Source organism: Cherax quadricarinatus, chromosome 8 (genome assembly GCF_038502225.1).
Source record: "Cherax quadricarinatus isolate ZL_2023a chromosome 8, ASM3850222v1, whole genome shotgun sequence".
Classification (NCBI taxonomy): Eukaryota; Metazoa; Arthropoda; class Malacostraca; order Decapoda; family Parastacidae; genus Cherax; species Cherax quadricarinatus.
This window is the reverse complement of record NC_091299.1, coordinates 46211487-46278840: the sequence shown is the minus strand read 5'-3', so window position 1 is coordinate 46278840 and position 67354 is coordinate 46211487. Positions and strand designations below refer to the sequence as shown.

Sequence of the window (67354 nt, the reverse complement as noted above, 5' to 3'; positions counted from 1 at the left end):
TATCTTAAATGTTTTTCACAATTATATTACATAAATGTTAAACCTAAGACCCAATCCAACTTTATTTTTTAAATACACTACCTAACAGAATACTCCATTCTACTGAATGTACAACAATGCATGCAACCATATGACCTATCTTTGTAATACTCATTTGTGCTTTATTTTTATCTGTTTACAATAATGTTTTATCACTGATTACATCATTGCTTAGTTAATCTTAAGTTAATTTTAAGCCTGCCCGTAATGCTATGCATACAAGTGGCTTTGGCATGCTGCTCTTACCTGTATTTTTTTGTACCTCTGTTTGTATGTTCAAATTATTAAATAAATAAATAAATAAAACGCACTTGCTGGCGAGATTATGTCTCCACCATCACCTCTGCTTCCTCTATGAGTGCAGTCTGGAAAAAAGTACGAAAACTGAGTGGTAAATATTCTCCTGACCCGGCTCCTGTTCTGCGGGTTGCCAGTGTTGATAAAGCAAACCCACTAGATGTTGCCAATGAAATTGACAATCATCTGGTCCATATTTCTCAGGGGTTCCATCTATGCACCTCGTTTCTTTCCTCAAAGTCTGCCAGAGAGTTAGCACCCTTGGACTTTTCTGCTCTCAGAGAAGAACAGTATAATGTGCCTTTTACACTTCAAGAACTGGAGGCAACACTCTCAGCTTGCCGATCATCAGCAGCTGGGCCCGACGACATTCATATTCGTATGCTACAACATTTACATCAGTCAGCCCTTGCAGTCCTATTACATCTTTTCAATCTTATTTGGTCACAAGGAGTTCTTCCACAGCTGTGGGAATCTGCCATTGTTCTCCCTTTCCGCAAACCGGGTACTACGGGACATGAAGCCTCCCACTATCGTCCCATTGCTCTTACCAGTGCAATTTGCAAAGTGATGGAACACCTGGTAAATAGACGTTTAGTGTGGTATTTAGAGACACGCAATAGTCTCTCCACTCGTCAATATGGCTTTTGTAAGGGCCGTTCTACCATAGACCCCTTACTACGCTTGGATACGCATGTTCGTAATGCTTTTGCGAATAACCACTCAGTTATTGCCATATTTTTTTTATCTTGAGAAGGCATATGACACAACTTGGAGGTATAATATTTTGGCCCAAGCCCACTCCTTAGGCCTCCGAGGCAATCTACCATCCTTCCTTAAGAACTTTTTAACTGGCAGACATTTCGTGTTCGGGTTAATAATGTGCTCTCCCCAGACTTTATCCAAGCTGAAGGTGTCCCCCAGGGATGTGTTCTGAGCACAACACTTTTTCTCCTTGCTATAAATGATTTGGCCTCTAGTCTTCCATCCAATATTTGGTCATCACTCTATGTTGATGACTTTGCTGACTGTCACCTCATTACAGTTTCTCTCCAGCATGCGGTCGACCATGTTTCCAATTGGGCCACCATACATGGGTTTAAATTTTCCAGTACCAAAACTCACCAAATTACTTTCACTAGACGCTCTGTCATCTCCGATCATCCTTTGTACCTCTATGGCTCCCGTATCCCTGAACGTGATACAGTCAGGTTTCTAGGCCTCCTCTTTGACCATAGGTTATCCTGGAAGCCTCACATTACCTCTCTGAGGGCAACTTGTCACAGCTGGCTGAACCTTCTTAAAACCCTTGCTCATCTTTCATGGGGAGCTGATCGTTGAACTCTCCTTCGCCTACATTCCACCCTCATTTTAGCGAAACTTGATTATGGTGACCAGATCTATTCAGCGGCCTCTCCTGCTACCCTCTCTAGCCTTAACCTCATTCATCACCAAGGATTACGTTTATGCCTTGGTGCTTTTCGCTCTTCCCCTGTTGAGAGCCTCTATGCAGAAGCGAACGTTCCACCCTTATCCGATCGCCGTGATGCCCATTGCCTTCGCTACTATGTACGCTCTCATGATCTTCGCAATCCTTCCATTTATAGAATGGTCACCGATATTAGTAGACTTTCTTTATTTGTTCGCCGCCCCTGTTTGCTCCGTCCCTTCTCTCTTCGCCTACATTCGCTCTTGTCTTCTCTTCAATTACCACCTTTCTATGTTCATGTAGCATCTCACTTTTCCCTACCCCCCTGGGAAGTTCCAGCTGTTTGAGTCTGTTCTTTCTCACTCCCTTGCTTGAAAGCCCAATTGTCTACGGTAGCTTCCCGCTCTCTTTTTCTTGACCACTTCCACTCTCATTCTTATGCCATTGCAGTGTACACAGAGGGCTCTAATCTTCTGACGGCTTAGGATTCGCAGCAGTGTTTCCGGACAGCGTCATACGAGGGCATTTACTATCTTCGGCTAGTATTTTTACTGCTGAATTGTATGCCATTCCTGCAGCACTTATCCATATTGCATCTATGCCTGTGCCATCATTTGTGGTTGTCTCAGACTCCCTTAGTGCTTTACAGGCTATACAGAAATTTGATACACCTCACCCCTTAGTCCTCCATATCCAACTTTGGCTACGCCGCATCTCTACCAACCATAAAGATATTGTTTTTTGTTGGGCCCCTGGTCATGTTGACGTACAGGACAATGAACAGGCAGACACTGCTGCGCGGTCAGCAGTACATGACCTACCGGTTTCATATAGAGGTGTTCCATATTCAGACTATTTTGCTGCAATAGCTACCCACCTTCACACCCGTTGGCAAAAACGTTGGTTTACTGTGCTCGGTAACAAACTTCAATCTATTAAACCGAGTATAGGTTACTGGCCGTCTTCTTGTCACCAGTGTCAAGGTTGGGAGACTACTCTCTCCCGTCTTCGCATTGGCCATACTCGTCTTACTCATGGATATCTCATGGAGAGGCGCCCTGCTCCTCTCTATGAAAATTGTCAGGTTCCATTATCGGTCAGCCACATTCTATTAGACTGCCCACTTCATCAACAAGCACGCAGAATATACCTCCAACATCGTCTTCGCTCCGCTGCTCTCTCTTTACCTTCCCTTCTCGCTGATGGACCCACCTTTCATCCGGACTCTCTCATTGGCTTTTTGACAACTGCCTTCACAAACTCTGATGATACCTTCAGCCCTTTCTACCTCAATCTCTTGCTGCCCTCTATCCCCACACTATCCCCTGCCCCATTGTTTTCTGTAACCTACTGATCATCCCTCTCCCCTTCTGCCGCCCAATACCCTCGCTTCCTTCCCTACCCTGCAACGCTGTATAGCCCTTGTGGCTTAGTGCTTCTTTTTGATTATAATAATAATTTACAGACGACATCTCAAACCGATTATCTTTCTGATCATGGAATTGGTAAAACACTCTTATGGCATGTTGGCCAAAATATATCCTACCATGCTCGTCGAGGTAGTGCACAAGTCGTAACAGTACAGAATTCAGAGCAAGCTCATGCTCTTTCCCACATCACTTCCAAAGATAACACACCAGTAGTACTCTGGTCTTACCGCATACCGTTGTACAGAGTGATTTTCTGTCTTGTGGCGAGGATGTTTTAGAATAATTAGCACTTCAGAACCTTCCTATTCTTCAGGTAGATACATACATCCTGCCCAATCGTGGGCAGAGGCGCTTTCCTAGTAACATCGCTCATTTAACCTTCGACTGCCGTGAACTTCCGTCCCCTGTCTATATTGCAGGCCATAGCTTAGATGTCCGTCAAGTAGTTCTCACTCCCCAACAGTGTCGTAATTCCTGGTGTTTTGGGCACCTCGCTAAACACTGCAGATCTGTTGTGGAATGCCCGGTCTGTGGTGTAGCGGATCATTCCAATAAGTCTTGTAGTCTTCTCCCCTCTTGTCTCAATTGTAAGGAACCACATCCTTCCTTTTCACGCCATTACCAGGTGTATCGTAATGAACGAGAGATCCGTTATCTTAAGGAGCATGAGGGCTTTACACTATGGCTGTGTCTCAGCTCCACCTTCAAGGAAAGCTTCCTCAAGTGTCGTTATCATGTCTCCCCTGACCCTTCTGTTCTCCAGTGTCGTCAGTCCGATTTCTCTCACCCTTTCCTCGCACGACATTCCCCTGAGCTCTGGGACTAGCCTTGTTGCAAACCTTTATACTTTCTCTAACTTCTTGACGTGCTTGACCAGGTGTGGGTTCCAGACTGGTGCTGCATACTCCAGTATGGGCCTAACATACACAGTGTACAGTGTCTTGAACGATTCCTTATTAAGGTATCGGAGCGCTATTCTCAGGTTTGCCAGGCGTGTGTGTGTGTGTGTGTGTGTGTGTGTGTGCATTCACCTAGTTGAGATTGCAGGGGTCGAGTCCAAGCTCCTGTGTGTTTACCTGGAGAGAGTTCCGGGGGTCAACGCCCCCGCAGCCCGGTCTGTGACCAGGCCTCCTGGTGGATCAGAGCCTGATCAACCAGGCTGTTGCTGCTGGCTGCACGCAAACCAACGTACGAGCCACAGCCCGGCTGATCGGGAACTGACTTTAGGTGCTTGTCCAGTGCTTGTGTGTGTGTGTGTGTGTGTGTGTGTGTGTGTGTGTGTGTGTGTGTGTGTGTGTGTGTGTGTGTGTGTGTGTGTGTGTGTGTTTGTGTGTGTGTTTGTGTGTGCGTGTGTATGTGTATGAGTGTGTGTGTGTGTATGAGTGGGTGTGTGTGTGTACTCACCTATTTGTGGTTGCAGCGGTCGAGTCTTAGCTCCTGGCCCCGCCTCTTCACCGGTTGCTCTTCACCGGTATGAGTGTGTGTGCGTGTGTGTGTATGAGTTTGTGTATGTGTGTGTGTGTGTGTGTGTGTGTGTGTGTGTGTGTGTGTGTGTGTGTGTGTGTGTGTGTGTGTTTATGTGTGTGTTTATGTGTGTGTGTGTGTGTGTGTGTGTGTGTGTGTGTGTGTGTGTGTGTGTGTGTGTGTGTGTGTGTGTGTGTGTGTGTGTGTGTGTGTGTGTGGGTGTGTGTGTGTGTGTGTGTGACTCAACAATCAATATTTGCACCAATAACTCATTACAGTTGTGACCGGGTGTGGAAGTGTGAATTGCTCATTACACTATAATTTGTTCATGATTGTTGCCATGTATAAACGTAAGTAACCATTCTTACAGTATTCATTACATTTGTAACTTGTGAGTTCATTACCTTTGTAACTTGTGAGTTCATTACCTTGTACCTAGTTCAGCCATCCAAACTTTGGGGCCCAGTCCCTGGATCCATTACGTACCTCTGTAATCTGTAAATACCTTTGTAACTTGTCATGATTGTGACTAGACCTACCCGGAGTTCATTACCTTTGTAATTTGTGAGTTCATTACCTTTGTAAATTGTGAATTCATTACCTCTGTAACTTGCTCAGCTATCAAAACTTTGGAGTCCAGTCCCTGGACCAATTATGTACCTCTGTAATCTTTTGACTACCGCCCACAGGATGGGTATGGGGTGCATAATAAACATATTAAACTACTAACTACCAGGCGCCTGTATGCTGCAGCAGTTATTTGGTTGATGTGTGCCTCCGATGACGTGCTCGGTGTTATGGTCACCCCAAGGTCTTTCTCCCTGAGTGAGGTCTGTAGTCTTTGTCCACCTAGCCTATACTCTGTCTATGGTCTTCTTTGCCCCTCCCCAGTCTTCATGACTTTGCATTTGGCAGGGTTGAACTCGAGAAGCCAGTTTCTGGACCACATGTCCAGCCTGTCCAGGTCTCTTTGCAGTCCTGCCTCATCCTCATCTGATTTAATTCTTCTCATCAACTTCACATCATCTGCGAATAGGAACACTTCAGAGTCTATTCCTTCCATCATGTCATTCACATATATCAAAAATAGCACTGGTCTTAGAACTGACCCCTGTGGGACCCCGCTCGTCACAGGCGCCCACTGATACCTCTTCACGTACCATGACTCGTTGTTGCCTCCCTGTCAGGTATTCCCTGATCCATTACAGTGCCCTCCCTGTTATATGCGCCTGATCCTCCAGCTTCTGCACTAATCTCTTATGGGGAACTGTGTCAAGAGGCCTTCCTGCAGTCTAGGAAAACGCAATCAACCCACCCATCTCTCTCGTGTCTTACTTCTGTTACCTTGTCATAAAACTCCAGAAGGTTTGTGACACAGGATTTTCCTTCCATGAACCCATGCTGGTTTTCATTTATAATCTTGTTCCATTCCAGGTGTTCCACCACTCTCCTCATGATAATCTTCTCCATGACTTTGCACACAATACATGTCAGAGACACAGGTCTGTAGTTTAGTGCCTCATTTCTGTTTCCTTTCTTAAATATGGGGACTACATTTGCTGTCTTCCATTTCTCAGGTAGTTGCCCAGTTTCAAGGGATGTGTTGAAGATTGTGGTTAGGGGCATGCACAGCATCTCTGCTCCTTCTCTAAGGACCCATGGGGAGATGTTGTCCAGTCCCATCGCCTTTGAGGTATCAAGGTCACTTAGCAGCTTCATGTGTGTGTGTGTGTGTGTGCGTGTGACCCAACAATTAATATCTGCACCAATAACTCATAGTTGTGACCGGGTGTAGACGTGTAAATTGCTCATTACTCTATAATTTGTTCATAATTGTAGCCAGGCCCGGTGGCCTGGTGGCTAAAGCTCCCGCTTCACACACGGAGGGCCCGGGTTCGATTCCCGGTGGGTGGAAACATTTCGACACGTTTCCTTACACCTATTGTCCTGTTCACCTAGCAGCGAATAGGTACCTGGGTATTAGTCGACTGGTGTGGGTCGCATCCTGGGGGACAAGATTAAGGACCCCAATGGAAATAAGTTAGACAGTCCTCGATGACGCACTGACTTTCTTGGGTTATCCTGGGTGGCTAACCCTCCGGGGTTAAAAATCCGAACGAAATCTTATCTTATCTTATCTTATGTATAAACGTATGTAAGTAAATTTACTTACATGATTCATTACCTTTGTAACTTGTGAGTTCATTACCTTTGCACTTTGTTCAGCTATCAGAACTTTGGAGTCCAGTCCCTGGACCCATTATGTACCTCTGTAATCTTTTGACTACCACCCACAAAATGGGTATGGGGTGCATAATAAACATATTAAACTAACTAACTAACACACATCCCATTTTTATTCAGACCTTTGCAATTCTTGAATTTAAACATTTACAATCTTTTACTCTCCACAAATGTTTATGTATTTTACATCACAGCCACATTTTTATCTCTTACTCAGGTATACACAACTTAATTCATTTATGCAATTCCTTTCCATTCTAGATTTTTTTTGTTTGATATTCTAGTAATGTCTAGTACAACTGCATGCTTAGGTGATGGGCTTCTGCAAGCTTTAGAATAAAAGTAATGCAAAGTACAGTCACAGAAAATGGTTTTCATTAAGAAAGTGTAGTGGATAAATTTGTATAAAAGAAACAAGGTAACAGTAAAACTATTTCTAATATTTTTGTAAAAATAACTGATTAGCAGCCACATGTAAAGTTCTGTTAGATATGACTTTCATTGACCTAACAAATGATACAAATGAAGACTGTTCATCATAAGCTTTGTCTGTGGAAGGGTACCAAACAGGAATGTGGAAAGGTTTGAAGAATTTGTAGGGAGAAGCAGGGACTCCTATAAGCCAAAGTGATCCTCCCCATGGCTGTGGTAGCTCTACACTGCCACTGTGCATTCCCTGAGTGGAGTACGGCCATGCACCTACACATTCTGCCAATAATGTCCATTCCAGTGAGTTTTCAGGATTATCCAAATAAAAATAAAATACTAAGTCCATTGGTTCATTAATTTCAGGAGGTTTAATGAAACCTGAAGCACATGGGTTCCTGGTGATAGGAGATGCTCGAGACAGACGAGACCAAATCTGAGACTCATATATTTCTCTAGTAAGGGAGGACATAGGAGGAAGCTTCACCAGTGATCCATCATGTAGCGGCCGCTCCAAGAAGTATAAGTGATGCACGTATGGCAGGGTATTCACACCCACACCATAGTGCCGTGAACGACTCACGACTGGATATATGCATTCTCGTCCCCGGCCTACTATTTTATAAAGGAAGGTATCATACAACAGAGATATTGAAGACTTATCTGGCCATATTGCAATCGCTGCTCTGGCCTCATCAATCAAAACCAAAAATCCCCAACCAGGCTGCCTGGATCCTCGCATTATTAAACGGGGGTCTGAATACATATTGACATGAGCTGCACTAATACCAGACACACACCAGAGGGAAGCATCTAGCTCCAGAGCTGGAGCATAATGTAACAGCATCTCCAGCCAGTCAGGGGACACCTCCACATCTTCATCAAGGAAGGCTAAATATTTTGCATTGGGAAAAGTTTCTACCCCAGCTTTCCAAGCAGCACGGTAAAACTGAAAGAGGCGATGGTTGGTAGAAAGTACATCTGGGAGACTATTTATAATTTTATATTGTAAACCAAATAGCTGCAATAAAGACTGTATGTTAGAATCAAGTGTACCATTATGATCAGTACCAAGAACCACTAAAACCTTAAATGGCGATACTTTCCTAACCTTCAACAAGTGAGAGAGAGTGTGTGTTAAATACTGAAGGCGTGTCCCTGCACACACTACCACTCCCACTTCTGATTCAGTGTGCCTTCTGCTGTTCTCATCTGCTACTGACAGTACAGGAGACATAACCTTTGGCCAAATGGGATCACACAGGGGACCCATTGCTGCATTACTGTCACAAAGGCGTAACTGCAAATTGTGCACTTTTGTGTTAAAAAATAAGGTTGTGTTTCGGGGAAGTGGCATTAAGACGTTAGAACATAAAGTCACCGTTGACTTATGAAGGGGATGTGGGTTTGCCACCACAGTTTCAATCAGTGTCCGTCCACCCACTACAAACACCCATACCCAGAGCGCATAAGCAGGGGCATGAGGGGCGAGGAGGGAGCCAAGACCAATGAGAGTTGGTAGAGCTGCCCCTAGCCCGTATGTCCCCGCTCGTCTCACTGCCATCACTACCACCCGTCCTGCCCTCACCTTCTGAACCCACCATGCCAGGTCATGTGCATATGTGTAGGCATTCCATGTGTTGAAAGTTTTTCTTAAGAGAATGGCTCCAGTAATGTCGTGAATTACTGTCATGACAACTCCATCATGTACATCCAGTGGCAAGTAAGTCTTAGCAGATGATGCACTGATACTGCTGTTCCACTCCTGGTGACACTCCTTCCTCAGACATGAATATTTCAAAGCTGCTCCCCTTGATGATGATTCAACATCCATTGAGAGCAACCTGCAAATGCACATTTAGTGTTAAGAATGAATAAAATAAGAATTTAGAGACAACTTGCTTTTATATTCAAAAAAGGTCCAAATATTTAAGTCACACTGAAAAATACCATAAATTTGCTTACTGTAAATAACTCATTAGCAGAGCAACTAACACAATCAATAGAGTAACAGAGCATTCTTGCTAGTTATTATTCACCAGTCTGTCGGTAACATTGGAGTATGATTCATTATAATGTACATGTGACTGAATTCACAGATGTTTAAACAACTTTGAATCAAATCTGTAATTGCCCCAATCATCCTGATGGCAGGGCCTTTACGTACTAGGGGAATTACTTCTTTTGTTACCATGCCCGTACTGGGTGAGCTTCGACTTCCTCAGGATGTCCATGGTATGTAGTAGCCTAATTAAATGTTGTCCTGTGTGTTTGCCGTACACTGCTACCAGTACTAAATTCCTTACTTCTCCTTGACTGAAAATTGAGCAGACCAGTAGTCCGCAGTCTCCAGGTAGGCCTCACACTTCGGTAGGAAGTTAGAGATCAAGCAGGAGGTTCAGCGCTGGCCCCATTGAATCAATCGGCTGGTTTAGCATCGCCTGGCTGGTAGAGTAATGTGTTCAGCTAGGGACAAGTGACCATCTGTGAGTGGGCACCACTTCGATCCTGTGGCTGCCATTTAGCTCACTGATGGTTGAATAGTATAACTAGAGTTTTGGTAAATTGGGGGAGAAAGAATGATAGGTAAGAATGGAATATGTAGGAGGGAGTGGTGGCTACGAAGAGAGGTGCTAACAAAGGTAAGTGGCCCAACCAGATTGACTTATATTAATAAAGGTGTGTGTGGGTTGTGTTATGCATAAAATCAAATGACTGAATCAGTTAGAGGAGTAAGGGGTAAATGGGGAAAACGGAAAGTGGCAAGAGCAAGTAAGAGAGAGATGAAAGCTTATAAACTAAGGGAGGAGGAAGTTATGGTGAGATATAAGGTGAACATAAATACGAGTAAGGTGATGAGGGTATCAAGCGATTTAGATAAAGAAAAATTGGATAACACATTGGAGGAAGTATGGAAGAAGTGAATGTGTTCAGATATTTGGAGCTGACTTGTCAGCAGATAGGTTTATGAAGGATGAGGTTTATCATAGAATTGATTCATTCATTCATTAGAGATTTGCCGGTACTTCCGGCCCGGGTCTTCTCCAGATGGTGACCCGGCGATAGAATTGATGAATGAAAAAAGGTGAGTGGTGCTTTGAGGTATCTGTGGAGACAAAAAACGTTGTCCATGGAGACAAAGAAGGGAATGTACGAGAGTATAGTGGTGCCAACACTCTTATATTCAAGTTCAAATTCAAAGTTTATTCTCTATAAGGATTACAATGCTGAGTTTACAGAATTTGGTTATTGTGTAGTTTACATGTAGTTAAATAATGATTACAGAGTGTACCACTAGAACACCTAGCATGGCTAGGCATTTCGGGCAGACTTAGTTTAATTCTTAATTTTAAAATATTACAAATTATGAGGTAAGTTGGTATTATGGCTAAGTGACTAAATACTAGTTTGTGAGTTTAGCAATGTGAATGCTTTTGTTTTGGCACAGTACATAGTTTCAGTATTGGAGTATCACAGGATTCATTATTTTAAGATTGAGATTAATATTTCTGTTTATGGTCAAATGGGTGAGTGAGTGTAAGTGTGAACCACCAGGTGGTATTCGTGTAGTTAGATGATGGGGTGTATCAGGGAGATAAGATGTTTTCTAATGGTAGTTTTGAAGGTGATGAATGTGTCTGCAGTTCTAGAGTTCTCAGGTAGGGTGTTCCAGATTTTAGGGCCTTTGACATACATTGAATTTTTGTAAAGGTTCAGTCGGACACGGGGAATGTCGTAGAGATGTTTGTGTCTGGTGTTATGCCTGTGGGTTCAGTCAAAACTATCAAGAAAGCGTTTTAGGTCAAGGTTGATATTGGAGTTTAAGGTCCTGTAGATGCAGATTGCACAGTAGTAAGTGTGGATGTACTGAACAGGGAGTAAGTTTAGATCTTTGAAGAGTGGGGGGGGGTGTTGCCAGGGATGGGATTTAGTGATTATTCTTACTGCAGCTTTTTGTTGGGTTATTATTGGTTTTAGGTGTGTTGCTGCAGTTGATCCCCAAGCACAAATAGCATAGGTGAGGTATGGATAAATAAGTGAGTAGTATAGTGTGAGAAGGGCATTTTGCGGCACGTAGTATCATATCTTGGAGAGGATCCCAACCGTTTTGGATACTTTTTTGGTTATGTGTTAGATATGGGTGCTGAAATTCAGGTTGTTGTCAAGGTACAGGCCTAGGAATTTGCCCTCATTATGTCTGGTAATTAGAGTGTTGTCGATCTTAATGTTAATTTGTGCATCTCCTGCTCTGTACCAAACATAATCTAGTAGGTTTTGTCAGTGTTAAGCGTAAGTTTATTGGCTGTCATCCAAGTCGATATTTTGATCAGCTCCTCGTTAACAATGGTGTTGAGGGTGGCAAGATTAGGGTGAGAGATGTCATAAGTCGTGTCGTCAGCAAAGAGAATGGGTTTCAGGTGTTGGGATACGTTTGGAAGATCATTGATGTATATGAGGAAGAACAGGGGACCAAGGACACTTCCCTGCGAGAACTCCAGTATCAAGTGGCCGTGTTGTTGATGCTGTGTCTTTAATGGTGACATACTGATACCTATTAGTAAGGTAAGATTTGAAATAAGCAAGCGCATGGCCTCTTATACCGTAATGGTCAAGTTTGTGGAGTAGGATGTCGTGGTCTACTGTGTCAAAAGCTTTTCTTAGGTCAATAAAAATTCCTAGTGGATATTCCTTATTTTCCAATGCTGTGTAAAGCAGATCTAGCATTTTTATGATTGCATCATTAGTGCTTTTATTTTTCCTGAATCCAAATTGGCAGGGGTTGAGTATGTTTTGTGCCATTGTAAATGAATATAGTCTCCTGTGCACAAGTTTCTCAAAGATTTTGGATAGCAATGGTAAGTTTGATATTGGCCTATAGTTGTTTAAGTCTGTAGGGTCACCACCTTTATGTATTGGTGTAACCCTTGCCATCTTGAGTAGTTTCGGGAAGGTGCTAGTTTCTAGTGACTTGTTAAAAAGTAATGAAATAGCATGCGAAAGGACATGGGCTGCTCGCTTGTACAGTAATGGTGGGACATGAGACAGATTCCCCGAGTTAGGCTCAGTTGGTGCAAGATAGAAGGAATTTGGGAAATTCCCATCTAGGTAGTCCCCGGCATGGGCATTGGTATGTGGGATTTTATTGGCGAGATTACATCCTATGGTTGAGAAGAAGTCGTTTATCTTGTTAGCTGTGTCAGTGGGATGTAGTGGTGTTTCATTAGGTTTAGTCAGGACAATATTCTTGTTTTTTTTTTAGTTTGTGGGTCCCTAGAATCTGAGAGAGTGTTTTCCAGGTTTTTTTTATATCTCCTCTAGTGTCTGTGAATCTACTGGAGTAGTATAGTTGTTTGGCTTTATTACTTTGGTGAGAACTGATGAATAGTGTTTAAGAATATCTTTGTGTATTAAGCCCTGTCTATATTGCTTTTCATATTGGTGTTTCTTGTCAATGGATTTCAGAATGGTGCTGGTTAGCCATGGGCAACCAAGCCGTTTGTTTGTGATCTGTTTTGTTTTTATAGGACAATGTTTGTTGTATAGTTTAAGTAATTTGTTAAGAAAAATGTCTATCCAGTCATCAATACCATTGGCCTTGGAGAATTCTGTAGGCCAGTCAACAGTCTCTAGGTCAGCTGTGAACTTCCTTATTGAGGCCTCGTCATGGAGTCTAAATGAGACTTTGTTGTATTCAAGTGGTGGTTTACTAATGTTTGTCAGGAGGAAGGTAGGGTAGTGGTCTGAAGTGCTATCTGTGATTACCCCTTATTTAAGGGGGGCTAGTATATTGGTCCATATGTGGTCTGTTATGGTTGCACTTGTCTCAGTGAGCCTGGTTGGTTTAGTTATTGTTGGTATGAGAAGTGTGTTGTTCACATTGTTGATGGAATCAGTTACAGGCTGATCATCTAGTAAGCCAAGGTTGATGTTGAAGTCTCCAGCTAAGAGAAGGTGGTGCTTATTCATTTGTCTGTTTGTTATTAGTGACTTTAATTTCTCACTGAAATTTGGGATGTTTGTGTGAGGTATCCGGTAAATGGCACCGATTGTTATAGGTGTCTTAAGGTTTTTTACAGTAAAATTAGCAAAAATGTATTCCCCATATTCATCACTAAAGCAAGTGGTGCTAATACAAGATAATTGGTTAGAGTAATAGATTGCAATACCACCCCAACTTGGTTTGGTTTGCAGTTGTGAATTGTTGTGTATCCTGGTAGAGGGTAGATATCTATTGTGTCCTGCTTAAGCCAGGTCTCAGTAAGAATAATGCAGGAGAAGGGTGTCTTTAGTGATTCAAGGAGTGCCAGGAGGTCATCATAGTGTTTGCTTAAGGACCTGATGTTGTAGTTAAGTACTGATAGACTTTTAGCATTGTTTAGGATAGTGCTGGCTTTTGATGCTGTGTAATAAAGGCAGTTACTTTCCAATAGGTTTTGATTGGGTGTCAGATTATGGAGGTTTAGATCAGGGTCAACGTGATCAATCATCTTCTAGGTTTAAATTATGGTTATTTATATCCTGAGTTGTGTGTTGAGTTCTAGTACTGATATCTGTAGTGGTGGGAAGTTTGGACAAGTATATAGCTAGAGTATTTTGGTCATATAGAGTATAGTCACTACTACACATAATGAAGTTGATGTTGTCTATGTGTTGTGCTGGAATGAACTAAAGGACAACTAGGTATAAACTAGTAATATAAAAATACAAATTAAAAATAGCACAAGACTCTCACTTGTAATTGCATTAAGGTCTAATTTAATGACTTTTGTGGAGTCTATGTTTTGAGCTAGAATGAGCTATAGTACAACTAGGTTTAATCTAATAATATAAAAATACAAATTAAAAATAGCACCAGTCTCTCACTAGTAATTGCACTATGGTCTAATATGATGAATTTGGTATTGACTATGTATTGAGCTAGAATGAGCTATAGTACAACTGAGTTTAATCTAATAATATAAAAAAGGCACAAGACTCTCAATTGTAATTGCACTAAGGTCTTATATAAGTTGTTTACAAGAATTAGAGTATAACTAGATTTAAATTGACAGGATAAAATACACAAGTTAAGGTAGCAAAAGAATAATAAAAAAAAAAGATAAAAATAAAAATGGCAATGACTTGGTTATAATATGCTAGTAAGATGGTAGACAGGATGATATAAAAGTTGTAGTTGAAAATACTAGTTTAAAAAAGTATAGAATAAAAATGGTCAATAAAAGAAGTTTACTATAAGTTTGATCAATATAGTTTAAAGCAAAATTGGGCAATAATAGGGATTTTAGAATAAAATTGGGCAATTGAGTCTTTCTTAAAGTGAGGTAGAATTATTGAGGACATGTTATGGCTAGTTTATAATAAAATAAGATGGAACAGTGATGTGGTAAGTTGTAAAAAAGGAGATAGATTCTGTAGATATTAAACACAATTAAGACTATGAGGTAGAATGGTCGTTGAATACAACAATGACAATCAAAAGTAGTTGGGGTATTAGAATTTTAGGGGGGCACAAATTTATGACGATATAACACTAACTGTGGACTGTGGGTATTATCTGCACTTTACTCTGATTCTGTTAGTCCAGCCTCACTTAGGAATGTTTTAAGGTCATGTTCTGTAGAGATGAAGTATCTCTTCCCAGTTGGCTGTTTCCTAACTGCGATTTTTCCATCCCTCACAAAGCACTGGTGGATTTTTGGGCATAGCGTAATTTTCTTAGCCGATAAAGAAGGTTTTGTCTTGTTTTGGTAAGGCACTCATTGACGTAAACATCAGTTTTCATAGAAATAGATGTTTTTAGTAGGTTGTTTCTTTGTAGGCTAGTTTGGAATTTTTACAGCACTGTTTTCTTACCCGCTTGGTAGCCCATCAGTTTGCAATCCTAAGGGTAATGTGAGGTGTAATTATTATGCAGGGGATTCATAGATTGGAAATTATGAGGATGTGTGGAGTTACTAAAAGTATCAGTCAGAGGGCTGAAGAGAGGTTGTTGAAGTGGTTTGGTCATTTAGAGAGGAAGCAACAAAGTGGACTGACTTGGAGAACATATAAATCTGTGGTGGAAGGAAGGCAGGGTAGGGGTCATCCTAGGAAAGGTTGGAGGGAAGGAGGGGGTACAGGAGGTTTTGTAGATGAGGGGCTTGGACTTCCAGCAAGTGTGCATGAAAGTGTTAAATAGGAGTAGAGACGAATGGTTTTTGGGACCTGACGAGCTCTTGGATTGTGAGCAGGGTAATATTTTGTGAAGAGATGCAGCCAGCAGCAACAGCCTGGTTGATCAGGCTCTGATCCACCAGGAGGCCTGGTCATAGACCGGGCCGCGGGGGCGTTGACCCCCGGAACTCTCTCCAGGTAAACTCCAGGGAAACCGGTTAGCCAGACTTGAGTCCTGGAGGTGGAAGTACAATGCCTACAGTTTAAAGGAGGGGTTTGGGATATTGGCTGTGTGAGGGAAAAGCCGTTAGTAATTGGGGTTAGGGTTGTTCAGGCATCTAGGAATCATAAGCGGGTTACAGCCCGCAATTCCATCTAGCGGGTTGAGGCGGAACTCAAGTTCCTGGTGTCTGATGTGCTTTAATTTCTGCTCCTGGTAGTATTAACCTCACCTGGTGTGGGGTGAAGTTTGGAGAGTCACTTCACCTCCACTCTTCTCCTGATCAGGTAAGGTGATCTACCAGGAGTATTTCTGGTTGTTGTTTTTTATGGCTACCAGTAATGACTGAATACCACCCTTTGTCTTTCTTGAATGTTATACTTGTATAACTTTTGGTAACCAGTTTATTGTCTTTATTATCAGCTCTGCTACTGGCCTGGTCATCCAGGGTAGACACCATGATTATTGGAGCAAGATACCTGTCCACTGGACTTAGTAGGACATTACGACTACTACTCACCTCTGTCATCATACTTGTGGTACTACAACCAAGTAGTAACAGGAAATCCCAGAACATCGGATGAATTCCACCGCCTTGGATAACCTACACCATTTCTTCAACATCAGAAAACCATCCTGGGCTTTACACACTCCTGCACCAACATCTTACTAGAATCACAACGGCCAGTTTTTAATCTTATTTAATTTTAATTAAAAGCCTTGAAAAACAATCTTCCTTATACCTCGAGTCGATTATTTATTTTTCCATTTTTTTTTTTTTTGATCAGGCGGAAGACGTTCCCCTGACAGACTGTTTGGAGTGACATCTAAACTGTCGTATCTGAGCACCTCTGCAAAGACAGTACTCGCCTAATTCACCTAATTGGGGTTGCAGCGGTCGAGACTCAGCTCCTGGCCCCGCCTCTTCGCTGATCGCTACTAGATCCTCTCGCTGCTCCATGAGCTTTATCATACCTCATCTTAAAGCTATGTATGGTTCCTTCCTCCACTACCTCACTTGTTAGACTATTCCACTTCCTGACTACTCTTTGACTGAAGAAATACTTCCTAACATCCCTTTGACTCATCTGAGTCTTCAACTTCCAATTGTGACCCCTTGTTTCTGTGTCCCATCTCTGGAACATCTTGTCTCTGTCCACCTTGTCTATTTCACGCAGTATTTTATATGTCGTTATCATGTCTCCCATAACCCTCCTGTCCTCCAGTGTAGTCAGGCCGATTTCCCTCAACCTTTCTTTGCAGGACATTTCCCTTAGCTCTGGAACTAGCCTTGTTGCAAACCTTTGCACCTTCTCTAATTTCTTGACGTGCTTGATCCGGTGTGAGTTCCAGACTGGTGCTGCATACTCCAGTATGGGCCTGACGTACACGGTGTACAGAGTCTTGAACAATTCCTTACTAAAGTACCGGAATGCTATTCCCAGGTTTGCCAGGCGCCCATATGCTGCAGCAGTTATCTGGTTGATGTGTGCTTCCGGAGACGTGCTCGGTGTTATACTCACCCCAAAATCTTTCTCCTTGAGCGAGGTTTGCAGTCTTTGGCAACCTAGCCTATACTCTGTCTGTGGTCTTCTTTGCCCTTTCCCGATCTTCATGACTTTGCAAGGGTTAAATTCGAGAAGCCAGTTGCTGGACCAGGTGTCCAGCCTGTCCAGGTCTCTTTGAAGTCCTGCCTGATCCTCATCTGATTTAATTCTCCTCATTAATTTCATATCATCTGCTAACAGGGACACCGCTGAGTCTATCCCTTCCATCATGTCATTCACATATACCAGAAATAGCACTGGTCCTAGGACCGACCCCTGTGGGACCAAGCTTGTCACAGGTGCCCACTGTGATACCTCATCACATACCATGACTCGTTGTTGTCTCCCTGTCAGGTATTCTCTGACCCATTGCAGTGCCTTTCCTGTTATACACACCTGATCCTCTAGCTTCTGAACTAATCTCTTGTGAGGAACTGTGTCGAAGGCCTTCTTGCAGTCCAAGAGAATGCAATCAACCTGCCCCTCTCTCTCATGTCTTAATTCTGTTACTTTGTCATAAAACTCCCAAAGGATGTGACACAGGATTTGTCTTCCATGAATCCATGCTGGTTGTCGTTTATAGTCTTGTTCTGTTCCAGGTGCTCCACCACTCTCCTCCTGATAATCTTCTCCATGACTTTGCATACTATACACGTCAGTGATACTGGTCTATAGTTTAATGCTGCTTTTCTGTCTCGTTTTTTAAAAATGGGAGCTACATTTGTCGTCTTCCATACCTCAAGTAGTTACCCAGTTTCAAGGGATGTGTTGAAGATTGTGGTTAGTGGCACACACAGCATCTCTGCTCCTTCTCTAAGGACCCACGGGGAGATGTCCTGTCCCATTGCCTTTGAGGTATCAAAGTCACTTAGCAGCTTCTTCTCCTCCTCTTCAGTTGTGTGTATGTCATCCAACACTTGTTGGTATATTCCTTGTTGGTGTCCCCCTCTGTTCTGCCTTCCTAGAGTCCTTCGTGTCTCCATGGTAAATACTTCCTTAAATCTCGTTTTGAGCTTCTCACATACCTCTTGATCGTTTCTTGTGAGTTCCCTACCTTCTTTCCTTAGCCTGATCACCTGGTCTTTGACTGTTGTCTTCCTCCTAATGTGGCTATAGAGCAGTTTCGGGTCAGACATGTCTTTCGATGCTATGTCGTTTTCGTACTGTCGCTGGGCCTCCCTCCTTATCTGTGCATACTCGTTTCTGGCTTTTTGACTAATCTTCTTATTTTCCTGGGTCCTTTGCCTTCTGTACTTTTTTCCATTCTCTAGTACATTTAGTTTTTGCCTCTACACCTTCGGTTAAACCAAGGACTCACTTTGATCTTCCCATTATTTCTGTTGCCCTTGGGAACAAACCTTTCCTCTGCCTCCTTGCATTTTGTTATGTATTCCATCATTTCGTTTACTGACTTTCCTACCAATTCTCTGTCCCACTGAACCTCCTGCAGGAAGTTCCTCATACCTATATAGTCCCCCCTTTTACAGTTTGGATTTTCCCATTTAACTCCTATTACTCTCTCCACTTGTAACTCTACTTTGTATTCCAAGCTCAGAACCACGTGATCGCTAGCTCCAAGGGGCCTCTCATATGTGATGCCCTCAATGTCTGAACTGCTCAGAGTGAACACAAGGTCCAGTCTTGCTGGTTCATCCTCCTCCCTCTCTCTGGTAGTGTCCTTGACATGCTGATACATGAGGTTTTCCAGTACCATATTCATCATCTTGGCTCTCCATGTTCCCAGACTCCCATGTGGCTCCAGGTTTTCCTAATCGATCTCCCTGTGGTTGAAATCGCCCATAACCAGTAACTTTGCTCTGCTCGAGTGAGCTCTTCTTGCCACCTCAGCCAGTGTGTAAAAGCATTGCTCTGTTGTTCTCTTTGTATTCCTCTCTTGGCCTCCTGCAGTTCTATGGTGAGTTATGCATCACTGCAATGACTACCTTCTGTTCCCCAAACTGAATTGTACATACTATGTAATCCCTTTCTCCTATCTCGTCCATGCCTTCCATTTCCTCAAATCCTCATCGTTTTTTTATGAGCAGTACAACCCCTCCTTCCACTCTGCTCCTATCTTTCCTCAGGATCTGATATCCCAGTGGAAAGATTGCATCAGTTTTTGTCTCAGTGAGTTTTGTTTCTGTGACTGCTATGATGTCTGGGGACTTCTCATTGATTCTTTCATGCCACTCCTCATATTTATTCGTTATTTCATTCGTGTTCGTGTGCCAAACTTTCAGCTTCTTTTCTATCACTGTGGTCCTGGGAGAATAATGGGGTTGGGGAGTGGGAACCCTGGTGGGGGCTTATGGGGGGTTGCAGTGTGGGTGGAGTTTGTGATGAAGGGAGCAGGGGCAGAGTGCCCATAGGGGGCTGCTGTAGGGGTGGGGTTTGTGATGTGGGGGATGGGGACAGAGGAAACAGTGTTTGGTTTTTGGGTTAGATTGTTCAGTTGCATTGGGGTTGTCATGGTTGGAGTCCTTCTGTGGGTGTTTCTGGAGGGTGTGTTTACCCTTCCACCTGGGTCTGGGTTTGCCTGCTCATCTTCATCATTGCCTTTCATTCCTCCTTTCGTCTTTGTACCCTCTCTTTCAGTATCGTCCTCTCTTCTTGTGTTCTGTCTCAATCGAGGTACACTCTCCGGTACTCCGGTTTATCCCTCAGTCATGCTTTCTCCTGGCAACAGATAAGTGAACTGTAGATATGTAGATATAAATCCATATGTACATTTGTCAACCCTCTCGGGGCCTAGTTCCTAGGCATTTTGTGTATCCATATGCTCTTGTGCTACCATCCACAGGATGGATATGGGGTGCACAATAAACTAGCCACTTCGGTGACAAAATCTAATCTAATCTAATCCTGCAGGATCCTTGTTCGAGCTGATTCTGCTTTGAAAATTACTTCGACAGGCCGTTTCCTTCCACTTGCAAACCACCCAGTTCTCCGAAAATTTGTCACCTGGGTCATGTCGCCGACAGGGTGGATAATGAGAACCTTCAAAACTAGGGAGGCCAAGCCCATGATGACACTCTTCAGGTCACTTGTTCTATCTAGGCTGGAATATTGCTGCACACTAACAGCACCTTTCAAGGCAGGTGAAATTGCCGACCTAGAAAATGTACAGAGAACTTTCACAGCGCGCATAACGGAAATAAAACACCTCAATTATTGGGAGCGCTTGAGGTTCCTAAACCTGTATTCCCTGGAACGCAGGAGGGAGAGATACATGATTATATACACCTGGAAAATCCTAGAGGGACTAATACCGAACTTGCACACGAAAATCACTACGAAAGCAAAAGACTTGGCAGACGATGCACCATCCCCCCAATGAAAAGCAGGGGTGTCACTAGCACGTTAAGAGACCATACAATAAGTGTCAGGGGCCCGAGACTGTTCAACTGCCTCCCAGCACACATAAGGGGGATTACCAACAGACCCCTGGCAGTCTTCAAGCTGGCACTGGACAAGCACCTAAAGCCAGTTCCTGATCAGCCGGGCTGTGGCTCGTACGTTGGTTTGCGTGCAGCCAGCAGCAACAACCTGGTTGATCAGGCTCTGATCCACCAGGAGGCCTGGTCACAGACCGGGCCGCGGGGGCGTTGACCCCCGGAACTCTCTCCAGGTATTGCTTTCATGATACCTTCATATCATTATTCTATCATGCAGGAGGAGCCACATGTCTACGGAGCATCCAATAAAATAAGCAGATTCTTGGATGTCACTACCGCCTGGCTCCAGCTGGATTACAAGTATCTTTGGCAGATTAAATCACCACTACCAGATGTAGACCAAACGAAATGGAACTTTGCCAGATGGACTATTGTCACACCCTGCGTCGTTATGTACTGGAGCTGCAGAAAACAATATGAAGTTCACCGATGAGAAATCTCAGTTACTCCGATATGGTAAACATGAGGAAATTCCGGCCACAAAATGGGAGTGATCATGTCGGAGGGTCTCACCTTCAAAGACCATAACATTGTATCAATCGCATCTGCTAGAAAAACGACAGGTTGGATAATGAGAACCTTCAAAACTAGGGGTGCCAAGCCCATGATGACGCTCTTCAGGTCGCTTATTCTATCTAGGCTGGAACATTGCTGCACACTAACAGCACCTTTCAAGGCAGGTGAAATTGCTGACCTAGAAAATGTACAGAGAACCTTCACGGTGCGCATAACGGAGATAAAACACCTCAATTATGGGGAGCGCTTGAAGTTCCTGAACCTGTACTCCCTGGAACGCAGGCGGGAGAGATACATGATTATGTACACCTGGAAAATCCTAGAGGGATTAGTACCAAACTTGCAAACGAAAATCACTCACAACGAAAGCAAATGACTCTGCAGGCGATGCAACATCCCCCCAATGAAAAGCAGGGATGTCACTAGCACGTTAAGAGACAATACAATAAGTGTCAGGAGCCTGAGACTGTTCAACTGCCTCCCAGCATACATAAGGGGGATTACCAACAGACCCCTGGTTGTCTTCAAGCAGGCACTGGACAAGCACCTAAAGTCGGTACCTGAGCACCCGGGCTGTGGCTCGTACGTTGGATTGCGTGCAGCCAGCAGTAACAGCCTGGTTGATCAGGCTCTGATCCACCATGAGACCTGGTCACAGACCGGGCCGCGGGGGCGTTGACCCCCGGAACTCTCTTCAGGTAAACTCCAGGAGTGCGAGAAAAATAATGAATTCAGAGACAACTCCCTCAGAAATGTTCAAGATATATCAAAGTATTTTATCCACAGTGGTATATTACAGACCATTCTGGAGAAATACCCTGACTTTGCTCCCTGTAAATAAAGCATTACCACATGTGTGCATGTGTGTGTGTGTGTGTGTGTGTGTACTTACCTATTTGTGGTTGTAGGGGTCGATTCATAGCTCCTGGCCCAGCCTCTTCATTGACTGCTACTAGCTCCATGAGCTTTCTCAAACCTCGTCTTAAAACTGTGTATGGTTCCTGCCTCCACTACGTCACTTTCTAGCCTATTCCACTGCCTGACAACTCTATAACTGAAGAAATACTTCTTAACACCCCTTTGATTCATCTGAGTCTTCAGCTTCCAATTGTGACCTCTTGTTTCTGTGTTCCATCTCTGGAACATCCCGTCTTTGTCCACCTTGTCTATTCCGTGCAGTATTTTATATGTTGTTAACATGTTTCCCCAGACCCTCCTGTCCTCCAGTGTCGTCAGGCCGATTTCCCTTAACCTTCCTTCGTAGGACAATCCCCGTAGCTCTGGGACTAGTCTTGTTGCAAACCTTTGCACTTTCTCTAATTTCTTGACGTGCTTCACCAGGTGTGGATTCCAAACAGGTGCTGCATACTCCAATAAGGCCTGACGTAAATGGTGTACAGAGTCTTGAGCGATTTCTTACTGAGGTATCGGAACGCTATCCTTAGGTTTGCTAGACGCCCATACACTGCAGCAGTTATCTGATTGATGTGCGCCTCAGAAGATGTGCTCGGTGTTATACTCACCTCAAGATCTTTTTCCTTGAGTTAGGTTTGCAGTCTTTGGCCACCTAGACTATATTGTGTCTGCGGTCTTCTTTGCCCTTCTCCAATCTTCATAACTTTGCATTTGGCGGGGTTAAATTCAAGGAGCCAGTTGCTGGACCAGGCTTGTAGCCTGTCCAGGTCTCTTTGTAGTCTTGCCTGATGGTCGACCGATTTGATTCTCCTCATTAACTTCACATCATTCGCAAACAAGGACACTTCTGAGTCTATCCCTTCCGTTATGCCATTCACATATGCTAAAAAAGCGTAGGTCCTAGGACTGACCCCTGTGGAACCCTGCTTGTCACAGGCGCCCACTGTGACACCTCGTCACGTATCATGACTCATTGCCTCCCTGTCAGGTATTATCTGATGCATTGCAGAGTGTGTGTGTGTGTGTGTGTGTGTGCACTCACCTAATTCACCTAATTGTGGTTGCAGGGGTCGAGACTCAGCTCCTGGCCCCGCCTCTTCACTGACCGCTACTGGGTCCTCCCTCTCCCTGCTCCATGAGTTTTATCATACCTCGTCTTAAAACTATGTATGGTTCCTGCCACCGCTATATCACTTACCTGGAATTTACCCGGAGAGGGTTTCGGGGGTCAACGTCCTCGCGGCCCGGTCTGAGACCAGGCCTCATGGTGGATCAGGGTCTGATCAATCAGGCTGTTACTGCTGGCAGCTCGCAAGCTGACGTACGAACCACAGCCAGGTTGGTCAGGTATTGACTTTAGGTGCCTGTCCAGTGCCTTCTTGAAGACAGCCAGGGGTCTATTGGTAATCCTTCTTATGTATGCTGGGAGGCAACTGAACAGTCTTGGCCCAGGACACTTATTGTGTTGTCTCTCAGTGTACTCGTGGCGCCCTTGCTTTTCATCGGGAGAATGTTGCATCTCCTACCGAGTCTTTTGCTTTCATATGGAGTGATTTTCGTGTGCAGGTTTGGTACCAATCCCTCCAGGACCTTCCAAGTGTATATTTTCATGTATCTCTCTCGCCTGCATTCCAGGGAATACAGATCAAGGACCTTCAAACGTTCCCAGTAGTTTAGATGCCTTATCGCACTAATGTGTGCCGTGAAAGTTCTTTGTACACTCTCCAGGTCTGCAATGTCGCCAGCCTTGAAGGGGGCCGTTAGTGTACAACAGTATTCCAGCCTAGAGAGCACAAGTGATTTGAAGAGAATCATCATGGGCTTGACGTCCCTAGTTTTGAAGGTTCTCATTATCCATCCTATCATTTTCGTAGTGGATGAGGTAGATACATTGTTGTGATCTTTGAAGGCGAGATCCTCTGACATTATCACTCCCAGGTCCTTCACATTACTTTTCCGCTCTATTGTATGGTTAGAATTTGTGGTATACCCTGACACATTTTTAATTTCTTCAAGTTTTCCATATTTGAGTAGTTGAAATTTCTCCTCGTTGAACTTTATATTGTTTTGAGTGGCCCATTCGAAGATTTGGTTGATCTCCGCTTGGAATCTCGCAGTGTCTTCGATGGAGGTCACTGCCATGGTGATCCGGGTGTCAACCGCAAACCGCAACCGCTTACATCTCAGTCTGTGTCAGAAATGAGAATGAGGAATAGAATGGGAGCGAGTACTGTGCCTTGTGGAACAGAGCTTTTTACCATGGCTGCCTGGGACTTTACTCTGTTTACTATTACTCTTTGTGTTCTATTTGTCAAGAAGTTGTAGATCCATCTACCAACTTTTCCCATTATTCCTTCATCCCGCATTTTGCGTGCTATTACTCCATGGTCACACTTGTCGAAAGCTTTTGCAAAGTCTGTGTATACTACATCTGTATTTTGTTTATCCTCTACAGCATCCAGGACCTTGTCATAGTGGTCCAGTGGCTGGGACAGGCAGGAGCGACCTGCTCTAAACCAGTGTTGCCCTGGGTTGTGTAACTGATGGGTATCTAGGTGGTTGGCGATCTTGCTTCTTAGAACCCTCTCAAAGATTTTTATGATGTGGGATTTTAGGGCTATCGGTTTGCAGTTCTTTACAATTGCTTTACTAACACCTTTGTGGAGTGGGGCTATGTCTGTTGTTTTTAGTGAGTGTGGGATGACCCCTGTCCATGCACGCTCTCCATAAAATGAAGGCACGTGACAGAGGCTTCTTGCAGTTCTTGATGAACACGGAGTTCCATGAGTCCGGGCCTGGGGCAGAGTGCATGGGCATGTCATTTATTGCCTCTTCAAATTCTTGTCGAGTTAGGATAATATCCGAGATTTTTGGGATGTACTTTGTGGGTACTTCATTTGCTTTATATTATGCCTGAGGGACCAGGAGCAGGGGCACCACGAGTACGCTAAGAGACAACACAATAAGTCTCAGGGACCCAAGACTGTTCAACTTCTTCTCAGCATACATAAGGGGGATGACCAATAGACCCCTGACCCCTGACTGTCTTTAAGAAAATCCCCTGGACAGGCACCTTAAGTCAGTATCTGACCAGCCGGGCTGTTGGTCGTACGTCGGTCTACTTGCAGCGAGCAGTAACAGTCTGGTTCATCAGTCCCTGATCCACCACGAGGCCTGGTCACAGACCGGGCCGCGGGGGCTTGACCCTCGAAACCCCCCTCCATGTATACCCCTTCGAGGATACCTAATGAAGCGTCCATTCTGCCATTGTGTCTTTGTTTTGTAAAACAGCGCAGCGCTGTATAGCCCTTGTGGTTTAGCGCTTCTTTTTGATTATAATAATAATAAATAATAATTTGTAAAACATGCAATTAAAAATTCGAATAGAGCAACAGATGGTGTGGGACATGTCTTCACCACCTGCCATCTGTACCATTATTGTTCTTCACCACCTGCCATCTGTACTATCATTGTTCTTCACCACCCACCATCTGTACTATCATTGTTCTTCACCACCTGCCATGTGTACTATCATTGTTCTTCACCACCCACCATCTGTACTATCATTGTTCTTCACCACCTGCCATGTGTACTATCATTGTTCTTCACCACCTGCCATGTGTACTATCATTGTTCTTCACCACCTGCCATCTGTACTATCATTGTTCTTCACCACCCACCATGTGTACTATCATTGTTCTTCACCACCCACCATGTGTACTATCATTGTTCTTCACCACCTGCCATCTGTACTATCATTGTTCTTCACCACCCACCATGTGTACTATCATTGTTCTTCACCACCTGCCATGTGTACTATCATTGTTCTTCACCACCTGCCATCTGTACTATCATTGTTCTTCACCACCCACCATGTGTACTATCATTGTTCTTCACCACCTGCCATGTGTACTATCATTGTTCTTCACCACCTGCCATCTGTACTATCATTGTTCTTCACCACCTGCCATGTGTACTATCATTGTTCTTCACCACCCACCATCTGTACTATCATTGTTCTTCACCACCTGCCATGTGTACTATCATTGTTCTTCACCACCCACCATCTGTACTATCATTGTTCTTCACCACCTGCCATGTGTACTATCATTGTTCTTCACCACCCACCATCTGTACTATCATTGTTCTTCACCAGCCACCATGTGTACTATCATTGTTCTTCACCAGCCACCATGTGTACTATCATTGTTCTTCACCACCCACCATCTGTACTATCATTGTTCTTCACCACCCACCATCTGTACTATCATTGTTCTTCACCACCTGCCATGTGTACTATCATTGTTCTTCACCACCCACCATGTGTACTATCATTGTTCTTCACCACCCACCATCTGTACTATCATTGTTCTTCACCACCCACCATCTGTACTATCATTGTTCTTCACCACCCACCATCTGTACTATCATTGTTCTTCACCACCCACCATCTGTACTATCATTGTTCTTCACCACCCACCATCTGTACTATCATTGTTCTTCACCACCTGCCATGTGTACTATCATTGTTCTTCACCACCCACCATCTGTACTATCATTGTTCTTCACCACCTGCCATGTGTACTATCATTGTTCTTCACCACCCACCATCTGTACTATCATTGTTCTTCACCACCCACCATCTGTACTATCATTGTTCTTCACCAACCACCATGTGTACTATCATTGTTCTTCACCACCCACCATCTGTACTATCATTGTTCTTCACCACCCACCATCTGTACTATCATTGTTCTTCACCACCTGCCATGTGTACTATCATTGTTCTTCACCACCCACCATCTGTACTATCATTGTTCTTCACCACCTGCCATCTGTACTATCATTGTTCTTCACCACCCACCATCTGTACTATCATTGTTCTTCACCACCTGCCATGTGTACTATCAATGTTCTTCACCACCCACCATCTGTACTATCATTGTTCTTCACCACCCACCATCTGTACTATCATTGTTCTTCACCACCTGCCATGTGTACTATCATTGTTCTTCACCACCCACCATGTGTACTATCATTGTTCTTCACCACCCACCATCTGTACTATCATTGTTCTTCACCACCCACCATCTGTACTATCATTGTTCTTCACCACCTGCCATGTGTACTATCATTGTTCTTCACCACCCACCATCTGTACTATCATTGTTCTTCACCACCTGCCATGTGTACTATCATTGTTCTTCACCACCCACCATCTGTACTATCATTGTTCTTCACCACCCACCATGTGTACTATCATTGTTCTTCACCACCTGCCATGTGTACTATCATTGTTCTTCACCACCCACCATCTGTACTATCATTGTTCTTCACCACCCACCATCTGTACTATCATTGTTCTTCACCACCCACCATCTGTACTATCATTGTTCTTCACCACCCACCATCTGTACTATCATTGTTCTTCACCACCCACCATCTGTACTATCATTGTTCTTCACCACCTGCCATGTGTACTATCATTGTTCTTCACCACCTGCCATGTGTACTATCATTGTTCTTCACCACCCACCATCTGTACTATCATTGTTCTTCACCACCCACCATCTGTACTATCATTGTTCTTCACCACCTGCCATGTGTACTATCATTCCTCTTCACCACCCACCATGTGTACTATCATTGTTCTTCACCACCCACCATCTGTACTATCATTGTTCTTCACCACCTGCCATCTGTACTATCATTGTTCTTCACCACCCACCATGTGTACTATCATTGTTCTTCACCACCCACCATCTGTACTATCATTGTTCTTCACCACCCACCATCTGTACTATCATTGTTCTTCACCACCTGCCATGTGTACTATCATTGTTCTTCACCACCCACCATGTGTACTATCATTGTTCTTCACCACCCACCATCTGTACTATCATTGTTCTTCACCACCCACCATCTGTACTATCATTCCTCTTCACCACCCACCATCTGTACTATCATTGTTCTTCACCACCCACCATCTGTACTATCATTGTTCTTCACCACCTGCCATGTGTACTATCATTGTTCTTCACCACCCACCATCTGTACTATCATTGTTCTTCACCACCTGCCATGTGTACTATCATTGTTCTTCACCACCCACCATCTGTACTATCATTGTTCTTCACCACCTGCCATGTGTACTATCATTGTTCTTCACCACCCACCATCTGTACTATCATTGTTCTTCACCACCCACCATGTGTACTATCATTGTTCTTCACCACCTGCCATGTGTACTATCATTGTTCTTCACCACCCACCATCTGTACTATCATTGTTCTTCACCACCCACCATCTGTACTATCATTGTTCTTCACCACCCACCATCTGTACTATCATTGTTCTTCACCACCCACCATGTGTATTATCATTGTTCTTCACCACCCACCATCTGTACTATCATTGTTCTTCACCACCCACCATCTGTACTATCATTGTTCTTCACCACCCACCATCTGTACTATCATTGTTCTTCACCACCCACCATGTGTACTATCATTGTTCTTCACCACCCACCATCTGTACTATCATTGTTCTTCACCACCCACCATGTGTACTATCATTGTTCTTCACCACCCACCATCTGTACTATCATTGTTCTTCACCACCCACCATCTGTACTATCATTGTTCTTCACCACCCACCATCTGTACTATCATTGTTCTTCACCACCCACCATCTGTACTATCATTGTTCTTCACCACCCACCATGTGTACTATCATTGTTCTTCACCACCCACCATCTGTACTATCATTGTTCTTCACCACCCACCATGTGTACTATCATTGTTCTTCACCACCTGCCATGTGTACTATCATTGTTCTTCACCACCCACCATCTGTACTATCATTGTTCTTCACCACCCACCATCTGTACTATCATTGTTCTTCACCACCCACCATCTGTACTATCATTGTTCTTCACCACCTGCCATGTGTACTATCATTGTTCTTCACCACCCACCATCTGTACTATCATTGTTCTTCACCACCTGCCATGTGTACTATCATTGTTCTTCACCACCCACCATCTGTACTATCATTGTTCTTCACCACCTGCCATGTGTACTATCATTGTTCTTCACCACCCATCATCTGTACTATCATTGTTCTTCACCACCCACCATGTGTACTATCATTGTTCTTCACCACCTGCCATGTGTACTATCATTGTTCTTCACCACCCACCATCTGTACTATCATTGTTCTTCACCACCCACCATCTGTACTATCATTGTTCACCACCCACCATCTGTACTATCATTGTTCTTCACCCACCATCTGTACTATCATTGTTCTTCACCACCCACCATCTGTACTATCATTGTTCTTCACCACCTGCCATGTGTACTATCATTGTTCTTCACCACCCACCATCTGTACTATCATTGTTCTTCACCACCCACCATCTGTACTATCATTGTTCTTCACCACCCACCATCTGTACTATCATTGTTCTTCACCACCCACCATCTGTACTATCATTCCTCTTCACCACCCACCATCTGTACTATCATTGTTCTTCACCACCCACCATCTGTACTATCATTGTTCTTCACCACCCACCATCTGTACTATCATTGTTCTTCACCACCCACCATCTGTACTATCATTGTTCTTCACCACCCACCATCTGTACTATCATTGTTCTTCACCACCTGCCATGTGTACTATCATTGTTCTTCACCACCCACCATCTGTACTATCATTGTTCTTCACTACCCACCATCTGTACTATCATTCCTCTTCACCACCCACCATCTGTACTATCATTGTTCTTCACCACCCACCATGTGTACTATCATTGTTCTTCACCACCCACCATCTGTACTATCATTGTTCTTCACCACCCACCATCTGTACTATCATTGTTCTTCACCACCCACCATCTGTACTATCATTGTTCTTCACCACCTGCCATGTGTACTATCACTGTTCTTCACCACCCACCATCTGTACTATCATTGTTCTTCACCACCCACCATCTGTACTATCATTGTTCTTCACCACCTGCCATGTGTACTATCATTGTTCTTCACCACCCACCATCTGTACTATCATTGTTCTTCACTACCCACCATCTGTACTATCATTCCTCTTCACCACCCACCATCTGTACTATCATTGTTCTTCACCACCCACCATCTGTACTATCATTGTTCTTCACCTGCCATGTGTACTATCATTGTTCTTCACCACCCACCATCTGTACTATCATTGTTCTTCACCACCCACCATCTGTACTATCATTGTTCTTCACCACCTGCCATGTGTACTATCATTGTTCTTCACCACCCACCATCTGTACTATCATTGTTCTTCACCACCCACCATCTGTACTATCATTGTTCTTCACCACCCACCATCTGTACTATCATTGTTCTTCACTACCCACCATGTGTACTATCATTGTTCTTCACCACCCACCATCTGTACTATCATTGTTCTTCACCACCCACCATCTGTACTATCATTGTTCTTCACCACCTGACATGTGTACTATCATTGTTCTTCACCACCCACCATCTGTACTATCATTGTTCTTCACCACCCACCATCTGTACTATCATTGTTCTTCACCACCTGCCATGTGTACTATCATTGTTCTTCACCACCCACCATCTGTACTATCATTGTTCTTCACCACCTGCCATGTGTACTATCATTGTTCTTCACCACCCACCATCTGTACTATCATTGTTCTTCACCACCTGCCATGTGTACTATCATTGTTCTTCACCACCCACCATCTGTACTATCATTGTTCTTCACCACCTGCCATGTGTACTATCATTGTTCTTCACCACCCACCATCTGCACTATCATTGTTCTTCACCACCCACCATCTGTACTATCATTGTTCTTCACCACCCACCATCTGTACTATCATTGTTCTTCACCACCCACCATCTGTACTATCATTGTTCTTCACCACCCACCATCTGTACTATCATTGTTCTTCACCACCCACCATCTGTACTATCATTGTTCTTCACCACCCACCATCTGTACTATCATTGTTCTTCACCACCTGCCATGTGTACTATCATTGTTCTTCACCACCTGCCATGTGTACTATCATTGTTCTTCACCACCCACCATCTGTACTATCATTGTTCTTCACCACCCACCATCTGTACTATCATTGATCTTCACCACCCACCATCTGTACTATCATTGTTCTTCACCACCTGCCATGTGTACTATCATTGTTCTTCACCACCCACCATCTGTACTATCATTGTTCTTCACCACCCACCATGTGTACTGTCATTGTTCTTCACCACCCACCATGTGTACTATCATTCCTCTTCACCACCCACCATCTGTACTATCATTGTTCTTCACCACCCACCATGTGTACTATCATTGTTCTTCACCACCTGCCATGTGTACTATCATTGTTCTTCACCACCCACCATGTGTACTATCATTGTTCTTCACCACCCACCATCTGTACTATCATTGTTCTTCACCACCCACCATGTGTACTATCATTGTTCTTCACCACCCACCATCTGTACTATCATTGTTCTTCACCACCCACCATGTGTACTATCATTGTTCTTCACCACCTGCCATCTGTACTATCATTGTTCTTCACCACCCACCATGTGTACTATCATTGTTCTTCACCACCCACCATGTGTACTATCATTGTTCTTCACCACCCACCATCTGTACTATCATTGTTCTTCACCACCCACCATCTGTACTATCATTCCTCTTCACCACCCACCATGTGTACTATCATTCCTCTTCACCACCCACCATGTGTACTATCATTCCTCTTCACCACCCAGCATCTGTACTATCATTCCTCTTCACCACCCACCATGTGTACTATCATTCCTCTTCACCACCCACCATGTGTACTATCATTCCTCTTCACCACCCACCATGTGTACTATCATTCCTCTTCACCACCCACCATGTGTACTATCATTCCTCTTCACCACCCACCATGTGTACTATCATTCCTCTTCACCACCCACCATCTGTTCTATCATTATAACATCTACAAAGTCACATATTCCTACCTTTGCTGGTTGAGGGAAGTCTTGAGCAGACAGGAGTACGGATGGCAGACGTAGGTTACCAGGACCATAGTGATGACTATCCTGGCTCTCCTCGCCATGCTCACATGCACACTGGACAGAAATACCTGTCTGCACAGACATAAATTATGTCTAATTATAATATATGTGTCCATAATTACGTTGTAAGTTTTATTGAACATCTGTATCATCGAATAGTGTCTAGAAGATCAGTGTTATAATCAATTTTAGGTACTAAACTCTGAGGGTTATTCAGCAGACAGTGTTTTCTACTCACAGCAAAAGGCTGCAAGTTGCAGCCTTTTACCTGTCATGAGGTGAAAGTTGCAGCCTTTTACCTGTCATGAGGTGAAAGTTGCAGCCTTTTACTTGTCATGAGGTGAAAGTTGCAGCCTTTTACTTGTCATGAGGTGAAAGTTGCAGCCTTTTACCTGTCATGAGGTGAAAGTTGCAGCCTTTTACTTGTCATGAGGTGAAAGTTGCAGCCTTTTACTTGTCATGAGGTGAAAGTTGCAGCCTTTTACCAGCCTATCAGCCTTTTACTTGTCATGAGGTGAAAGTTGCAGCCTTTTACTTGAGGTGAAAGTTGCAGCCTTTTACCATGAGGTGAAAGTTGCAGCCTTTTACTTGTCATGAGGTGAAAGTTGCAGCCTTTTACCTATCATGAGGTGAAAGTTGCAGCCTTTTACTTGTCATGAGGTGAAAGTTGCAGCCTTTTACCTATCATGAGGTGAAAGTTGCAGCCTTTTACTTGTCATGAGGTGAAAGTTGCAGCCTTTTACCTATCATGAGGTGAAAGTTGCAGCCTTTTACTTGTCATGAGGTGAAAGTCGCAGCCTTTTACCTATCATGAGGTGAAAGTTGCAGCCTTTTACTTGTCATGAGGTGAAAGTTGCAGCCTTTTACTTGTCATGAGGTGAAAGTTGCAGCCTTTTACTTGTCATGAGGTGAAAGTTGCAGCCTTTTACCTATCATTGCAGCCTTTTACCTGTCATGAGGTGAAAGTTGCAGCCTTTTACCTGTCATGAGGTGAAAGTTGCAGCCTTTTACCTGTCATGAGGTGAAAGTTGCAGCCTTTTACCTGTCATGAGGTGAAAGTTGCAGCCTTTTACCTGTCATGAGGTGAAAGTTGCAGCCTGAGGTGAAAGTTGCAGCCTTTTACATGAGTTGAAAGTTGCAGCCTTTTACCTATCATGAGGTGAAAGTTGCAGCCTTTTACCTCTCATGAGGTGAAAGTTGCAGTGTCATGAAAAGTTGCAGCCTTTTACTTGTCATGAGGTGAAAGTTGCATGTCATGAGGTGAAAGTTGCAGCCTTTTACTTGTCATGAGGTGAAAGTTGCAGCCTTTTACTTGTCATGAGGTGAAAGTTGCAGCCTTTTACCTATCATGAGGTGAAAGTTGCAGCCTTTTACTTGTCATGAGGTGAAAGTTGCAGCCTTTTACTTGTCATGAGGTGAAAGTTGCAGCCTTTTACTTGTCATGAGGTGAAAGTTGTCAAATTATTTGATACACAGTCGCATATTAACAATCATTTCGGACAATACCCTGACTTTGCCTATTGTAAGTAACTTATAAACACTGTAACCAGACAAACATGTAATTACTTCATTACCATTTTATATAAGTTGCTAGTCTATGAAAAATTTGGTGGCAATTATGTCCCTACCTGGAGTATACCTGGGGAGGGTTTAGGGTATCAACGCCCCCGCGGCCCGGTCTGGAACCAGGCTTAGTGGTGGATCAGGGTCTAATCAACCAGGCTGTTACTGCTGGCCGCTCGCAAATTGACGTAAGAACCACAGCCCGGCTGGTCAGGTACTGACTTTAGGTACCTGCCCAGTGCCTTCTTGAAGACACCCAGGGGTCTATTGGTAATCCCCTTTGTGTATGCTGGGAGGCAGTTGAACAGTCTTGGGCCCCTGACACTTACTGTGTTGTCTCTCAGTGTATTCGTGACGCCCCTGCTTTTCATTGGGGGAATGTTGCATCTCCTGTCGAGTCTTTTGCTTTCATAGGGAGTGATTTTCGTGTGCAAGTTTGGTACCAATCCTTCTAGGATTTTCCAAATGTATATTATCATGTATCGCTCTCGCCTGCTTTCCAGGGAATACGAATCAATGGACTTCAACCGTTCCCAATAATTTAGGTGCTTTATCGTACTTATGCGTACCGTGAAAGTTCTTTACACACTCGCCAGGTCTGCAATGTTGCCTGCCTTGAAGGTGGCAGTTAGTGCACAGCAGTATTCCAGCCTAGAAAGAACAAGCAACTTGAAGAGAATCATCATATCATCATGAGTTCGGCGTCCCTAGATTTGAAGGTTCTCATTATCCATCCAATCATTTTTCTAGCAGGTGAGGTAGATACATTGTTGTGGTCTTTGAAGGTGACATCCCCTGACATTATCATTCCCAGGTCCTTCACATTACTTTTTCGCTCTATTGTGTGGTTAGAATTTTTTGTAAATTGTATACTGTATATTGTATTAAAACTGTATCAGGGTACCTGGAGTAAACCCACTCCAGGTAAACTCCAGGTACCCTGATACAGTTTTAATTTCCTCAAGATTTCCTTATCTGAATAGTTGAAATTTCTCTTCAACGAACGTCATATGTTTTCAGCGGCCCATCTGAAGATTCGGTTGATGTCCGCCTGCAGTCATACGGTGTCTTCGATAGAGGACAGTCATGGCAATTCTGGTGTCGTCCGCAAAGGAAGACACGGAGATATGGCTTACATCTTTGTCTATGTCTGATATGAGGATGAGGAATAGGATAATAATATCTTTATATCTACAAGTACATGTACAAGGTATACAGGCCTAACTGATATCAATGATGTACTACTATATAGAAAGCCGCTTGTTATGCAGAGCATTTCGGGCAAATTAGGTCAATTTTGTTTCAGGATGCCCACACCAGTCGACTAACACACAGGAACCCCATCAATAAAATGGGAAATATAGACAACCGGTGTACGGAAACACTCAATGTTTCTACCCTTGCCGGGAATTGAACCCGAAAACTCGCCGTGTGAAGCGAGAGGTTTATCCACCAGGCCACGGGGCAGTATTGTGCTTTGTGGAACACAGCTTTTCACTGTAGCTGCCTCAGACTTTACTCTGCTATTGCTCTTTGTGTTCCACTTGTTAGGAAGTTATAGATCCTTCTACCAACTTTTCCTGTTATTCCTTTATCACACATTTTGTGTGCTATTACACCGTCGTCGCACTTGTCGAAGGCTTTTGTAAACTCTGTGTATACTACAAACGCATTTTGTTTATCCTCTATAGCATCCAGGACTTTGTCATAGTGGACCAATAGCTGGGACAGACAGGAGCGACCTGCTCCACACCCATGTTACCCTGGGTTGTGTAAGTGATGGGTATCTAGACAGTTGGCGATCTTGTTTCTTAGAACCCTTTCAGTGATTTTCATGATATGGGATGTAAGTACTATCGGTCTGATTTTTTTTGGAATTGCTTTACTGTTACCTTTGAAGAGTGGGGCTGTCTTTGTTTTTAGTGACTGTGGGATGACCCCTGTCTCCATGCTCCCTCTCCATAGGATGCTGAAGGCACGTGACAGAGGCTTCTTGCAGTTCTTGATGAACACGGAGTTCCATGAGTCCGGGCCTGGGGCAGAGTGCATGGGCATGTCATTTATTGCCTTTTCAAAGTCTTGTGGTGTTAGGATAATATGAGAGATTTTGAAGTGACCAAATTTTTAGTCTCGGTCTTAAAGAATTAATTTAGATTGTCGACCTTTAGTCTGGTTAACGGCTCGCTGAACACTGAATCGTATTGGTACTTTAGTATCTCACTCGTTTCTTTGCTGTCATCTGTGTATGTCCCATCTCGCTTAAGCAGGGGTCCAGTACTGGATGTTGTTTTTACCCTTAGATTTAGCATAATTTTAAGTTTAATATGTTTATTATGCACCCCATACCCATCCTGTGGGCGGTAGTCAAAAGATTACAGAGGTACATAGATCCAGGAACCGGACTCCAAAGTTTTGATAGCTGAGCAAGTTACAGAGGTAATGAACTCACAATTTACAAAGGTAATGAACTCACAATTTACAAAGGTAATGAACTCCAGGTAGGTCTGGTCACAATCATGACAAGTTACAAAGGTATTTACAGATTACAGAGGTACGTAATGGGTCCAGGGACTAGGCCCCCAAAGTTTTGATAGCTGAACTAGGTACAAAGGTAATGAACTCACAAGTTACAAAGGTAATGAATCCTGTAAGAATGGTTACTTACGTTTATACTTTGGCTACAATCATGAACAAATTATAGAGTAATGAGCAATTCACACTTTCACACCCGCATAAGAGAAGAGGTATTTTGGGTTTCCTTCAATTTCCTTTATGGCTTTAAGTTCTTCCTGATATTCTTGTCTCCTGTAAGATTCCTAAAGTTCAAGTTCGATATTTGCTATTTCTCTTACCAGTGCTTCCCTTCGTATTTCATATACTCAACCCCTGCCAATTTGGATTCAGGCCTAATAAAAATACTAATGATGCTATTATACACATGCTAGAACATATATACACTGCAATAGAGAAAAAAGAAGTCCCACTGGGGATCTTCATTGACTTACGTAAAGCTTTTGATACAGTTGACCATGACTTGCTCCACGTAAAATTGTCACACTATGGTATAAGAGGGCACTCCCTCAACTACCTAAAGTCATACCTCAGCAACAGAAGCCAATATGTGTACGCAAATGGGGCAAACTCTTCTGCACAACCAATTACAGTTGGTGTCCCACAGGGAAGTGTCCTTGGCCCTCTTCTCTTTCTCCTATACACAAATGACCTACCAAATGCTTCGCAATTACTCAAACCCACACTATTTGCAGATGACACTACATACGTCTTCTCCCACCCGAGCCTAGTCACGCTAGCCAATACTGTAAATACCGAATTACAGAAAATATCTACCTGGATGAGGACTAACAAACTTACACTAAACATTGACAAAACCTACTTCATTCAGTTTGGTAACAGAGCTACAGATGTCCCTCTTAACATAATGATAAACGGATCACCTATCACAAAGCTAACAGAGGGAAAATTCTTAGGAATCCACCTTGATAATAGACTCAAATTTCATACACATATACAACAAATTTCTAAGAAAATTTCCAAGACTGTAGGCATACTATCGAAGATACGGTACTATGCTCCACAGTCAGCCCTCCTGGCCCTATATCACTCTCTTATTTACCCCTATCTCACCTATGGAATTTGTGCATGGGGCTCAACAACAAGTAACCATCTCAGACCACTAATTACCCAACAAAAGGCTGCAGTTAGAATGATAACAAATTCTCACTACAGGCAGCACACTCCACCAATATTCAATACACTCAACCTACTCACCATACAAAACATCCATACTTATTACTGCACCTATTACATACATAGAACACTTAACTCTGATATTAACCCTCCCCTCAAACATCTCCTTGCCAACCTCAACAGAACACATGACCATAACACAAGGCACAGATCACTCTTTGATGTTCCTCGTGTCCATCTCACGCTATGCAAAAACTCAATGCACATAAAAGGCCCTAAAATCTGGAATTCATTACCTGTAAATATAAAAGAAACACTACCTGTTTATAAATTCAAGTCTCTTCTCAAAGATCACTTACTCACCCAAAACCAAATAAATACTTAAGGCACCTAAAATGGAGGAATATAGCAAATAATATTGTTGCAGTAATAACACCAGGAGGCAGCTCTGATGAAAACTCACACTCACACGAGCTTTTAAATCTCTGCACAAAATTCAATTTAAACCAGCAAATAATAGAGCCTACTAGACTGGAGAATACACTAGACCTCATATTCACTAACAATGATGATCTGATAAGAAATGTCACCATATCAAAAACAATATACTCAGATCACAACATAATTGAGGTTCAGACATGTATGCGAGGAGCCCCAGACCGACAAAATGAGACTAGTCACGAGGGAGCATTCACCAAATTCAACTTCAATAACAAAAACATAAAGTGGGACCAAGTAAACCAAGTCCTAACCGATATAAGCTGGGAAGATATACTAAGCAACACAGACCCCAACTTATGCCTAGAACAGATTAACTCGGTGGCACTCGATGTATGCACAAGGCTTATTCCTCTAAGAAAAAGGAGGAGTAGATGTAAAATAGAAAGAGACAGGCGCTCCCTTTACAGGCGACGGAAAAGAATAACAGAGCGGCTAAAAGAGGTCAATATATCTGAAATGCGTAGGGAGACACTGGTCAGAGAAATAGCAAGCATCGAACTTAAGCTAAAATAATCCTTTAGGAGTCAGGAATCGCGGGAAGAACTAAAAGCTATAAATGAAATCGAAAGAAACCCAAAGTATTTCTTCTCCTATGCCAAATCAAAATCGAGAACAACGCCCAGTATTGGGCCCCTACTTAAACAAGATGGGTCCTACACAGATGACAGCAAGGAAATGAGTGAGCTACTCAAGTCCCAATATGACTCAGTTTTTAGCAAGTCGCTAACCAGACTGAGAGTCGAAGATCAAAATGAATTTTTTATGAGAGAGCCACAAAATTTGATTAACACAAGCCTATCCGATGTTATCCTGACGCCAAATGACTTCGAACAGGCGATAAATGACATGCCCATGCACTCTGCCCCAGGGCCAGACTCATGGAACTCTGTGTTCATCAAGAACTGCAAGAAGCCCCTATCACGAGCCTTTTCCATCCTATGGAGAGGGAGCATGGACACGGGGGTCGTCCCTCAGTTACTAAAAACAACAGACATAGCCCCACTCCACAAAGGGGGCAGTAAAGCAACAGCAAAGAACTACAGACCAATAGCACTAACATCCCATATCATAAAAATCTTTGAAAGGGTCCTAAGAAGCAAGATCACCACCCATCTAGAAACCCATCAGTTACACAACCCAGGGCAACATGGGTTTAGAACAGGTCGCTCCTGTCTGTCTCAACTACTGGATCACTACGACAAGGTCCTAAATGCACTAGAAGACAAAAAGAATGCAGATGTAATATATACAGACTTTGCAAAAGCCTTCGACAAGTGTGACCATGGCGTAATAGCGCACAAAATGCGCGCTAAAGGAATAACAGGAAAAGTCGGTCGATGGATCTATAATTTCCTCACTAACAGAACACAGAGAGTAGTCGTCAACAGAGTAAAGTCCGAGGCAGCTACGGTGAAAAGCTCTGTTCCACAAGGCACAGTACTAGCTCCCATCTTGTTCCTCATCCTCATATCCGACATAGACAAGGATGTCAGCCACAGCACCGTGTCTTCCTTTGCAGATGACACCCGAATCTGCATGACAGTGTCTTCCATTGCAGACACTGCAAGGCTCCAGGCGGACATCAACCAAATCTTTCAGTGGGCTGCAGAAAACAATATGAAGTTCAACGATGAGAAATTTCAATTACTCAGATATGGTAAACATGAGGAAATTAAATCTTCATCAGAGTACAAAACAAATTCTGGCCACAAAATAGAGCGAAACACCAACGTCAAAGACCTGGGAGTGATTATGTCGGAGGATCTCACCTTCAAGGACCATAACATTGTATCAATCGCATCTGCTAGAAAAATGACAGGATGGATAATGAGAACCTTCAAAACTAGGGAGGCCAAGCCCATGATGACACTCTTCAGGTCACTTGTTCTATCTAGGCTGGAATATTGCTGCACTCTAACAGCACCTTTCAAGGCAGGTGAAATTGCCGACCTAGAAAATGTACAGAGAACTTTCACGGCGCGCATAACGGAGATAAAACACCTCAATTACTGGGAGCGCTTGAGGTTTCTAAACCTGTATTCCCTGGAACGCAGGAGGGAGAGATACATGATTATATACACCTGGAAAATCCTAGAGGGACTAGTACCGAACTTGCACACGAAAATCACTCACTACGAAAGCAAAAGACTTGGCAGACGATGCACCATCCCCCCAATGAAAAGCAGGGGTGTCACTAGCACGTTAAGAGACCATACAATAAGTGTCAGGGGCCCGAGACTGTTCAACTGCCTCCCAGCACACATAAGGGGGATTACCAACAGACCCCTGGCAGTCTTCAAGCTGGCACTGGACAAGCACCTAAAGTCAGTTCCTGATCAGCCGGGCTGTGGCTCGTACGTTGGTTTGCGTGCAGCCAGCAGCAACAGCCTGGTTGATCAGGCGCTGATCCACCAGGAGGCCTGGTCACAGACCGGGCCGCGGGGGCATTGACCCCCGAAACTCTCTCCAGGTAAACTCCAGGTAATAACTGAACCTTATAAATTGTATATTTTAAATGTTTCTCACAATTATATCACACAAATGTTAAACCTAGGACCCAATCTAACTTTATTATTTTTTTAAATACACTACCTAACAGAATACTCCATTCGACTGAATGTACAGCAATGCATGCAACCATATGACCTGTCTTTGTAATACTCACTTGTGCTTTATAGTAATCTGTTTACATTAATGTTTTATCACTGATTTCATCATTGCTTAGTTAATCTTAAGTTAATTTTAAGCCAGCCCGTAATGCTATGCATAGTATAAGTGGCTTTGGCATGCTGCTCTTATCTGTATTTTTTTGTACCTCTGTATGTGTGCTCAAATTGTAAATAAATAAATAAATAAATAAATAAATACACTGTCCGCTCTCAGCGGCTGTGATCATCGCCTTCGCCTGTATAGGGAGCATCTCTCTCTCTCTTTCTAGTTTATATTTTCTTTTTCTTTTTCTTAATGGAATGTGCCTTGAGCAGACCATATGTGCCACAGAGTTAATTTTTTTCTAGGCAAAGGTTTGGATCCGTATTGTTTAATTTATCTTCCCAGTTTGTTTCATTAAGCACATGGGTGACTTGTTCCATTGTATGTTTTTTATTATTGAAGCTGAATTTTGTGAAGACACTCTCATAACTGATCATATTTTGCTAGACAGGAGCCCTTTGCATACTTGTCTGTCCCTCTATTATGATGTGATCTGAGTGTATTGTCTTTGATACAGTTATATTACGTATCAGATCATCATTGTTAGTGAAGATGAAGTCAAGCGTATTTTCTAGTCTTGTAGGCTCTACTATTTGCTGGTTTAAGGTGAATTTTGAAATGATATTTAATAGTTCGTGTGTGTGAGAATTTTCATCTGAGCTGCCTCCAGGGGTGATCTCTGCTAAAATATTATTTGCTACACTCCTCCATTTTAGGTGTCTCAAGTTGAAATCTCCCAGTAGCAAGATGTTTGGGCAGGAGTTGGGAGATTTTCCAGACAGTGGTCAATTTTCAGAAGCTGTTTCTGGAATTGTTGGTAAGCTGCATTCGGAGGCTTGAATACCACCACAATGACAAGGTTTTGGTTTTCAGTCTTTACCGCCAAAACTTCAACTACATCATTTGAGGTGTTTAGTAGTTCTGAGGAACTGAGCGACTCTGTGACGTACAAGCCAACACCACAGAATTGATTAATTCTCAAATGTTTAAATTGTGCTTCGTTAAATACAATAGTACTGTAAAAGTTTAATAAAACATAAAAACAAGGTGGAAAAATTATTATACCAAAAAATGTATTAATTTTTTAAAGACTATAAAATACAATTTCTAAAAAATGTACCCAAAAGCATTTATTATTTTTGTTTTGTTTTTTTTTGCAGAATTGTGCAATTTTTTTAAAATTGCACAATTTTATGAAAAAGAGGATAAATAAATATACAAGGTATGATGTAGCACGTAATGAAAGTAGTTTGTTAGATTATGTTTTGGTGGATAAAAGGTTGATGGGTAGGCTCCAGGATGTACATGTTTATAGAGGGGCAACTGATATATCAGATCATTATTTAGTTGTAGCTACAGTTAGAGTAAGAGGTTTTTTTTTTTTTTATATTTTATTGAAAACTTACATGGTACCAAAATATAGACATAAAAACTGTTTTTGTCAAAAGACAAGAAAACAAAACTTACACAATTTATAATCTCACCACAAAATATACCTAATCCATTGAACTAAACCCTTACACTATAGTATCTCTCTCTCAATCCCTTTCAATGTGCAGGATGATAAACCCTTGCAGCCACATAATAGTGGTAACCCCCCTTTTCATGTACTTAGCCTGAAACAATGTACATATACACACATGACATGACAAAAGTGTATAACCTAAATCAAAAGAATCATGTTATTTTTTTGACAGTTAGTACATACAAACTAACAGATCTTAGCATTTACTAACTTACATTTTATAAAAGTTATAAATAACTAAAAACTAACAAACAACTAACAAAATATGAAAAATTGTTCAAATAAATGGACCAACAATAACTTTTACACAATACAAAAACGTCAAAAACATCTTATGCTAAATATAAAAGTTTTATACAATGTTAGATTCAGTACTAAGTCTAGTATATACACTTCATGCAAACTTATAGATGTATTATGCCTTTAAATCTAAAGCCATTTAAACAATGTTCCAGAGCAATATCAGACTTACTCTGTCATGCACTAAGTTACACAATATAACTTATGGCTCCTAATAAAACATGTACCGGGCAGTACTACCTCAATCATGAACAAAACCAACCTGGCAAAAGACACTTCAGAAAGCCACCCCCTGCCATCCCCTGACCCCATGCTATCTGTATTAAAAAAAAAACACAAACTCACGTTCCCTTCCATGCTCAAGTTCGTACCTGACGTCGAAATTCATAAAACCCCTGTCTCAACCAAATGTCACCAGTTCACCCCCCCCCACGCCCCCCCCCCTTTCCTAACGACTTTACACCCATATGCTCCACTACCACACACTTTTATTCCACCTTCCATCCTCCACTAATCTCAAAAAAGAACAAAAATGCCAGTTTAGGGAGAACCAGCCCAATCCAGCTCTAAACTACACCCAACCCTAACATTACACCTACCGATAGATTACGATAACCCAAGGGAAAACTATTTACCCACAACCTCCCATATAGTAGCCTATTTCTGCATACTGTACGATACACACTCGCCGCAAGCGCCCGCACCCTATATTCACCCCCCACCTCCCGCATGCACCAAGACACATACAAAAAATCTGCCACTATATACATCACTGCCCTCCGAATGTCCTTGGAAACCCCTCCCACATCGAAATGCAAAGCCCTCAAAGTCGAAATGTTTCTTGCCCCTCCCGCCACTATACCCAGAACTCTCGCTAACCAAGCCCTTACAAAACCCAAGGTTTCACAAAAATATATGGCATGAAAAGCCGTCTCCTCTTCCTCACAATGCAAACAAGTGCCAGCACCTACATAACCCATTCTATATAACACTGACCTTGTAGCTAGAATTCCCATAAAGAATCTATAAACCACTTCACAAACCCTTGGCTTTAATCTGATCTTCCGAAAGTCTTCCCAAATGCCCCTCCAATCATACATTGGGTATGTAGCTACTCCCTGTATCACTGTACCCTGCCTACCTATCCTCCCAAGCCTACTTACCCTTACTTTTTTTGCTTCCCTTACTGCCAACAAATTTCGCACCATATCTTCACACTCCAGTAGTTCCTTTCCCTTCCACCATTTTCGCACATCCTTCATGACCTCTCCCACCCTTCTACCCCTCTCCCCTCCCACCCTCAAGTATCGCTGCTTCACATACACTGCCTTCACTCGTGTGTCCAAAGGTATAAGACCCAGCCCACCCTGCCGCACGCCCATCGTCACCACCTCCTTCCGTAGCCATGGCTTCCCATAACCCCACACATACCTCAAAACCACCCTCTCCAGTTCCTGAATATCACACGACCTCAGGGGATATATTTCTGCCACGCCCCACACTTTACTGTACACAAGTGTATTTACTACCACCACCCTCTGCTGCAATGTTATATCCCCAGCCCTCCACCCGCGCATCCTACCCATCGCTCTACTCACTACTTCTTTGGAATTTATTCTCTGTGCCTCCCCAGCGTCCGCCATATACACAACCCCACATATCTTAATTCTATCCACTACGTTCCACCCATACTGTTCCCCCAAACCCCCCCCCACCCACGTGCCTACTTCTAATAACTTTGACTTTGCTCCATTAACCCTCATCCCTGTCGCCCCACCAAAAATCTCTATTATACGCCCCACATTCCCCAATCCTATTTCCCCTCCAACCAAAACTGTGGTGTCATCCACATACCCCACAATACCACATCTCCCAGGACCCACCTCTCCCTGTTCCCACACTCCTTCCTCTATAAGCCTATAAAAAGGGTCCTGCATGCATGCAAAGAGGATTTGAGACAAGGGGCAACCCTGTCGCAAACCCATCCCCATCTGCACTGGCAACCCTAACTTCCCATTAACCTGAACCCTGACCGTTGCAGGCGTATACAAAGTAGTCGCCCAGCGCACCATCTCATCACCAAAACCCTGTTTTTTCAAAATACACCACAACATATGTCTATCTACACTGTCATAAGCCTGCTTCCAATCAATCCCCAAGATCCCCCCCCGTTGTCTACCCTCCACAAAATCCTTAATTCTTCCATGCCCCTCATGCATACTTCGACCTGGAATCCCACACTGTCCTCTATGTAGGACTCGGTCAAGCACCTTTTTCATACGGTTACCTAAAACCTTCGCAAAAACTTTATAATCTGCACACATGAGGGAGATCGCCCTAAAAGCACCCAAGGTCTTCCCCCCCCTCCCTTATAGACCAAAACTACTACCCCCGTGCCCTGCGATTCCCCCAACACTCCTCTTTCCTTCATACAGTTAAACAACCGGACCAGACATTCCTTCATACAATCCCAATGTGTAATATAGAAATCATTAGGAATTCCATCAATGCCCGGCGCTTTTCCCCTACTCAAGCCCATTATCGCCTCCTCCACCTCCTCCTCACTGATCCTACCCTCTATTACCGCCCTCTCCTCCTCCCCTAAAAAACCTCGAATTCCTTCTCCCAGAATCTCTCCCTCCCTCTCTCCACCCTCCCTCTGCTTAAAATTCTCCCTAAACCAATAATCAGCATAATTGCTCATTCCATCGGTGGTACTAAGTACCTGCCCCACCCTATATCCCCCCACCCCTTTACACACCTCTAATCCCATAATCGTGGTCATCTGTTGCCTATTCCTAAATCTCCTCAAAACACATCCTGACGGTTTGTCACCCCATAGAACCTCCTCTAAACCTTCCCTCACACGTATCGCATCAAAACGAGAGTTTTGTATATCCCTCAATCTTCCCCTTAAAACCTCTATTTCTCCATGTCTAGCCCCCCCTCCCCCTTCATAACAATCATTTAGCTGCCCCTCTAAATATTTCTGTAAACCATACCTCCACCTCGCCTCATCCCTTCCTCTATGCTGGTAATAGTCCCTAATCTGCAATTTAGCGTGCTTCTCCCACCATTCCAAAACATCCTCCTCTTCGTTGCGAGCCTCCCATAGTTGCTTCCACCATTCCCTAAAAAACAACCCCTCCTCCTCTCCCTGGAGTAGCCTCACATTCATTTTCCAATAACCCACATACCTACGAACCATCCCTTCCCATGCCATCTCTGCCAAAACGGCACAATGGTCCGAAAAACCTAAATCTATCGTCATTACACGTTCTACTGTTATATCTCGAGTTATATATATACGATCCAACCTGGCAGCATAACCCCTCCGCAGAAACGTGTGCTCTACTTTCCACCCATCGCCCCTGACTATGTCATAAACCCCTGCATCCCTCAACAAATCCCTCAATACCCCAAGCACACACCCTGCCCCTCTCGGTTCCACATCCTTATTCCTGATTACACAATTCCAATCCCCACCTATTATAGAAACCATTGGTAAACCCCGCATGTAGAAAAGCAAAACCTCCCTTACAAAATTCACCTTAACCCGTATGTTACTATCTGCCGGCATATATATCCCCAGAAAACATACTCTAATCTCGCCCCATATCCCTTCCACCCTCACCACCCTCCCCTCCCCTCCCTCTTCCCACTTGAGCATGTGGAATGGGCTGGACTCCCTCACTGCCACTGCCACCCCACCCTTTAATTTCCCTGAACTACCAACATACATCCTAAAACCGTTCAGCCTCAACTCTCTGCCATACTTGAAATTGTGTTCTTGAATAAAACACACATCAATATTAAAACGCCGCAAAACATCCTCCAACCATACTCGTTTACCGTCAGCTCTAAGGCCATTCACGTTTATCGTTAGACACTTAAAGATTCAGAAAGGGTGGCTTTCCTCTATGTCTCTGTGTCCTGTCTGTTCCACTTTTTGCTGCTTCTGTCTTTTCTCGTACACTCTTTCCCGCCTGTACCCCCTCCCCCCCCTGTACACTACTCCGCCCTTTCTTAATCACTCCTGCCCACGTCTTCGTCCCTGTACGCTGAGCTGGTGTTATAACCTCCTCATCCGACGAGCCTCCAGCCCTCTTTCTAGATGTGCCCTCAATTTCCATATCAGTATTTCCATTGCCCTTGTGCACCTCAGCTTCCACCTGTATCAACTGCAACATGCCAGGCTCTGACCCCAGAGGCTCTGGAATCTGCTCAATCAAGTCCTTCTCAACCGTCAGAATGCTCCTGTCTGTAGCTGGGTTCTCCTCCGCAGGCACGTCCAGGAAAGACTTAATCATCTCCTGTAGGGGCGTAGATAACTCCTGTGGAGCACCGGTCTCTCCCACCCCCACAGGCTGCTGCTCAACTCCCGGGCCCGCTTGCGGGGGAATATCCGAAGCCACTGGTAGTGTCACACAATTCTCCAACACGCCCTCCACTTCGTCCGCCCAATTACCTTTGCCTGCCACACTCAAATTCTTCGGTAAAGGTTCCGCCTGAGACTCCGTGGCTACTTGCCGCTCCCAAGGCCGCGGCGCTGCTGCTCTACCACATCCGGCCGCCATGTGGTCAAAAGCGCCGCACAGGCGACACGTCTTTCGTTGTCCCGCGTAGGTCACGTACAGCTGTGTCCTAAAATCCTCCAGGACAACATACGATGAAATAGGTCTTCTTAAAGACATCTTGACGGTGTAAGATCCAGCCGGCAACCCTTCATAGATCCCCTCCGTCCATCGAACTAAAGTAATGTCATGCACCTCACCATATCTTTGAAATGTCTCTCTGATATCTACATCGTCTGCCTCGAAAGGAACGTTGCGGATCCTCACCCAGGTGTAGTACTTTGAGGCATCCCGCAGGCGTACCTCCAGACCAGATGATACGATGATGTTCTTCTCCTGGTACTGAGTCACCGTCCTTTCATATGCCTCCACTGTGCAGAACTTTATGAAGATTCGTGATGATCCATTCAGTGCTATTCCGTGTAAGTCTTCAACATCAATGCCAAACGTGTCCCGTATAATCGTTGGTAATAAAACAGGGGCATTCGTGGGGTATATTGCCCCTTTAACAAGGTCAACACACACGGTGTTGCTCCTCCTGCGGTAGCTGGCAGCCATCTTGGTGAAAACAGGAAGTTGCGCACCAGAGAAAGCAAGAGCTGTTTGCGCAGTGCGTCCACTCAGCCCGAAAGCGAAGAGGACAATGCTGTGTTAGAGTAAGAGGTAGATGGGAAAAGAGGAAGGTGGCAACAACAAGTAAGAGGGAGGTGAAAGTGTATAAACTAATGGAGGAGGAAGTTCGGGTGAGATATAAGCGACTATTAGCAGAAAGGTGGGCTAGTGCAAAGATGAGTAGTGGGGGGATGATTGGTGGAATGATGAAGTAAAGGGTGTGATAAAAGAGAAAAAGGTAGTTTATGAGAGGTTTTTACAAAACAGAAGTGTTATAAGAAGAGCAGAGTATATGGAGAGTAAAAGAAAGGTAAAGAGAGTGGTGAGAGAGTGCAAAAGGAGAGCAGATGATAGAGTGGGAGAGGCACTGTCAAGAAATTTTAATGAAAATAAGAAAATTTTTCGAAGTGAGTTAAACAGGTTAAGAAAGCCTAGGGAAAGTATGGATTTGTCAGTTAAAAACAGAGTAGGGGAGTTAGTAGATGGGGAGATGGAGGTATTAGGTAGATGGCGAGAATATTTTGAGGAACTTTTAAATGTTGACGAAGAAAGGGAGGCGGTAATTTCATACACTGGCCAGGGAGGTATACCATCTTTTAGGAGTGAAGAAGAGCAGAATGTAAGTGTGGTGGAGGTACGTGAGGCATTACGTAGAATGAAAGGGGGTAAAGCAGCTTTAACTGACGGGATCATGACAGAAATGTTAAAAGCAGGGAGGAAGGGGGGGTATAGTGTTGGAGTGGTTGGTACTTTTGTTTAATAAATGTATGAAAGAGGGGAAGGTACCTAGGGACTGCCGTAGATCATGTATAGTCCCTTTATATAAAGGGAAGGGGGACAAAAGAGATTGTAAAAATTATAGAGGAATTAGTTTACTGAGTATACCAGGAAAAGTGTACGGTAGGGTTATTATTGAAAGAATTAGAGGTAAGACAGAATGTAGGATTGCGGATGAACAAGGAGGTTTTAGAGTGGGTAGGGGATGTGTTGATCAGGTGTTACATTGAAGCATATATGTGAACAGTATTTAGATAAAGGTAGGGAAGTTTTTATTGCATTTATGGATTTAGAAAAGGCATATGATAGAGTGGATAGGGGAGCAATGTGGCAGATGTTGCAAGTATATGGAATAGGTGGTAAGTTATTAAATGCTGTAAAGAGTTTTTATGAGAATAGTGTGGCTCAGGTTAGGGTATGTTGAAGAGAGGGAGTCTACTTCCCAGTAAAAGTAGGTCTTAGACAGGGATGCGTAATGTCACCATGGTTGTTTAATATATATATAGATGGGGTTGTAAAAGAAGTAAATGCTAGGGTGTTCAAGAGAGGGGTGGGATTAAGTTATGGGGACTCATATACAAAATGGGAATTGACACAGTTACTTTTTGCTGATGATACTGTGCTTATGGGAGATTCTAAAGAAAAATTGCAAAGGTTAGTGGATGAGTTTGGGAGAGTATGTAAAGGTAGAAAGTTGAAAGTGAACATAGAAAAGAGTAAGGTGATGAGGGTATCTAATGATTTAGATAAAGAAAAATTGGATATCATATTGGAAAGGAGGAATATGGAAGAAGTGAATGTTTTCAGATATTTGGGAGTTGACGTGTCAGCAGATGGATTTATGAAGGATTTATTTATTTATTTATTTATTTATTTATTTAGTAATTTAAGCATACATACAGAGGTACAAAAAATACAGGTAAGAGCAGCATGCCAAAGCCACTTATATGCATAGCATTACGGGCTGGCTTAAAATTAACTTAAGATTAACTAAGCAATGATGAAATCAGTGATAAAACATTATTGTAAACAGATAACTATAAAGCACAAATGAGTATTACAAAGACAGGTCATATGGTTGCATGCATTGCTGTACATTCAGTCGAATGGAGTATTCTGTTAGGTAGTGTATTTAAAAAAATAATAAAGTTAGATTGGGTCCTAGGTTTAACATTTGTGTGATATAATTGTGAGTAACATATAGGTTATACAATTTATAAGGTTCAGTTATTCAGTATTTATTTGGTTTTGAGTAAGTGATCTTTGAGAAGAGACTTGAATTTATAAACAGGTAGTGTTTCTTTTATATTTACAGGTAATGAATTCCAGATTTTAGGGCCTTTTATGTGCATTGAGTTTTTGCATAGCGTGAGATGGACACGAGGAACATCAAAGGATGAGGTTAATCATAGAACTGATGAAGGAAAAAAGGTGAGCGGTGCATTGAGGTATATGTGGAGACAAAGAACGTTATATATGGAGGCAAAGAAGGGAATGTATGAAAGTATAGTGGTACCAACACTGCTATATGAGTGTGAAGCTTGGGTGGTAAATGCAGCAGCGAGGAGACGGTTGGAGGCAGTGGAGATGTCCTGTCTAAGGCCAATGTCTGGTGTAAATATTATGCAGAAAATTCGGAGTGTGGAAACTGGGAAAAGGTGTAGAGTTAATAAAAGTATTAGTCAAGGGCAGAAGAGGGGTTGTTGAGGTGGTTTGGTCATTTAGAGAGAATGGATCAAAGTAGAATGATATGGAAAGCATATAAATCTATAGGGAAGGAAGGTGGGGTAGGGGTCGTCCTCGAAAGGGTTGGAGAGAGGGGGTACAGGAGGTTTTGTGGGCGAGGGGCTTGGACTTCCAGCAGGCGTGCGTGAGCGTGTTAGATAGGAGTGAATGGAGACGAATGGTACTTGGGACCTGACGATCTATTGGCGTGTGAGCAGGGTAATATTTAGTGAAGGGATTCAGGGAAACCAGTTATTTTTATATAGTCGGACTTGAGTCCTGGAAATGGGAAGTACAATGCCTGCACTTTAAAGGAGGGGTTTGGGATATTGGCAGTTTGGAGGGATATGTTGTGAATCTTTATATGTATATACTTCTAAACTGTTGTATTTTGAGCACCTCTGCAAAAACAGTGATAATGTGTGAGTGTGGTGAAAGTGTTGAATGATGAAAGTATTTTCTTTTGGGAGATTTTCTTTCTTTTTAGGTCACCCTGCCTCGGTGGGAGATGGCCGACTTGTTGAAAAAAAAATGTGCAATTCTAACAATTCTGATCATTTTAATCACAAACTCTGGAATCGATTCTGGAATCAATTTTGAGTGTATATTTCCAATTTCAAAATCAATTCGAGTGCTGCTGTGAACCAAGTGTGACCATGGCGTAATAACGCACAAAATGCGTGCTAAAGGAATAACAGGAAAAGTCGGTCGATGGATCTATAATTTCCTCACAAACAGAACACAGAGAGTAGTCGTCAACAGAGTAAAGTCCGAGGCAGCTACGGTGAAAAGCTCTGTTCCACAAGGCACAGTACTCGCTCCCATCTTGTTCCTCATCCTCATATCCGACATAGACAAGGATGTCAGCCACAGCACCGTGTCTTCCTTTGCAGATGACACCCGAATCTGCATGACAGTGTCTTCCATTGCAGACACTGCAAGGCTCCAGGCGGACATCAACCAAATCTTTCAGTGGGCTGCAGAAAACAATATGAAGTTCAACGATGAGAAATTTCAATTACTCAGATATGTTAAACATGAGGAAATTAAATCTTCATCAGAGTACAAAACAAATTCTGGCCACAAAATAGAGCGAAACACCAACGTCAAAGACCTGGGAGTGATTATGTCGGAGGATCTCACCTTCAAGGACCATAACATTGTATCAATCGCATCTGCTAGAAAAATGACAGGATGGATAATGAGAACCTTCAAAACTAGGGAGGCCAAGCCCATGATGACACTCTTCAGGTCACTTGTTCTATCTAGGCTGGAATATTGCTGCACACTAACAGCACCTTTCAAGGCAGGTGAAATTGCCGACCTAGAAAATGTACAGAGAACCTTCACGGCGCGCATAACGGAGATAAAACACCTCAATTACTGGGAGCGCTTGAGGTTCCTAAACCTGTATTCCCTGGAACGCAGGAGGGAGAGATACATGATTATATACACCTGGAAAATCCTAGAGGGACTAGTACCGAACTTGCACACGAAAATCACTCACTACGAAAGCAAAACACTTGGCAGACGATGCAACATCCCCCCATTGAAAAGCAGGGGTGTCACTAGCACGTTAAGAGACCATACAATAAGTGTCAGGGGCCCGAGACTGTTCAACTGCCTCCCAGCATACATAAGGGGGATTACCAACAGACCCCTGGCAGTCTTCAAGCTGGCACTGGACAAGCACCTAAAGTCGGTTCCTGACCAGCCGGGCTGTGGATCGTACGTTGGTTTGCATGCAGCCAGCAGTAACAGCCTGGTTGATCAGGCTCTGATCCACCAGGAGGCCTGGTCACAGACCGGGCCGCGGGGGCGTTGACCCCCGGAACTCTCTCCAGGTAAACTCCAGGTGACACAGAGCTGTGACACACAATATTTATCACCTTTCTTAGGTGACACAGAGCTGTGACACACAATATTTATGACCTTTCTTAGGTGACACAGAGCTGTGACACACAATATTTATCCTTAGGTGACACAGAACTGTGACACACAATATTTATCACCTTTCTTAGGTGACACAGAGCTGTGACACACAATATTTATCACCTTTCTTAGGTGACACAGAGCTGTGACACACAATATTTATCCTTAGGTGACACAGAGCTGTGACACACAATATTTATCCTTAGGTGACACAGAGCTGTGACACACAATATTTATCCTTAGGTGACACAGAGCTGTGACACACAATATTTATCACCTTTCTTAGGTGACACAGAGCTGTGACACACAATATTTATCACCTTTCTTAGGTGACACAGAGCTGTGACACAGAGTACATGAATTTCGTGGTACTTACCACGATATACAAGCAATTAGAGGTGCATGTTGCATGCAACACTTGCAACGAGATCATTGTGCAGCGCAACAGGAAAAGTTACGTTAATTTTGAGTATTGACAACGTGGAGGAAGTTCCTGCCTCACTAACGCCGCCTTTATCCTGCTCAAGGGCTCTCCATCCAAGGACTTGGAGATACCTCCTTTATCCTCACGTTAAATGACTCTCACCCATTACCCATAGATGCTGTGTGATGTATACGGGTTTAGTGCTTGTTACTGCTTAATAATAATAATACCAACAACAGTACCAATAATTATACCAATAATAATAATAATAATAATAATAATAATAATAATAATAATAATAATAATCAATGCTCAGCTTATTGAAATTATAATAGATAATAGATTATAATTCATAATATATAATAAATTATATAATATAATAGATTAAAATAGATAATAGATTGTAATAAATAGATTATAAATTATAACAGATTATAATTGATAATATACAATAAAAGATAATAGATTATAATATATAATATATTATAATATATTTATTTTTTTTATTTATTTATTTATAATTTGAGCACACATACAGAGGTACAAAAAAATACAGATAAGAGCAGCATGCCAAAGCCACTTATACTATGCATAGCATTACGGGCTGGCTTAAAATTAACTTAAGATTAACTAAGCAATGATGAAATCAGTGAAAAACATTAATGTAAACAGGTTACTATAAAGCACAAGTGAGTATTACAAATACAGGTCATATGGTTGCATGCATTGTTGTAAATTCAGTAGAATGGAGTATTCTGTTAGGTAGTGTATTTAAAAAATAATAAAGTTAGATTGGGTTTTAGGTTTAACATTTATGTGATATAATTGTGAGAAACATTTAAGATATACAATTTATAAGGTTCAGTTATTCAGTATTTATTTGGTTTTGGGTGAGTAAGTGATCTTTGAGAAGAGACTTGAATTTATAAACAGGTAGTGTTTCTTTTATATTTACAGGTAATGAATTCCAGATTTTAGGGCCTTTTATGTGCATTGAGTTTTTGCATAGCGTGAGATGGACACGAGGAATATCAAAGAGTGATCTGTGCCTTGTGTTATGGTCATGTGTTCTGTTGAGGTTGGCAAGGAGATGTTTGAGGGGAGGGTTAATATCAGAGTTGAGTGTTCTATGTATGTAATAGGTGCAGTAATAAGTATGGATGTTTTGTATGGTGAGTAGGTTGAGTGTATTGAATATTGGTGGAGTGTGCTGCCTGTAGTGAGAATTTGTTATCATTCTAACTGCAGCCTTTTGTTGGGTAATTAGTGGTCTGAGATGGTTACTTGTTGTTGAGCCCCATGCACAAATTCCATAGGTGAGATAGGGGTAAATAAGAGAGTGATATAGGGCCAGGAGGGCTGACTGTGGAGCATAGTACCGTATCTTCGATAGTATGCCTACAGTCTTGGAAATTTTCTTAGAAATTTGTTGTATATGTGTATGAAATTTGAGTCTATTATCAAGGTGGATTCCTAAGAATTTTCCCTCTGTTAGTTTTGTGATAGGTGATCCGTTTATCATTATGTTAAGAGGGACATCTGTAGCTCTGTTACCAAACTGAATGAAGTAGGTTTTGTCAATGTTTAGTGTAAGTTTGTTAGTACTCATCCAGGTAGATATTTTCTGTAATTCGGTATTTACAGTATTGGCTAGCGTGACTGGGCTCGGGTGGGAGAAAACGTATGTTGTGTCATCAGCAAATAACAGATTATAATAGATAATAGATTATAATGTATAGTAGATTATAAAAGATAATAGATTATAATAGATAATAGATTATAATGTATAGTAGATTATAAAAGATAATAGATTATAATAGATAATAAATTATGATAGAAAATAAGTTATGTGGAAAATTGCATTTATCTGAATGTAACTAATTATGTACATAACAGTAAATGATAACAAAGATAATTATTATTTATCAATGTTACATAGACAAGTAGGAATTTGGGACACCTAGGTCATAAAAAATGTCCCCCTTCGATACCTACCACTATCATAACCACAAGTTGCTCTGGACCTATTAATTAAATGAAATATACATCACCAGGAATTCTGGTAAATATATAAATTTGTGGACTGTATATTAAAAAATGATTATATATAAACACAATTACATAACAGAAGGAAAATATATCTTAATATCACTCACCAATTTGACTGGATATTAAGTTGTATCATACTCAGAAAAACCTCACTAACTAAATTTATGAAAACACTGGCTAGAATTATACACAAATCTAGAGAGCTTATCTGAGGTTCCTGGAGCTGTCTTGTCCAGTCGTCTGATATCTCAAGTTATGCAGGAATGCATGTCCAACAATTTCGCCTCCTATTTGAGAGGTGTCAGCCCAATTTCAACCTCTAGAGCACGAAAATTCCTTCCTATCACGCCAACGTTGTACACAATTCAAAACCAAGATGGCAGTCCCGTCTGTGCAGACGCAGGCTTTCCGTTTTCTATGACATAAATATTATTAAATACAGTATGGCCATCTATTTACATATAAATACTGAATTTCTGGAAAATATTCAGTATTTTCCACAAGTTATAATAGATTACAATAGATAATAGATTATAATGGATAATAGGCTATTATAAATAATATATAATAGATAATAGATAATGGTCTGTAATAGATAATATATTATAAAAGATAATGTATTATAATAATAGATTACTATAGATAATAGATCATATTAGATAATAAAGTATAACAGATAATAGATTATAATAGATAATAGATTATAATAGATAATATATTATAAGAGATAATAAATTATAATGGGCAATATATTATAAAAGTTAATAAAATACAATAGATATTAGATTATAATAAATAAAAGCTTGTGGTGTCGTTTATTGTACTAGTTCAGTGTGTTAGATTATGTGAGAAGCATTGTTTAGTGAGGCATATCTTAGTCTAGGAGAGTCTGCTGTTAAACTTGAATGCAACAAGTGTCTCCCAATATATGTAAAATGAAAATTTATTTTAATACCTGTTTAAGATATTAAAATATTCTCGACCGGTGGTGTGAAGACAGCATACAGCCTTAATAACCCTGGAGTAGTCAATAGGTTGTTAAATATAAGAAAGGGAGTGGTTGTTGACCGAGGTGGTGTTGTGAGGGTGTGGTGGCAGCCTGGGCCGTTGTTGCTGGTTCAAACACACTCGCCGCCACACTCTCTCACTTCAACTTATTTTACCACTTTTGTTCGTCTTTCCTGCTGCAATCTGCACTTTTTATTGCTCCAGCAACTACAGGTAAATCATTTACAGCTTTATATGTGTTTATGTAATGGGAATATTGATGTTTATAGACGTTATGGAGGTTATATATTACATCCACTGACCTTAATGGTTGTTAGTTTAATGTTTAGTGTTAGTGAGTATATTATTATCACTGCTTATATTACTTTAACTTTACCATCTTACACATTTACTGTGTTAAAATCACTGACGCAAATTATTTTGATTTAAATTAAACTATTGTAAACAAACTTATTCTTCAGTGTTTGTGGTTTAATAACATTTAAACTGACTTGTTAAGTAAATAAACTTTTTATTTGTCGACAATACATGGAAATGTATTAAATTTTGACTTCCATGGCGTTATCCCTGTCTAAATATACATTTATGCCTGAGACTCGACCACTGCCAACCACCTTACACCCTTAATAATCCAACAAAAAGCTGCTGTGAAGTTGATAACCAGCTCCTGGGCTAGACAACACACACCACCACTTTTCAAGAGACTCAACTTGCTAAATATACAAGACATACACTCTTATTATTGTGCCTTCTACATATACAGAACTTTAAACTCCACTGTAAACCCTCCCCTAAAACTACTCTTCGACAGTTACAACAGAATGTACAGTCACAATACAAGGCATAAGGCACTTTTTAACATCCCTCGAGTCACTCTCTCACTATACAAGAACGCTATGCACATAAAAGGCCCGAAGATCTGGAACTCGCTACCGGAACAGGTCGAGGATCTCCTGACAGTTTATAAATTTAGGACTTTGCTAAAAAATCATTTTCTCAGTATTTACCAAATCAACCAAAACATCTGCTAATTAGTTTTATTATGTGACCTCTAGGCTTTTAATTCTGCCAATCCATAAAATATTACCACCTGAATTGTTACTTGTAAGTTAGAATTTGTCCAATTGTCAAGATTATTTTACTGAACCCTACTCCACCTTACTACCTCACATTTGTATTAAGTTTAAATAAGATTTTAAAACATTTAACCACCACTACTTGTCTAGTTTGAAGTATAGTTACAATGTACTATTATCTAGTTTTAATTACTTACTATGTATTAGGATTACTCTGCCCAAAATGCCTCGGCATGATAGTGGCTATCTTTGTACTTAGCAAATCAGAATTGTAATTACACATTGTAACATTTACAAAGATAAACTTTACTAATGTCTGTCTGTAGTATTTATGCTTTTCAGATTTTTTTCTTCAACTTTGTATTACAGTATATGATCATTTATAGATTTCCTGAATAATACTTGTATTTGTTTCAGCAGTGTACATGCATGCAACATATTGGTAAAAATAAATGACTTTTATTCTGACCCTACAAGAGAGCTTTAATGCTGACTGATGCTTCACACATGTATGTAACATCAGAGTATTTTTATTTGTAGACATTTTGCCATCCATAGTTGGCAAAACATTATATACAAAAGGCTGAAGGACTGAGTACCTCATCTTTTGTATGTAATTTTAAATTCTTCATGTTGTCTTTGTATTGATAGTCGCTGGATGGCAAAATGTTTACGTGTTAGATACCTGGATGTTGCACAAGTGTCTAATTCTTCATCTTGTCAATATTATATACTATTCATATATGATACTCGATCCAAGAAACTGGTTATCCTCCCCTTAGCTTGAGCCAGATTACCTACCATTATGTAAGCACTGTATAACTTCAGTGGAATAAGATTAACATATTCTAACCCCCAGCAGGGCTTCAAGTGAAATCACTGACTCTTCTTAAATCAGTGTCAGAGTTTCCAGATTGCATGTTCAGGGACCTGTTACAATATAACCATAAGTTGAATAACATAATTTACAGTTGGGTTAGTGCTTGCTGATATCTTCACCAAATTTATGTATGGGAGAACTCTTCGCCAGAAGGAAACGATTAGATTTCTGATCAGTGACTTGGTAATGTTGGTGTAGATTTCCCGAGTGGTGATTATATATAAAGTAATTGCATGTAATTTTGTTTGTGTAGATAAATAGATGACTATGATTACCTATATCTTGAGAATAAAAAGGACGTATAAGTTCGTGTGTTACACACACAGTGAGCAAGTAATCTTTAAAGACAGCTTATAATACCTGTACAGCTACATAATGTTCCTCAATTGAAAAACTTGTATATTCCTCACTTTATCACTTCCTACATTATTTTTCCTTATTTTATTAGTGCTATCATCAGTGGCAGTAGGCTGATGAGGCAGTATCTGTACTTGTAATGCATTTCCCTTCAAAGGAGGTTCCGTAATACTAGTGAAAAGCTCTCGATCCAAAGAATTAAATCTTTCACTTCCTGGAATTGAATCTGACGCCTTTCTATTTCCCAGGCTCTGTATGACCTCTATGGTTTTAGTTCTCCCCCTTAATCCTTTCAGGGTCCAGAGGCCAAATTTCAAAGTGTGCACCAGGGTCCAAGAATTTTCAAAAAATAATTATTTTTTCTTGCAAAATGGTCTTTTTATGAAGGTAATAAAACAAAAAGTACGAAATTTGATGGAAAACTGACAATTATGTTCTCGTGAATTTTGATGTGTCAGCGATATTTATGCATCAGCGATTTTGCCGACTTTGACTCCCATTTTAGGCCAATTACATTATTCCAGTCAACCAAATTCTTAGCCATTTCACTAGTATCACTTATTCTATGGATTGAACACACGAAATCTCCATGTCAACTGTTTCAACTACAAAATAGTGATTGGAAATTGGTAATTTGGCCAATTTAATGCAAATTTCAAAATATTCTAATTTCAAAATAGGGTCCAGAATTAAAATACAGGCATTCCTGACACTAAACTAACATTTCTTCTGTACATTAGTTATGTTTTCAGGCTTTACAAATGAATTCCACTTTGATTTTTTATTCACATAATGAATTTTTTTTCAAACCAAAAAATAGAAGATTTACTGTTATGAAATATTGCAATAATTGAATAAATATCACCACATTTGTGAACGTACATTACTCACCAGCTGGCGTGTATTAAACGTGTGGTCATTTGTTCACTCTTGAACATTGGCAAAAATTGAACATTTTGGCTACTTTGAGCTCTGTTTCAAGCCATTTTCAGTACTAAAACCAATCAAAATCATCTCTATTTCTGTAATATATCTTCCATTCTATCAAATGAGACCAAGAAGTCTCAGATACAACTATAAAAAACATACGAAAAACACTGCAAAGTCACTGTTTTAATCGAAAATTATGCTCTCGGTTTTCTCTCTCATTATGCAATATGTGCTGCAGGATTTATTTTGTGGTGCACATATACCACATAGATGTATTCTCTCATATCTAGGCCCAAATTTACTGCTCACAGCTTATCAGAGTGAGCTGAGCTCATGGCGTAGATCTATGGTTTGGACCCTCAACGTAAAGCCGTAGATCTACGGTACGGACCCTGAAAGGGTTAATATCATGTGAAAATTTCATTGCCATTGTTAGACAGCCCAAGTAGCTGACTTAACCCAAGCCAGGTTTACTTCTTAGGAATAAGTTCTGATTATTCTAAACTTGCTTAAACTTGACACCTGATACCCCAAGTTCCCTATTAATAAGGTGTGTGGGGGATAATTTACAACTAAAAACTTAGACCCCCAATTACACCATCACCTAATACTTGCTGGAGACTTCAACATGAATCTTCTACAGGCTGAAGGCCCACAAGTGGCTGACTTCCTTAAGCTATACAATTTCTTGAGTGGATCCTCACTTGGCCATATGTGAACCAATATAATAGGTCCTCTGTGATGAGATATTGGCATATAACTGCATTACAGCAGTAAGCAACATTGGCTGGCACAAAGTTTACCGACAGTGTTGGGACACTGACAAGTGGGTCAGTGTTTTTCTACCAAAAAAAAAAAAAAAAAAAATCCTCTACAATAGGCATTCTCCTACTAAAACTAAGCAGATCATGGCAGAAACTAAGTAGTCAAAGGCTAACAATTAGTATCCTCAATTTATTGCTGAAAAAACATAACTACAGTTTGAACAGTGGTGTAGATTGTGATTAATAACTTAGAATATACCAGTAACTATACAAGAATACTTACTAATCTAATAAGGAAGTCTAAACTATTTTATACTAGCAGGTTTAATGATATAAAAGGGGATATGACAGTTGTGGAATGTTGAAAGGATTCTTTCAGTGACTTAAGGTAGAAATGACTCTAAATACTTGGTCTGTTTTAGTAGTTATAGTATATTGCTGGAACAAGGTGAATAGCCTGGCCTTTAGCATGTCTGCCCCAGTCCTGGTTGGATATTAACCAATTGGCCTATGGCCAACTGATTGGCCTATTGCCCAGCCGGGTGGCTATTCAAGGGAAGTCGCGTGACCAGGGTGATGGAAACGTGCACACAAATCCCAGGCCATCAAAAATTAACCAAAACCAGAGATATTGTCCTAACTAAACTAAATGAACCTCATGTCCAGCCTGCTGAAACAGTATACTAAATATCTTTGCTGTAGGAATCATGCCTAGCAAACAGAATCTCAAGTTTCACTGCCCAAGCAACTATTTTGCTGGAAATTTTCAAGTCTTTAGCTAATCCACTGAAGTTACTTTGACAAATTCATTAAAAAAACAAGGCAGGTAACATAGCTAATTTACTACCATTATGCACAAAACGAGCAGCTCATGGGGTATCGCCCACCAATGCAATATTATTTAACAAATTAGAAACCAAAACTTTCCCAACAATGCTTAAGATAGTCAGGGTTACCCCAATACAGTGGACCCTTGGCTAATGATATTAATCCGTTCCTGAGAGCACTTCATTAGACAAAATTATCATTAGCTGAATTAATTTTCCCCACAAGAAATAATGGAAATCAAAATAATCTGTTCCTGACACCCCAAAGTATGAAAAAAAAAATTTTTTACCACATGAAATGTACATTTTCCTACACACAAAAAAAAGACATGCACAATTACTACTGTACTAAATAAAGAATACATGACACTTACCTTTTATTGAAGATCTGGTGATGATTGATCGAATGGGAGGAGGGGAGATTGTGGAAGTTATTGTTTGGAAGGGTAATCCCCTTCCATGAGGAATTGAGGTAGCAAGTCCTCTCCCGGGGTTACTTCCCTTTTTTTTTTTAACCCTTTCAGGGTCGAGGCCAAATTTCAAATTGTGCACCAGGGTCCAAGAATTTTCAAAAAATAATTATTTTTTCTTATGAAATGGTAGAGAATCTTTTTCTGAAGGTAATAAAACAAAAAGTACGGAATTTGATGGAAAATTGACGAAATTATGCTCTCGCGAATTTTGATGTCGGCGATATTTACGCATCGGTGATTTTTGTCGAATTTGACTCCCATTTTAGGCCAATTACAGTATTCCAGTCAACCAAATTCTTAGCCATTTCACTAGTATTACTTTTATTCTATCGATTGAGCACAAGAAATCACCAAGTCAACTGTTTCAACAACAAAGTAGTGACCGGAAATTGGTGATTTGGCCAATTTAATGCAAAGTTCAAAATATTCTGATTTCAAAATAGGGTCCAGAATAAACAATGCAGGCATTCCTGGCACTAAACTAACATTTCCTCTGTTCATTAGTTACGTTTTCAGGCTTTACAAATGAATTCCATTTTGATTTTTTATTCACATAATTAATTTTTATTCAAACCAAAAAATTAAAGATTTATGGTTATGCAATACTGTAATAATTGTATAAATAATATCACCACATTTGTGAATGTATATATTAGACCCACCAGCTGCCATGTATTAGACTTGAGGTCATTTGTTTACTCTTGAACATTGGCAAAAATTTAGCATTTCTGCTGCTTTGAGCTCAGTTTAAAGTTATTTCCAGTACTAAAACCAATCAAAATCATGTCAATTTCTGTAGTATATCTTCCATTCTATCAAATGAGACCAAGAAATTGCAAATAAAACTATAAAAAACATACGAAAAAACACTGCAAAGTCGCTGTTCTAATCGAAAATTATGGTCTTCTTTTTCTCTCATTATGCACTGTGTGCTGCAGGATTTTTGTGGTGCACACATACCACATAGATGTATTCACTCATTTCTAGGCCCAAATTTACTGCTCACAGCTTATCAGTGAGCTGAGTTCATGGCATAGATCTACAGTTTGGACCCTGAACGTAAAGCCATAGATCTACGGCACGGACCCTGAAAGGGTTAATGCCACTAGGACCAGCTAGAGTCACTGGACCTCTGTTGCACAACAAATCTGTCCATAGAGCTCTGTACCTTGCGTTCCTTGAAGATTTGCCTGAAGTGGGCCACAACATTGTCATTGTAATAGTTGCCACAAGGCTTGCAATAGCTGTGTTAGGGTGATTTTCATCCATAAAGGTTTGCAGTTCAACACACTTTGCACACATGTCCTTAATCTTTGAAGTAGGCACCTTCTTCCATTTCTCTCCCCTACTCTGAAGCAGTTTCTTCAGGTTTGGCCTCTTGCTGTTGCAGATGCTCTTGCAGCTCATCAGTGGTTAGTTCTTAATCGCCCTCTTCCACCAACTCTTCCACATCCTTCCCACTAACCTCCAACCCCAAGGACTTCCCCAATGCCACAATAGATTCCACAACTGGCATAGGCTTCTCAGGGTTAGCCCCAAACCCTTCAAAATCCCTCTTCTACACATTCTGGCCACAGTTTCCTCCAAGCAGAGTTCAAGGATCTCTTAGTCACTCACTTCCAAGCCTTGCCTATAAGGTTTACACAACTTAGGGTACTAAAGTGATCTTTCCAAAATTCTCTTAGGGTCAATAGTGTCTGAGGTCACTTCAAAGCACTTTTGAAACAGCTTTTGTGAAGAGTTTTTTGAAGTTTGAAATGACCTGCTGGTCCATGGGCTGCAGGAGAGGAGTGGTATTAAGAGGCAAAAAACTTGACCTTGACGAAGCTTGTGTCCCCAGAAATTCGCTCTGCCAAGTTTGGAAGATGACCACGAGCATTGTCTAATACTAGGAGGCACTAAAGGTCCAATTTATTTTCCAGGAGGTAATTTTTCAGTGGGGGCAAATACATGGTGAAACCAGTCATGGAAAAAGTCCCTAGTGACCCATACCTTACTGTTTGCCCTCCACATCACGCACAAATTAGCCTTGAGGACATTGTTTTTCCTGAACACACTGGGAATTTGAGTGATACACCAATAAAGGCTTCACTTTGCAATCACCACTAGCATTACCACACAACAAAAGAAAGCCTGTCTTTCATAGGCTTATGTCCTGGGAGTGCCTTTTCCTCCTGAGTAATATAGGCCCTGTTTGGCATTTTCTTCCAAAACAGGCCTGTTTTGCCACAATTAAACAATTGTTGGGGTTTCAGTCCTTCAGCCTCTATGTACTCCTTGAATTCCTGCACATACTTTTCAGCTGCCTTTTGGTCCGAACTGGCAACCTCACCATGCCTTATCACACTATGTATGCCACTACGATTCTTAAATCTCTCAAACCAACCTTTGCTGGCCTTAAATTCACTCGCATCACCACTAGTTGCAGGCATTTTTTTAATTAAATCGTCGTGCAACTTCCTAGCCTTTTCACATATGATCGCTTGAGAGATGTTATCTCCTGATGTTTTTTGTTTATCCACACCAATAAGTCTCTCAAAATCTTCGAGTATTTGCGATCTCTTTTGAAAACATACTTGCACCTTTTGCAAGAACAGCTTCCTTGATTGCCGTTGTTGGCCAAGATAGTAGCGATGGTTGGTTGGGGTTTGGTATACAACCTGGCCGGCTCAGAGACACGCACTCCACTTTCGTACTTTGCAATTATCTTTTTCTTCAATTCATAGTATTTCTCGCTCTTTTTACCACAGGGATGGCACTAGAAGCTTTCTTGGGGCCCATGGTGACTTATTTTGCAGTTAGCACTAAAAACAGCGATAATATGAAATGTACCGAATGTATGCGTAGATGTGACTGCACTGGCTGGCTTGTAAACACTGGCACATATGGGTCAGCTGAGGCACACTCAGGCCACATGTGGACGCGTCCCGGACGAATCACGTTGGGCGAGTTTTTTATCGTTAGCCAAGCCAAAATTTTTATGCTCAAACACTTCGTTGGGTGGATTTAATGTTATGCGATGCATTCATTAGCTGAGGGTCCGCTGCACATAATTGAGGAGACCCAACAAGTGTAAATAACTTTGGTATCAGAGGTCATACTCTTGCATACTTCTTCCATCCATCCTCGACCCTTTCAAGGTTGAGAGGCCCTCTCGTAAACTTGTTCTCGGGTTCGAAAATTTTTTGGAAAATAAATTATTTTTTCTTGTGAAGTGATAAAGAATCTTTTCCTGGTCATAATGACACCAAAAAGGTGAAATTTGACTGAGAACTTGTGGAATTATGCTATCGTGAGGTTAGCGGTCTCGACGATGTTGATGCATCAGCGATTTTTGCCTACTTTGAGCCCTGTTTTCGGCCAATACCAGTGTACTAGTCAACAAAAATCATAATTTTCACTAGAACTTTTTCTATCGAATGAGTACAAGAAACCACCCATTTACAGATTTCAACTATCCAATAAAGTGGTCAGAAATTGGCAATTTTGCCAATTTTATACATTTCAAAAGATGCCAATTTCCAAATAGGGTCCAGAATAAACAAGACAGACATTCCTGGCACTAAAATAACATTTCCTCTGTTCATTGGTCACGTCCCCAGGCCCCTCTTACATTTCTTTTGCTTTTCACTGAATTTTTATTCTCTCAAACAATAGTTACTGTTATGCAGACTACTGCATAAGTGTAGAAATGGTATAAATAATATCAGCGCACTTGTGAAAGAATATTACTCGCCAGTTGATGTGTATTGGACACATGACATGATTTGTTTACTTTTGAACTTTGGCAAAAATCGAACATTTCTGCTACTTTGAACTTAATTTCAAGGTACTTTTCATTGTGAAACCAATCAAAATCGTCTCAATTTCTGTAATATATCTTCCATTCTATAAAATGAGACCAGGAAAACTAGAATACAACCATAAATACCATACAAAATACAGTGCAAAGTCGCTGTTTTAAACCAAAAACACTTATTTTTTTTTCTCGTTACGCACTGTGCTGCAGGATTTTTTTTTATACTGTGCACACTGACCACATAGACCCATTCTTTCACATGTAGGCCTACCAGCTTTCTCTTGCTAGATTTGAAGGCGCTAGAATTTAGGCGTACTAGTACATCAATAACTGGTGCGTAAGACATACTAGTACGTCGGAAACCCTGAAAGGGTTAAGATTCCCGTATCTGTCAATCAAGGGCACAGCCTTGCCAACTCCACCTATCAGTATAGGAGTGCTTCCCGGCAGTGTTTTTGGCTATCTGCTTTTCCTCTTATACATCAGTGACCTTCCCACTGCATCTGTTACTGAGACCTGTTCTTGCAGGTGGCACTTTTGTGATCTCCCACTTAAATCTAAATTCTCTTGATAACGCTGATATTGAGGAGCTTGTGACTATGAATGAACTCCTAATAATGACGACATGTTGGGAAGCAAAGCTGTAAATGTCTTAACTAAATATAATAACTAATGGTTTTCACATTGCAAGACAAATGAAAGAAAATTCTTAGGTCTTTATCTTGATTGCAACAAAATTCAACTCCCACATCCAGCATATAATAAGTGTCTCCAAGTCAGTTTGCATTCTCTTGATACATTATGTTCCTCAAACAGCACTAGTTACTACCTTCAACTCTCCTATATTGTTATATAGGCATATAACATTTCGTATTTTATATTGTAATTAACTAGTGCTGTCCTGCTAAACTGGACAATTATTTCTTCTTGTACTGTGTTAGACCTTAGAGAGGAAAAAAATTAAATGCAACACACAGGCAAGCAAATCTTAGACTACACTATACTTAAGTTTTGTTTGATGTTACTCATTCTATGGTCCTTCAGTTTATTGTATGTCCTGTGCAATAATACAGAAATATAGATTACAATTTGCCTTTGTATTTGACCAACATTTGTAATAACTGCTACAAGTGTTATAACATTGTTTTATTTAAACTTCAAATAAATTGGTTTGCAAAAATTCTAGCAAGGGGCATTTTATACAGTCGGTAATGTTAACTATTCCTGGTTCAGTTACTTATTATATTTTGTAGAGAAGGTTTATCATTTCAGGTGAGGAGATCATCAACCTGGAGTTCTGGTCAGGGAAACAATGATCCCTAGAATAGACACACTATCTACAGGTGCTAGGACAGATGTGTATGTTATACAATATATGATGGGATTTTGAATAACCAGATAGCTAGGTTTTTCAAATGTGAGACTAAATGTGAATCATCATTTGGATTTTCTGTCCTTGAAAGGCAGCTAGTATTGGGCAAATTATTTTTTTTAAACTAAGCAGTATTCCTCCAAGGCAGGATGACCCAAAACAGAAATAATTTGTTAAAGTAGATAGCTCAATTGAAGAATCAGCACCTAACAAAATTCAGTTACTTAATCTGTCTAAAAATTTTGGATAGGTAAATTAATTTTACTTGTTGCTTAATTTTTAGAAAAGTTAGGTTAGTGTAAAAAAAATTAGCATAAAAAAAAAAAAGATTTCATAACAGTATTTGACTGTTTTCCTTTCAGTGCCATTTCTTCCATTGATCTTCAGTTATTAATAAATTATTGTTAATAATAGGAAGTGGTAACTAGCTCCTTTCCATGATATTTTATTTACCTTGTATAACAGTTTAATGTTGCATGTTCTTTTCAATATTTATTGTTAATGGACATATATTAATCTATATACAGTATAGTACAGTATGCATTTCTCTTCGTATTTCCAGTGTTCATACGATGGGTGTTGAAAGTGAGCTGAACATCGCCCATTTCAGAAGACTTTTGGAGCAAGAGGCTCAAGTTCTCACAGATAACTGCTTGAAATGGAGGAATATAATGAACTCCACCTCAGATATTCCTGAGGATATTGAAGGGGATGTCATGGTTGCAATTGGCATGTATATTACTTATTGTCGGGATATAAGTTTTGAAATTTTTTTAGAAGGGTGCCCTGAAAAAGAAAAAATGCTCACTATCACTCCTTTTGAGCTAAGACACTGTACTTTCCACCTCTAGAACTTACATCCAGCTAATTGACTTACCTGAATCCCTTCATAAATGTTACCTTGCTCTCACTCCAACAGAATGTCGGATCATAAAAACCACTTGCCTCCATTAAGTCCTATCTAACATGCTCTCACACACCTACTGGATGTCCAAGTGCCTTGCATGCAAAACCTCCTTTATCCCTCCTTCTCATCTTTCCTAGGGTGGCCCCTACCTTGCCTTCCCTCCACTACAGATTTAAACACCCTCCAAGTCATCCTATTTTGCTCCATCCTATCAATGTCAAAACCAACTCAACAACCCCTTCTCAGCTTTCTGGATAATACTTTTAGTAAACTCACACCTCTTAATCTCCATACTGTGAACTCTTTACATAATA

The 67354-nt window shown here is 41.6% G+C and overlaps 2 protein-coding genes across 3 annotated transcripts in view; one reads left to right on the top strand and one right to left on the bottom strand.

Annotated features, from left to right (window-relative positions):
• Positions 1-6894: 6894 nt before the first annotated feature.
• LOC128685283 (protein O-linked-mannose beta-1,2-N-acetylglucosaminyltransferase 1-like) lies at positions 6895-32302 on the bottom strand. Of its 2 annotated transcripts, none has more exons than XM_070083106.1 (2): positions 32189-32302; positions 6895-9173 (listed from the first exon to the last, which is right to left on the bottom strand). In XM_070083106.1, the coding sequence occupies exons 1-2, from the start codon at positions 32284-32286 to the stop codon at positions 7340-7342; spliced, it is 1932 nt and encodes a 643-aa protein (XP_069939207.1). In that variant the 5' UTR covers positions 32287-32302; the 3' UTR covers positions 6895-7339. The 2 variants fall into 2 exon arrangements, with proteins under 2 accessions (XP_069939207.1, XP_069939208.1); XM_070083107.1 differs by lacking the exon at positions 32189-32302 and adding an exon at positions 16224-16688.
• A 23281-nt stretch (positions 32303-55583) lies between these two features.
• Positions 55584-67354, top strand: part of LOC128685509 (disks large-associated protein 5) — a 93063-nt gene continuing 81292 nt past the window's right edge. Inside the window, exons 1-2 of the mRNA XM_053772082.2 lie at positions 55584-55868; positions 66696-66862. Of these exons, the coding sequence (XP_053628057.2) occupies positions 66706-66862 (157 nt within the window). The 5' untranslated portion in view covers positions 55584-55868; positions 66696-66705. The remainder of the gene's footprint in view (positions 55869-66695; positions 66863-67354) is intronic.

Excerpts from the sequence above, each read along its gene's own strand:
- LOC128685283 (XM_070083106.1), bottom strand. The coding sequence starts at position 32,286 with ATGGCGAGGAGAGCCAGGATAGTCATCACTATGGTCCTGGTAACCTAC. Across the intron at positions 9,174-32,188 it reads ACTTCCCTCAACCAGCAAAG|GTTGCTCTCAATGGATGTTG; the intron begins GTAGGAATATGT and ends GTGCATTTGCAG.